This window comes from Aethalodelphis obliquidens, unplaced genomic scaffold (genome assembly GCF_003676395.1).
Source record: "Aethalodelphis obliquidens isolate GAN/ISIS:26980383/991018 unplaced genomic scaffold, ASM367639v1 scaffold12, whole genome shotgun sequence".
NCBI lineage: Eukaryota > Metazoa > Chordata > Mammalia > Artiodactyla > Delphinidae > Aethalodelphis > Aethalodelphis obliquidens.
This window is the reverse complement of record NW_020837956.1, coordinates 41,571,594-41,643,682: the sequence shown is the minus strand read 5'-3', so window position 1 is coordinate 41,643,682 and position 72,089 is coordinate 41,571,594.

Sequence of the window (72,089 nt, the reverse complement as noted above, 5' to 3'; positions counted from 1 at the left end):
CAAACCACAGCCACAAGCACGAGCTTCTCCAGCACCCCTGCGCCCCGCACAGCTTTTCCCGTGACCCCGAGTCCCCTAGGACACACCTCCACAGCCTCACTTCAGCTGTCTTACTAGGAAGCGTCCATACCGGCCCCAGGCCCCACCTGCAGAGATGGACCCCAGCACCCTCCTATACTCAGGCAGCACAGAATCCCTTCCCTCATCCTCCTTTAGCCAAAAAGCCCAGGAAACCTCTCCGTGGGAGCTGGGAGAGAGGGCACCTGCCCCACGCACCTGAATCCCAGCTCAGCCTCAGGTTGGGGCCTCCACAAACCAGGCGGCCCCCTGGGCTGGGACCCCTGAGCATCAAAGCTCTGAGGTCAGGCCCCCGCTGGCTTCGTCTGGGGCTGACGCTGTGGCGGTTCCCGTTTCTGTGTCTATTTGTCACTATTGACCAAGCTCGTCAAAACAGTCCAAATGGTTTGCGGGTGTCAAGCTCAGACCTATGAAGAGAGGAGAGGGCATTCACTGACAGGCATCCACCACCTTACATAATCATCTCACTTAACCCTCAAGACCACCAGACCCTCCCTTTGTACAAGAGGAAGCCAGGGGGGCTAGCTGCCTGGTCCCAGGTCTCTCAGATGCTAAGGCGCCCCCTCTCCTGCCTGGGGACCACTCAGGTCCAGCCAGCCAACAGCTCCTGTGCTGGGTGTTTCACAAATGACAGTTGTTCACCTTCATTCGACTTTGCTTTTCCTATTTCAGTTCATACTGAAAGAAAAGCAATTCACAGACGGCGGCAAAAGGCCCCAACGCTCTGTTTAAGATAAAGCAGAGCCCCACAAACCCTGTACCCGACTGTTAGTCCGACCAAAGACAAATTCCACAAGCAGGACCTGGGACGTCGAAGCCTCGATATCCTGGTTTCCTGTTGTTACAATAAAAATAACAGAAATCATCCTGAATGCTTGGCCAGCCCCAACTCATTTATCCTTTCACAGTAAATCCACGGAGTGTGAAGTATTCTTATTCTCTGTAAAAGTACGCATTTTACAGAGAAAGAAACTCAGAGAGGGAGATTAAGTAACGTTTCCGATTTCATAAAATGAGGAAGAGGTGCAGCCAGGGTTAGAACTTAACTTCTAACTCCCCAGCACTGGGGCACCCGCACAGCTCCTTAGCTCTCAGCATCGCCAGGTCTCGTGTTGGCACCTCACACACAGGGAACGAGACACAGTCTTTGCCCACTAGGATGCCCTCGTGAAACACTGCTTTGCGCGTTCCTCGCACATCTGCAAATTGAGATTGACAGCCACACATTCCAAATACATGAGGTTAGAATCAATCGATGTATTTATTCCACTGCAATTTACTATAACACACTGAAAATAAAGTAGCTGACATAGAAAACGAACTTAGGGCACCAGAGAGGAAAGGGCAGGAGGGATAAATTAGGAGTTCGAGATTAAAAGATACACACTTCTATGCATAGACTAGACAACCAATAAGGACCTACTGTAGAGCACAGGGAACTCTACTCAATCTTTAGTAATAACCCATAGGGAAAAGAATCTGAAAAAGAATAGATATATGTATAACTGAATCACTGTGCTATATACCTGAAACCAGCACAACATTGTACATCAAGTACACCTCAATTAAAAACTAATAATCAAATAAAATAAAGTACCTAGCAGATTTCCAAGTCATCTGGAACCCCAGTGTGAAAGAGAGGGCAAAAACTCAGCAGGGACCAGGGCCGTCCTGTCACAGGGCCTCGTGCCCGCGCAGGACCCCGGCTCGCCCTGCCAGCCCATGCCCGTCTCTCTGCCGTACAGCGCGGTCCGTCCCAGGGACTCTCCAGAGGCAGGGTTTCCTCGGCTCACAGGGCTAGCCAGCCTCCACGGCACCTCCAGAGCCTGGCCGGCTCAGAACCCACGTTTTCCTTGTGTACACACTGAGGTCTGTCAGTCATTTCCTCTACGATGGGACAACAGGGAGTGAAACCGCCTACTCGCACATGACCTTAGGATAGCAGCAACCTCACTTCTTCTCGTTTTTCAGCAGACTGTGTTTTAATTGTAGAGGTGGTGGTGAAGTTAAGCGCTCCACCAGCCGTGACTGCTGGCTGATAGGAGCTCGCGGCCCCGCTGGCGCCCGCGGCTCAGCGGGGCTCCAGGTGCAGGGGTGCAGGGAGGCCTGCACGGTGTGCACCCTGCTCGCCAGCCACCGCCGGAATCGGACGTGGCTTGTTCAATTTTACGTTATTTTTCATTCCTACGAAGAGGAGAACAGTGCAATTCCCTTCAGACAGCAGCAAGGACCCGCACTCTGTCCCTGGCCTTAATCTGATCTCTAATAAAGGAAAATCAAGGAGAAGAGCCACTGAGCGGCCCCCAGCCCATGGGCAGCGAGCCACAGGGAAGCCGTGGAGCGGAGCCCCTCGGTGCCCAGGGACGGGATGCCGCCTCACTGGTGTTTGCAAGACGCCTCCAAGGAAGCGGTCACTGCTTCCCCAAATGCATCAGCAGCGGCAATTAATAACTACCATATGTTCCGAAAACATTAACAGTGTTAGAATTTGTCTTGCAAGGTGTTTTTTTAATCCGATCTGAGTATTTCCACTCCACAGTTAACAATTCTTCAGAGCCTCGGTAATGCTGGTGAGCGGAGACGCCCCCAAGAAGGTGGTTTTCTATTTTCTCCTTAAAATCAAAGGGGACGGCCAAGGCACTTTATGTACCTATTCAACAAACACAGAGGGCTCGGCTTCTAGCCCTCAGAGAAAGGAGACGCGTATTTACTGGATCCCATTACATGCCCAGCCCAGCAGAAAGCACCTTCCGCCGCGAAGGTCAGTGGTTTCTCACGGCTGCACGGCCACCGCGATCCCTGTTTTCAGACGAGGACTGCTGACATTCAGAGGGGTCTGTTCGAGAACCTGTCTCGGGAGCTGGAAGATAAGGCTTGGAGTTTACTGGGGAAGGGCCTCCGTGGGGAAGCGGGAGGGGCCGGTGGGCATCCACTGACGGGGAGCAGCTGGGGCTCTCGGTGCAGCCAGAGCCTTGGAATCCCTTAGCCGAAGGCGAGATCACTGCAGAGGTGGGCACCAGCTGCCCCCCACAGATGTCGCTGCGGAGAAAGCCCCAGGACAGAGCCCGCGGCTGGAAGGGTAACCGCCCTTCCCTCCAAGGTGACCAAGTGACTGGGTCGCGAGGTAGGGAGAGGAAGGCTGATTAGAAAGCCAGCCACCTGGCCTCAAGCCCTGTCCTCCAGGTGGCCTCCCCTTTCTAAAAACCACCAACAATTCCTGACGGAAGGTGCAAAATTGTTTTGACAATTTAATGACAATAAGCGCCAAACGGTCGCCGTCCCCCCTCAGCAATGCTCGTTGCTCCCGTCTCATCCGAGAGCAGCCAAGGGAGTTTTCCTCCCGGCAAAGCCTCCTTGCGAGCGGAGGCCAGGCCGAGGCTGCGGCAGCCGGAGCCTCCCCGGCCCCGTCCGTCCTGCTCTTCCAGACTTCCGGCAGGGCCTCTCAGAGCAGCCTCACCTCACAGGTGTGCCAGTACGAGCGAGGGCCGGACCATGGATGCAAGGAACCTGACGGCCTCGGTCAGCGCCTTTCCTGAAGGACCCGCGATGCTGAGGCAACTCAGCAGAACCACGAACGCAGAGGAGGAAGCCCCAGGGCCCCAGGAAGGCCAGGGCTCTGCCACCTCCTGCCCACCCCTGGGCAGATGAACACGGAAGGGGAGGGCTAAAACCAAGCCTGACTTTGTCCTGGTGGGAGCAGGCGGGACAAGACAGCTACTTCCCTGGGTTCCTGTAAGTAGAGGACTGCGTAAGGTAAGGAGGGGGCCCAAGGACCTACTGTCCAGCACAGTAGGGAACTATACTCAATATCCTTGTAATAACCTATAAGGGAAAAGAATCTAAGAAAGAATACACATCTATATGGATAACTGAATCACTTCGCTGTACACCTGAAACACAACATTGTAAATCAACTATATTTCAATAAAAATTAAAAAAAATAAGTGGGGGGGGGTGGCCCAGATCATGAGGCACTAGGTTCTTCCCATTGACTACACCTAAGATTTGTTTAATGGTGAGCCTTAATAGAATAGGGCTAATGTAGTACATCAAAGCTAAATTTGTTTAAAGTCCAGTAGACCTCTTATTTTTGAGCAGTTGGATCGTGTATTTGTTTCCTATTGCTGTGTAACAAGTAGCACGAGCATCACAGCCCACACCAACATCTATTTTCTATCTCGCAGTTTCCACGGGTCAGGAGTTCAGCCATCCTAATGGCCCTCTGCTCAGGGTCTGCTGAGGCTGGAATCAAGATGTCCACTGGCTGTGTCCTCATCTGAAGGCTCAGCTAGGGAAGTACCACCTCCAGGTCCCTCTGGCTGTTGACAGAGTCCATCCCCTTGTGGCTGTCTGACAAGGTCCCTCGTTCCCTTGGCTGTCAACTGGAGACCACTCTCAGCTTCGTCACTCTTGGGTGCTGGTTCATGGCCCCTGCGTGGGCAGTTCACACCTGGCCCGTTCTTCAAGGCCAGCAGGAGACTCTGTGATGCTGGAGTCTTACATAATGCAAAGGTGTCATGGCAGTGAGTATCCTATCACCTCTGTCTTATGACATAACCTAATCCGGGAAGTGACAATCCCACCATAGTCCCAGGTGCTCCCATGCTTACGGAGAGGAGATTATGCAGGTCTGTACACCTGCATAAGGCAGGATCTTGGGGCCAGCTTAGAATTCTGTCCACCTGAGATGCTCATCATTTTGCCTTAGAAACTGTCTTCCTAGATGTTAGCTTACCTCCCAGAGCTAGACTGTCTCACCTTTATGGGAAAAAACACATATTTAACCAGTTACCTCTCTCAAGGCATAGTTCAGAGCACCAGGCTTTTGCATTTATAAGCAATGTTTCTATCTGCACATAAGAGTTGTTATTCATGCACACATGTTTTTATTTCTTTAAATGGGAATTTGGTACCATTTTGTCAAGAGAGAGTTCTTTCCTTCAAAGGAACGTAGTAGATTCTTTGCTAAAACTTTACCTGGGGACTGATGTCATACAAGCCATCTCTTGTTAGAAATAAGGGAAGAAGGGAAATGTTTGGGAATCATGCAACTTTCAGTCAAATAGAATTTTTATTACTATTGATCTTGTCAAACTTTAAAAAATAATCTAGAAAGTAACTGAAAAATAAATAGCAGAGATCAAAGAAGAATCAAAGAAACGGTCAAATCACCTGCCTGTTGTGTAAATTTGCAAGCTTCCTTTGGAGTTTCAACTCTCCAGAGCCCAAAGTATTTACCCTCTGCTCAAGCATAGAGCTTTGGGCCGCGGGGGAGGCGCTATGATAAAAGCCTTTTTTTTTTTTTTTTTTTAAGAGCTAGTTATATTTGGAAAACACGCTGTTAAAAATTGGCCAGTCACATTGGCCTGGGTATGATCAGCCCTTTCTCTTAATTCAGAATTTTTTGTGCATAAACAACTCATTCCATCATTTTCAGCAAAGGAATAAAGTTCTCCTCTCTCAAAACCTTACCCGGGGTGGGGAAGTGACCCCGCAGAGCTAAGGGCGGGAGCGGCTCAGGCCCTCACGCTTCCTCCCTGCCGGTAGGTGACGAAGCTTTTTCTCTCGAACCGTGAACACACTCTGCCCGACTCCCTGCACAGACACTGATTTTCTCCCTATTCCTTATGTTTTTGCATCAAATTAAATGAACCGGTTGAATACTGACAGGCCACAAATCAATAGCAGAATGAAATCCTTGAAATATTCATGCGCTGGTTACTCTTGGGACCAATTCACAAGGAGCGATTAGATTGCCGGCCAGGATATTCGGGGCTGCGTCTGCTTAGGTATCTGGAGTCTTCCTCCTTCTCGCTTCAGGGTGTCCTCACGCCAACTGTGCTCACCCACTCCTGCTCGGAAGACACTGAGCTGGAATTTGGAGACCAGGGAATCTCAACTTATTTGATTTGTAAATAGGGATGATGAAGAAAGGGGCCGTGAGCCCACCCTGAGCTTGGCTCTGATCAAGTGTTCAGAGCCAAACATAAACTAGGGCGATGCCAGCATCAGCAAACGTTTCTCAGGTAACGTGTGTAATAGACCACCTAAATGTCACGAGAGGCTTACGGGAGCCCAGAGATGCATTAAGATGCTCGTGGCCCAGACAAACGGGCAAATGAGTCATTGCCCTCCGTACCCCGCTGGGTTCCTGAGCACTTCTCGTGAGCCCGGGGGCACTGTGCTTCCTCTCCGACCCACAGTGCCCACAACCAGGCACACAGGGCTAGGCAAGACAGAGGTGCCCACGCCCTCCCTTCCCTCTGTGACCTCCACGGAATTTGCAGTTATGTGCTATGTGCGTTTGTGTGTTTCTAATGTCGGTTTGTATGCACTTTTTTCTCTTTTTGTTTGAATTAATATTTTCATTTTGATTTTTGGAAGAACTAATTTTTAAGCCATCTCTAGTGATCCTTAATTTTTTATTTTCATTTCGCCTTTACACTTGTCAGTTTCTCCCTTACACTTTATTTGGAAATTATTCAACTATTCATTTTCTACTTTCTTCAACTGAACACTTGTTTATTAAGTAATCGTGTTTCAATGTGTACATTTAAGGCTGAGTGTCCCGCAGCTACTCAGCTGCATAGCGCATTCATTGTTGTTCAAAACAAAACATTTCATATTTCAATTTTATTTTTAAAACATAAAAACCTAGAATTATTTTCACAATAAAAATTCTACAAATAAACCATATTCTATGGAAACAATGACTAAGTAAAAACTAATGAAGGAAGTTTTTTTAAAAGAACTAAACTTCACCACTCTGAAATGACCATCTAACTACTTGTTGATAATTGTCCTTCCTGTGTCCTTGTGCACACACATGCACACACACATAATGTTATGTAAATGGGATCGTATCATGACTACTATGACTTTTTAACAAATATAAGTTTGATTTCCAAATATACGGTTTTAGAGGGGGCATAGGTAGCTTTTCATTTTTAATCAATAATTTTATCGTACTATTATCAGCAAAGACGGTTTTTATTATATAAATTCCTTGGGTTTATTGAGAATTCTTTTTTGGGCCAGTTATAAATACTTTTTAATCTTTTATTTATCAATGAACATGTACATTCTCTATTTGTTGCTGACGTGTGTGTATACAATCAAGGTTAATTGTATTATTTAAATAATCTATAATTTTACTTTTATCAACTTCATCTAACAGTTTCTGAGAAACACTTGTAATAACTCCCATTCTGATTATGGATTTTTCAATTTCTACATGTAGTTCTGCTGAATATTGTCATATATTTTGCAAGACTATAAAGTTAGGTGTAGGGGCTTCCCTGGTGGTGCAGTGGTTGAGAGTCCGCCTGCCGATGCAGGGGACACGGGTTCGTGCCCCGGTCCGGGAAGATCCTACATGCCCCGGAGCGGCTGGGCCCGTGAGCCATGGCCGCTGAGCCTGCGCGTCCGGAGCCTGTGCTCTGCAACGGGGGAGGCCACAACAGTGAGAGGCCCGTGTAGCGCAAAAAAATAAATTAATTAAAAAATAATAATAAAAAAAGAAAGTTAGGTGCATACAAGTTTGTAACTGTGGTCAGTTACTGATAGATTGTTTCTTTTATGATCCACTTTACCCATAATTTTCCCCAAAAATGTATTTCATTCCATATTAGTTATATTAATTTTGCTTCAGTTAATATTTTTCTGTGTACATTTTCCCATGATTCTCAACCTTGTATTTTATTTAATAATTAAGCTTCAAGCATGTCTCAAAATTGCATATAGCAGGTTTTTCTGTATCAAGTCTCTGTCTTTTAGACAAAACATATGTGAATTTTATGGTTTCAGGTATTGTGATTACTGATATATTTCTATTACCACCTTATTCTGTATTTCCCATTTACTGTTTTTGAATATTTCATTTGACTTCTCCTTTTCTGCCTTCTCTTAGATGAATCATTTTCTTTCAATCCTTATTTTCTTCTACTTGGAAGTCTTATATTACATTTTATTATTTTAGTGATTACCTTTATATTTTCTAACTTGCATACCTTTTGCATTTTTCTAACGAAATACAAAGTTGGTCAGTCTCCATGTACTCCCTCCAAATAAGAGACACTTATGAACTCATTATTTTCCTGTAAATTCCCTCTCGCAAATTCCACGTTATTATTGTCCAGTAGTTTCAGTCCATCATGCATTATATTTATGAAAAGTATCTATTACATTTCCATACCAATGTGATTTGCTTATTTCTTTACTCACTATTGCTGCTTTCTGCCAATTCTTTCCACCTAGGTTTGGTTGTCTTCTTGCTGAAGTACATCCTTTAGTAGCTCTTTTACCAGGTCCCTTTTGTGTGTCTGAAGATGCTGTCATGTTGCCCGCACTGTGAAAGCTAATCACGTTTTAAGTGAAGTACGGTTGGCCCCCTGGATTCAACCAACCTCAGATCAATCTGCAGCTGGTGGTGAATCTGCAGATGTGGACGGAACCCAGGCTGTGGAGGGTGAGCTGTACTATGCCGTTTTATACAAGAGACCTGAGCACCCTCAGATTCTGGGATCTCTGGGGGGTCCTGGAACGAATCCCCTGGGATACCAGGGGACCACTGTGTCACCTGCTCTCAACCCTTTAAAGACGTCCCCGCATCGTCTCCTGCATCTGGTGATGACAATGAGGGGACAGCTTCCATTTTTATTGTTATTCCTTTGTAGGTGATTTGGCGTCCCCTCCCCCTCAGGTTGTAAGATTCTCTTTGTCCTTAATATTGTAACAGTGTCCCTAAATACATCTGTCTTCGTCTATCCTGCTTGGAACTCAGAATATGGGAAGACACGTGAGATGTACCCGCCGTCCTCCCTCTGGCTCCCCAGTGCCTCTGCACACGTGTTATCTGTTGCTGGAGCAAGCTACCTGCTCACCCCCGCAACGGGCTTTCCTTCACACTTGGTGTGTAGTAAAATTCTAGTATTTCACTGAGTCGTCCTTTTCCCTTGCTCTGCTTTGGGGCAGGTTCGGGCTAGGGAGCCGGTGCAGTGCAGGGCTGTCAGAGTGATGCTCCTTTGCTGTCCAACACCCATTTCAAAGTTTATGAGTGAGACGCCGTTCGATCACTGCCAGTTAATACTTTTGCAATGTTTGTTTTTCACTTTCATGTATGTCATTTGGTACTGGCACAGGAATTCTAAGATTTAGCTTCCCTCCTTCATCTTCCACTCAAGTTTCCCTGCGTTACCTTCAGAGTTTAACAAAATGTGTGCATTTTCTGTCTCCGATTCCTCTGGTAAGATCCTCATGGGGAGAGACGCCATAACCCATTACCTTTGACTCTTTCCCTGCCAACCCTCTTACAGGACCCTAAGTAGATCAGACACTTGGAGGACGTGATTACCCAATTGGATAGCATTCTTAGGAAGTATGCTAAGAATTCTCTGGACTCCGACGTGGTTAGCGGTGAGTGACGTAGAGGACAAAGGCGGTCACCCGGCCGCCATGCGCACCTGACCTGGTGAGTAAAGATGGCGCTCAGAGGGAAGAGCCTGGACCACTTGCACCCAAGGTCTTCCTGCTGAGAATACTGCCCTGCAGATCAGCTCTCCTTGGCACAGGAATCCGCAGGAAGAGGTCAGCCTGATTTGTGCCACTTAACAACTAATCCAGCAGTGACTCCCGGCTCCTGCCCGGGCCCCCGCAGGGCTAAAAGAGGGGATTTAAAGTACATCTGGGCAGCCTAGCCAGAAGGAGGCTGGTCAAGGGTGTGGCTATTTTGATCAAAAATGGAAGACAGCTCACTCAGAACCCAAACGCCGTACACTGGTAAGACACATGAGAGTTCATAATAATTTCAGCTCTTTAGGCAGGCGACGTATGAGCACACACACTGGCCCCAGAGACAAATACACACACGTGCACGCACCACATTCTCTGGGAAACTTGATCATGGTCAAGAGTCCCGGGATTCAGAAACCAGCTGTCATAAGTTACGCTGTTAACGGTACAAGTTACGCTTCAAGAAGTGCTCCTCTGTCTTCCCTACATGCGAAGTGCGAACACGTTTCCTAATCAACGTCTCTTCCAGTTATTTGCCCACACTGAAGGGCACTGCCGTGATTCTGTATTACACCCCATCAACACAATCCGTAATAGCAGACCACAGCGACATTTATCATTTTATTAGACAGTTTGAACAGGAAATGTGCCGGCTCAGGATCCAGGAGGTCTGAGTGTTCCATCCTCTGTCTGGGCTACAGTTTCCTTACCAGAGAATGGGGTCTTTGACTGGGAGGCTTCTCTGGTGCCCCACCCCCAGTGCTAAGACTCTGACAATCTGCTGATTTGCGCAGTGGATGTCTAGAGGTCAGTGAATTCCAGTTCCCGTGGTCCAAGGCATTGAGATGGAAGTCCCCTGGCTATGGAAAATGCCACCCCCCGTGGTGCACGCTGTTCCGTTGCTCTAACAGTTACAACACTAATTGCCGCAACACCATCTCATCCTACGGCTGCTGACGGGCACGGCGCAAGCACACAGTAAAAACACATCCTCCTGGTTCTGGCAACATGCTCCTTCTTCCACTCATTTGACAAGTATACTTATAATGGGCGTACCATCCCCAATATTCCAAGCCGTGTTCTAAGTCCCGTGGGAAAAACAGAGCTGACCCCGACATGCCCTCCCCCTTAACTAGGGCGCATCCCCATAAACAGAGCTGACCCGGACATGCCCTTCCCTTAAATAGGGCGCATCCCCATAAACAGAGCTGACCCCGACATGCCCTCCCCCTTAACTAGGGCGCGTCCCCATAAACAGAGCTGACCCCGACATGCCCTTCCCTTAAATAGGGCGCGTCCCCATAGTGTGGTTGGTGAGGCACTGTTTGCCTCTGTTGCTCTGGAGGAATCACCAGTAGTGCTCCCGTGACCTCCCTAAAGAGTCCCAACTGGACGGCAACTTAGATGGGTCACCTTACCTTGAACGAAGACCCCACGTCTAGAGCAGGAAGCAGAGGACACGCGATGATGAAGCATGAAAGGGAAAGTTGGTGCTGGGGGTGCAGGAAGGTGGGACACGTCCAGGCCCGGGGACGGGTGGGAACCGAGAACGTGCAGAGCGGAAAGGACACCGTCCAGCAGAGGCAGGGATGGGATGCGGAGGAAGCAGCGCCTGGAGCCTCCAGGTTTGGGCTGGTTTACATCACACAAGGAAACAGTGACGAGCCTCGGGAAGGCATGGACGCCCTCCTTCAGTTGGAGGGTGGGGACAAAGCAGTCCCCAGACCAGCAGAGGACGTCGCGCGAGCCCCGTGACCCCGCTGAATGGGGGACGACAGAGGCCCATGTGCCTCAGAGGGTGGCTACAAGGAAGTAAAGACAGCAGAGCGCTTAGAGGGAAACAATGCCTCCGCCACTTCAGAGAGAGGTTTTTATGGGGCGAGTGAGCGTCGGGTGCCTGGAGGTCAAGGGCAGTCAGACGAGAAAGGTGAGGCTGCAGGAAAGGGGAAGTGGCCAAACACAGAAGCTGCTTCTACACGTTTAGATGTCATACAAATGGTCCGTATGATCAGTTTTTCCGGAAATCTTGCATACCATAGGCACCAAATAAGTGTAAATATGACTGAATACAATAATCATAACATACACATCGAAACCTTGGGATTTCAGACCAGCCCACCTGAGATCCGAGGGGACCACGGCTCAGAAGGGCTGCAGCAGGCGCCCGCTGGGACCCAAGGGTCTCCTGGACCCTGGCTTCCTCTTCACCACACAGGGGCTTCTCGGACTCTCAGGAGTGTCAAGCCGGACTATTCTGGGGGTTTTTTCCTTTTCTCAGAGGAGGCTAATTCCATCGCTCTGCACCCCAGTCTTCCCAGACTTCTGCCACTTTGATTTTTGTAACATGCATCTTAGACTCAGTGTGGTGTGGCATTAAATACGTGTGTGATTACCAGGAATTGCAATTAACTTTGCTTTGAAAACTTCCAGCACCCTTGGGATAATTCGAGGCATGGCAGGCTTTAGGAATCATTTCTCAAGCCCCTCCACTAGTTCTGCTGGAAGGTGTGACAGGCATGAGAATGCAGCTAATGGCATTTCACCGCCCCGATCTGGGAGCGTTGCTCTGAAGCTTCTCATAACACCCTGGCACATCTGTGCAGGATCCCATGTGCATGCGCTCCGAGCTGATGGGGGCTGGGACCGCACAGCTGAGGTGGAAGCAGAGTGGGGAGATGCCAGAGCAAGGTGGGGAGGAGAGGTGGGATGAAAGCGGCTGGGACTTCTCTAACCTCGAGGCGTAAGGCAGAACGCTCCCATTTCTCTCCAAAGCTTCCATCCCTTACCCCTGAACTGAACAATTTCACTAAACACACAAATAAGGAGGAGCAGTTAATATCCGCTTTAATAAATAATCTTTGAGCACCTTCAACATGCCAGACACTGCCTTAGGTACTGGGGTGGAGGGGGCGACGGGGAGAAACGTGAAGATAAATCAGTCATAATCCTGGTCCCGAAGGGGCCCTCCGCGGCACGTGTATAATTCAAGGCAGACGGGCTAAGTCTTCAAAGAGGAAGAGATGTTTATCCCCAGCTGGGATCCATCGGGGAGAACAAGGCATTTCATCTGCATCTTGAAGACAGAGGGGGATTTCAGCTCTGAGAGCAGCGCAGGGAGGAGAGACTTCGCAGACACAAAGAGCAATGCAGAACGGCAGGGAAGCGGGGAAGCAGGGCGCGTTCCAAGACAGCGACAGGCCGGATTGCAGAGGGGATGCTGGGGAGAGGGGCGGCGCGGGGGAGACACGCAGGGTGGGGCCGGCCACTGCTGCACACACACACGTACACATGTGCACAGGCACGCGCACAGACACACGCACGCACGCATGCTCACAAGCGTGCACACACTCACACACTCCTGTGCTCCCACACATGCATTCACACTCGCGTGCGTGCTCTCCATCCCCTGCACTCACGGTCACACGCGCACCCTCCTGCTGCGGGGGGAGACCCCCGTCCAGAGCAGCGAGGCTTGCATCCCCCTGGTCAGCGCCCAAGAGCCCAGTCCTACAGCTCCAGTTGAGAAAGCAGAAGCTCTTGGGGTATAAGGGGATACTTGGTAGAGAGGCACTAAGGTGAGAATTGCAGACCACTCTAACGAGGGTCTTAGACAGGAGGTTAATTCTCAGATGCCAGAGGTGCCTCCTTTGTGGATCCCTGAGGAGGAGGCGAACAGAACCCAGGCCTGAAAAGGCCCTGCCCACCCCGCCTTTCTCCCCGCCGAGGGGTCCTCGGACCCCTCCCTGCCTCCCTCACCTCGCGTCTGAATCCGGGATTCGAGGCCCTCAGGGCAGGGAGCAGAGGCCCTACTGGCAGGCACACAAGGGCACCTGGATGTGACCGAGCCCTCTGGGGCCAGGGCTGGGAGGTCCCTGGTGAGGAGACCCCCGGGCGGCAGCCCGTTTCCCGCGACTCCTCCCCCAGCCTGGCTCTATGAGGTCTGCGCCTGTCCCTGGACGGGCCCTCAGGGTTATGGTGGCCGATCTTACAAAGTCCTGGACACCTGCACGGAGATGCACCCACGGAAGGAACCACATGAGTGTCTCAGACTCTCCCCTCGACGCCCGCGAGAAAGAGGCTCAGGTTATACACGCTCACTTCTCCATCCACCCACAACCAGAACACACACGCCACACACACTACTGAAATATAAGTGGGTTCAGACAACGAGGTCATGAAAAAGAGAGAAATATGGCGCAGGAGAAACAGAAGCCAGTCTCGTGTACAAACACCAGAAGGTTAAACAAAATATTGCTAAACTAAGTGTAGCATATACTGAAAATGTCAAGTAAGGTTTATACCAATAATGCAGGGATGGTTCCCATTCAACAGTATTATTGTAATTTACCACATTAATATATTAAAGGAGAAAAAATGTATAACCGTCTTAACAAATGCACAAACAAATTGTTTGGTACAATTCCAAACCCATTAGAGATTTTTTTAAAACCCCGTGATTAAAAAAAGAGACCTTCCTTAGTGGGGGAAAGGATAGCCACTAATAACCCAGAGCAAACATCACAGGTCACGCCGAAACTTCAAAGTTAGAGGACCTTACTGCTTGCACGTGTCTTTCTATACAGAACTATCCTTGTACAGGAGGGTCTAGCCGGCTGAATAACAAAAGAAATAAAAAAGATAATTGGAAAGAAGGAAATAGAACTGTCATCATGCAGAGAGGTATGGCTGTCAATACACAAAATCAAAATAATTTCCAGACACCATTTCAGAACTCGTTGAAGAGTTCAGCAAGGCTGCTGGATGCGAGATCAACGCAGCAAAATCAGTTACACAAGCAACGAACAGAAAATGCGATTTTTAAAAGATACCACTTATTTCTCGGACACTGATTGGGACACAAAAAAGGACCCAGAAGGCAGCTTGCAGAGGGTCCCATGGGCTGAATTTGGAATAATTTGAACAACAAAATGAATAATGACACAGTGGACTGTAATCCTTGGAAGTAAAAAGAATTCATTAATCTATTCCGATACTAAAGTTATGTAAGAGTAGGGAAGAAGGTCTTCAGGGTAGGAGAATGCTGATAACAAGAAAAGAAAGAAACGATCGAACAGAAAATCACTGCTCTGCTTCCAGCACAGATTTAGCAGTGGAAGCTAAAACCACCAGGTGCAAGACTGTGGGGGAACAGGATTTCACGAAGCCTCAGAGAATCACTCCCAGATTACTCATTAATTCCAACAGGGAAAGATGCCTTTATAATGGAGGAAACTGGCAGCTGGCACCTGAACCAAGCGGGCAAGCCCCCCACGCCAGTAGTGAGACAAACTGACACCAGGTGGCGGCCTGTGTGACGGACGGGGGCCACGGGTCACCTGGGCACTCACCGGGCAGCGTGAGTCTGCTGTCCAGCCGGCAGCTCAGCGTCTCAGGAGCAGCTCAGCGCGGAGTGTAGTCCTTGATCAGCTCCTAAATCAGACCAGACAGAGAAACTACAATGAATATCATGCCTGGAAAATCGGCAGCCCTTGAATACGGATTACGTATTGGATAATAGCATTAAGGTTAAATTTCCCAAGTGTGATAATTACGTTGTGTTTATGTTTTTGTTCCTAGCTAACGTAAGCTGAAGTGAGGCGCTATGATGTTGGCAAAATGTACATATATATGGGGCGGGGAAGGGAGAGAGAGGGAGAGAAAGCTGGGAGAAAGAGAAGGGGCAGGCGCGACAAGATGCTAACAGCCGCTGAACCTGGGTGAAGGCATGTCAGTGTCTGCTGTGTTGTTCTGGTAGCTTTCCTGTAGGCTTTAACTTTTCAAAAAGTAGGAAACGAAAAGATGCTATTTAAATAGCAAAAGGAAGAAAGATCCCTAGTAAGAAATGTAATAAAAATTTCAAGGCTCTCATGGAGCGAATTATGCAGCCTCACTGAAAACCATAAAAAGACGATATAAATGTAAATACGTATTGACATGTATCGACAGACTCTCTTGACTAAATCCCAGCCAGGCCCCTTGAAGCTGGCTTCTCGACTAGCCCTCAGCCTGGGCCTACAAAGACCTGGACAAACGCTAACCTAGCCCCTAACAGCCCAAGGCCACTTCCCGGTGGTAAGCCTGGGCCTCTTAAAAGGGCCTGAGAAAACGCCAAGCTGGTCCACGTTCCAGCCGACACTGAAGACGGGGCCCCGAGTTCCGGCCTCTGCAGGAGGGCAGGAGCCCACCGCAGTGAGCACCAGGTGGCAACCCCGGTGGGCCTCACACGGGCCACCTTCCCGCAGGAGTCACTCCCCGACGCCCCCGAGCTCCCACTCACCCTTCCCCGCTCCCCAGCCCCTGCAGCACGCACAGAAGCGGGGTCCCCCAGTAACAACCTGACACCCCAAACAGTCCAGCACAGCTCTGTTCAACAATACCCATGAATCTTAGCAGCAAAATGTTCAGCGGAAAAAGGCAAGTCCACGATGCACTCGCTCAGAATCATTCATTTCATTCGTGGATCAAGTTCAGCAAAACTAAACAACTGAAAATTTGAAGACTGTTACCCTTCGAAGAAAAGGCAGGAACTGTGTAACACAAAACTTAGACGATGGATTACCTGCCCCCTGAGGTAGAGGGACGCAGGGTAAATCGAGTCCTTCAACGTTCAGGTAAATTCGTGGCGGGTACAGTTTCTTCTTTAAACTGTACGTGTAAGTTATACGCACTTGTGTATGTAAAGCACATTTCATAGTAATTCTTAAGGGAGGCTGCCCAGGGGCCTCACGGTCGGGTGGTCGGGGAGGCTCCAGGTCCGCAGGGGCTGCAGGTGGCCTGAAAGGTGAGGCAGTGCCCATCAGAAGGCCTGCAGCAGGTACCACAGCAAATAGCAGGTGTGTTACTATTATTATTTATGTCTTAAAAATGAACAAGCGCTGCACAGAGCCATCACCTGACCTGCCTACGAGCCAGCCCTATTAAACCCTGGGCCTCCCGGCCTCTCCTGTTAGATGTTCCCAGTGGGCAAGACAAGTGACTAAGAACACTTAAAACACACACACACACACTCACACACACACATACACACACACACACACTCACACACACACACTCACACACACTCACACACACACTGAGAATCTACCAAAGGCTGAAGGCACCAAAGCAGAATCACATCCAGTCCACGCAGCCCAGAGCGACTTTTCCTAGCCCTGCCGATCCCCACTCGACACCCCAACCTCAGAGCGCCCACGTCAGACCCATGAGAGGGTGCAGCAGGCTGAGTGTGCCCGCGGAACAGTAGGTCCTAATCCCCGGTGCTGTGAATGTGGCCTTACACGGAAAAGGGGTCTTTGCAGGTGTGGTTAAGATAAGGATCTCGAGATGGGAGAGCAGCCTGGGTTGCCCAGGTGGGTGAGCATTGAAGGGAATCACAGGTGTCCCTCTGGGAGAGGCAGAGGGCCATCTGACACACAGAGAAGGTGATGTAAAGACAGAGCAGGGGGAGGTGTGAAGATGCTGGCCTTGAGGATGGAGCTGAGAAGTGGGGCCCCATCTGCAGCCTCCGTGGGAAGTGCAGCCCTGCCAGAGCCAGGGTCTCAGACTCCCGGCCCCCAAAATTGTGAGAGAGTAAACCTCTGCTGTTCTGAGCCACCCAGTGTGTGTACTCTGTCGCGCTGGCCCCAGGACACTGACATGGAAGGCGAGATGGAGACGTGGAGAGGCCGGTTCCCCTTCAGTGTGGACCAGCCCGCCTGAAGAGCATGGAGCCGGGGGCTTCGACCTCTCCCCTGGGCAGACGTGCTTGTTCTTTACGCAAGTGAGACCAGAGGACTTCTCAGCATGGCTCAGAAGTGGGGAGCTGGGCTGGGAGGCCAGGCTGCAGACTGGACCGAAGGAAGGAAGAAAAAGAATAGGGAGCTCCGAGTGCAGGCTGGTGGACGCTGGGCTCACAGACCACGCGCCCCCAGGAGACGGCGGCTGCTCCGGGGAGAGGGCGGAGCAGGTCAGGAAGGATGTGGCGGCAGCCATACGTATGCTTTTTAAGTTAACGGACTTCATTTTTTACATCAGTTTTGGGTCGAAGGGGCAAGAGGTCCTGTAACGCAGGACCGCTCCCCCGCTGCATACCTCCCAGGTTTCACATGGGCACGGAGGGCGCTGTGCCACGTACGGGTGACGGCGAGGACCCGGCATCTGGGAAGGGACGGCACTGGAAGGAACAGGCGTGACGGACAGGCTGCATCTGGACGGTGGGTTTGCGGTCGGAGCACCTTCCTCACAGGCCAGCCCCCCAACACAGAATGACAGAATTTCACTTTTCTGTTTTGAGCCTTTCACTTCCTCTTGCCTTTCACTTCCTCTTCCTGGGTCACTACATCACGACTCGTGGCACTGGGCTGGGGCCAGGCTATTTGGCCCTGCGCTGCCCTTCCTCCCAGGCCTTCCCTGGGGCGACCCCACCGCGGCCCCGGTGACTCCAGGGCCATCTCTGCAGCTTCGAAGACCGAGTGAGGACAGGAAAGCCTGGCAACCGCCGTGGTCTCTCCGGTGCGCCGGCCCCTCCAGAGGAGCTGCTCGAGATCGGATGCACGGTCTCCTCCTCCTCTCTGAAGACCACCCCCCCCCCAAATTTTCTCTCTTCCCTCTAACCTCCCAAGCCTCGTACATCTCCTTCCATCCTGGGATAAAGCCTCATTCCCCGTACTGTTTGTGCCCCAAATTCTCAACTTCCTCTGCCCACTCGAGGTTTATCCATGGGGGAGGGAAAAAAGCCAGAAGAATCATGCCGCGTCCGCCTTCCATCCTGGGGTGTCCCCGCACCCCGAGCTCAGACCAGACAATGGCTTGAAGGAGAGGATGGGGTGGAGAGGGACCACAGGGAAAACAGGACAGACTGACAACGCCGTGGTGATGGGGGAGGCCTGGCTGCTACTTGGGTCCGTTCTAGGGGCGGGGTTAGGCCTGGTTGCCTCACCACGGGCTTCCGGACGCGGATAAAGATGCCCAGAACCACTTCCTGTGCGGCACAAGGAGACCCATGGCAGGGTTCCGTCTGGACTCCAGCAAACACGCGTGGAAGGGACGGGGGACGGGGGGCTCCCAGGAGCCCCGGGCCCGCAGGGAGCGCAGGGACCGTGCCGTCGGTAGAAGGGGCCGGGAGCCACACTGCACAGGTGCAGGAGTCACTGGGAGCCGCGAGTGCGAAGGTCGCTGGAGAAAAGTGTTTAGGGACACTGGGCTCTGCAAACACGTGACATCAGATGGCTGGGTCCTTCTGTGTCTGACCCACGTCGCTCAGCAGGACCGCCCCGGGCCCAGCCAGGCAGCGGCCAAGGGCATCAGCGCCTCCTTTATGGCAGAGTAGCGCTCCACTGCGCATGCGTGCCTCATCCTCATTCCCACTCCTCCGCCCGCGCCCGCGGCGCTTCCAGGTCCTGGCTGCCGCCAACAGTGCTGCGCTGAGCCCTGGGGTGCGTGTGTCCTTTCAAACCATGTTTTTCTCCAGATACATGCTTATATGCCTGTATGTGGAATCTTAAAGAAGAATGACACAAACAAAATTATTTACAAAACAGAAACAGACTCACGGACTTAGAGAACAAACTTATGGTTACCAGTGGGAAGGGTGGGCGGTACGGATAAATTGGGAGTTTGGATTGACACGTACACACTGCTATATTTAAAATAGATAACCAGGGCTTCCCTGGTGGTGCAGTGGTTAAGAATCTGCCTGCCAGCGCAGGGGCCACGGGTTCGAGCCCTGGTCCACGAAGATCCCACATGCCGCGGAGCAACTGAGCCCGTGGGCGACAGCTGCTGAGCCTGCGCACTAGAGCCTGCGAGCCACAACTACTGAGCCTGCGCTCTACAGCCCGTGAGCCACAACTACTGAGCCTGCGCTCTACAGCCCGCGAGCCACAACTACTGAGACCGTGAGCCTAGAGCCCGTGCTCCGCAACAAGAGAAGCCACGGCAATGAGAAGCCCACACACTGCAAAGAAGAGTAGCCCCTGCTCGCTGCAACTAGAGAAAGCCTGTGCGCAGCAACAAAGACCTAACACAGCCAAAAATAAAATAAATAAGTTTAAAAAAAAACAAAAAAGTTAACCAACAAGGACCTACTCTATAGCACAGGGAAGTCTGCTCAATACTCTGTAATAACCTAAATGAATTCTCAAACCTAAAAGAATCTGAAAAAGAACAGACACAAATATGTATATGTATGTACATGTATAACTGAATCACTTTGCTGTACACCTGAAACTAATACTACATTGCTAATCAAATATACTCCAATATAAAAGTTAAATATTTTTTAATTTTAAAAAAAGTTTTTAATAAGAAACACCAGGTTGAAAGGGACGGGAGGAGGGTGGCCTTGAAGATGGAGATGGGCCCAGAGGAGCTGGGTTGTGCTTCCCCATCGGGATACCTGGTGAATTTTAAGACCACAGGAAAGGATGAGGGAGGTGAGGAAAGAGAAATGATTTCGGGGGTAATCAACGGAGGAAGGAGGCTGAGAGCTGACGGGCAAAGCAGGAGATGCTGAACCAGGAGACATCATGGCAGTGACTCTGACACACCTGTCGAAATGTTGCGTCCACGCACAGAACAGCTCATGTCTTTTGCCACTAGGCACCTCCGACATTTTTGCTGTTATTAGCTCGGCTGGTCCTGCCCACTGGCCCTGTCACCTCCACTCTGGACACGGTGACTCTCGGTATCTGGACCACCTTGGCAGTGGCGCGTCCTGTCGCTGCTGAGTGGTCCACTATCTGGGGTTTCCCAACCATATCAACAGTGGTGTAGCAGAGGGAGGGGAGGGGATCCAGGGAACATGGGGAAAAACGTCTCCTGGGGGCGTGGGAGCAAAGGGGGTAGGGCAGGGGGTGGAGGGAGCACCTCCAGGAGGCCTGGCCCCGGGGGGACGCGAGGGGCTACCCTCCTTCCCAGGGGGAAGCTCCACTGGGGCTCGAGGATTTGGGAAGTTTTGGGGAGAATGTGGGTCTGGAGTCATGGGGTCACGGGGCATCGGGCTGCTGGGGCTCCCTCCACGCGGCTCCTGCAGGGCGGGCCACACCCGCTCTTGGCCTCGGAGCTCCGTCTCCCGATGCTCTGAGAGAGAACGAACACGTGTTTCCACCAGGGCTCCTCGGTCACCTTAAACACCCTCTTCAACTCCAACACATTTATACATTTAATTAAGCTTGTTGGTCTGACTGATGATCGTGTCCTTTTCCCGGCCCTCTACTTCCCACATGTGGTTTGGAAAGATGCTGACTTGTATTTAGAGCAGAAGAGTCATAAGGATACAAGTGCCTGTGGATTCATCATCACAGCTGAGCGTTTCTTCTTTGCTATAGTCTAGGCTCAGAAAAATCACAAAAGAAAGGAATATATACCAGAATAGCATAATGTATTTGGAAAGAATTTTTCAAAAACTAAATGAAGCTGTGGAATTAAAGAGGAAACGCGAGTCTGACTCGCAGTGGAAACGCAGACCCAGCCCAGGTGAGCGGCCAGGAAGGGCTCACTCATTACGCGGTGATGTTTGCTCACGTCTTATCTCAAATGCCTACATCTAAGCAATAAAGGCTTCTCTTTCCTGCCCTTGGCAGAAAACTAAAGCCCCAAGGCAGTCATTGGAAAGACTAAAATAAAACAAAATCTACATAAACAAACCCGGCTCCCACCAGCTCCGAGGCACAGCCGCTCTGCCTCCATCACAGATGGCGATGAGAACTCAGTGTCCCGCTGGACAGGAAGACACACAGGGAATGCCGGTGTGCAAAGCTCAGACGCCTGGCTCTGGGGGAGGGGGGCAGGGGGCAGTAAACTAAAGAAAGGGTTTGAATTTTGGACACAAAATTTTGTATAGAGACAAAGGTATCTATCCCAAACCCCACTCATTGGTTCAGAACTTCAACTCTTTCTGAGACCATTTTAATAGTGCCCTAAGTCCTATTCCTGCGGCCAGGACCCTTCCCCCAAATACTCTCTGCATTCTGCTGCTAGAGAGACGTTGCCAACGAAGTCGAAGTCCCAGCTTGGACGCTGCTGCTACCCTAGTTGTGGGGTGAACTGTGTCCTCCAAAGGCTATGATGAAGGTCTGCCCCCAGGTGCCTGAGAATACGACCTTATTTGGAAATAAGGTCCTTGCAGACATAATTGGTTACGAGGAGGTCAAACTGGATTAGGGTGGATTGGAAATAGAGTCTTTGAAGACGTAATTGGGTTAAAATGAGGTCATTCTGCATGAGGGTGGGCCCGAAGTCCTATAGCACTGGTGGCCTTGTAAGAAGAAGAGACAGACACGCCCGGGGAGAACACCGGGGAAGACGAAAGCAGGTATTGGAGGGATGGTCTCCACACCAAGAGCCCCGAGCACCACAGGCAAACTCAGAAGCTCAGAGAAGACGTGGAACGGATTCTCCGGCAGAACCTCCAGAAGAAACAACCCTGCTGACACTGTGACTTCAGACTTCTACCCTCCAGAACTGTGAGAGGATGAATTTCTGTTGTTTTAAGCATCCCCGTTTGTGGTGCCTTGTTACCATGGTGCCGCTAGACTAGTATAATTATGTTCACACAAAAACCTGTCCGTGAACACTCATGGGGCTTATTTATAATAACCCAAACTGGAGAACAACCCAGCCGTCCTTCAGTGAATGAACAGTTAAACAAACCAGTGCATCCACACCACGGAATACTCCTCAGCAATAAAGAGAAACAAACTCTTGCTACAAAGAGCAATTGAATGAATTTCCAGAGGATTATGCAGAGTGAAAAAAGCCCATCCTAAGAGGTCTGATTCTACTCACATAAATTAGTGTAAGTAATAAAATTATGAAAATGGAAAAAAGAGGTTAGTGGTTGGCACAGATGAAGGAGGGAGTGGAGACGAGGGAAGAGATGTTACTGTAAGAGGCAGCAGGCAGATCCTTGCTGTGATGTTCTGTATCTTGCCTGTACCGCTGTCAGTCACCCAGCTGTGATGTTTGTGCTGTGGTTGTGCAGGGCGTTACCACTGGGAGAGACCAGGTGAAGTGTCCACAGGATCCCTCTGTATGATTTCTCACCACTACATGTGGATTTGCAGTGATCTCAACATAAAAATAAAAAATCGGTCCACGCGTTACAGTTGATTTTAAATGTTTTTTAAAATATTGACTCTCTCGCATCTCCATCACTAAACAACCTATAGTCTCATGGCTAATTATGAAAACTTGCAAGAATATAGGACAGATATTAAAAATCATCCCATTTCTGTCCCCAGAGCACGTTACCCATATCCCCAGAACAGACCAGAACCGCGATGATTTCTTTACCCACCTGTCTCCAGTGCTGGGGGGCAGGCACCCTTCTTTCCTGAGGTTTGAATCATCTGATCATGACACAGTGCCTGGAAGCCTTGGGGGTCAGGCAACATTCACACCAAGCCCATAAGAGAGCCTAGTGTTCGGTAAGCAGACAAGAGGGTCAGTAAAGAGGAGGAGGTGGGTGCCCACTAGTTACTGCGGACCAAGCTGTCCTGTGGATTGTTGACATAGGTTATCCCCTGGCCCCTGATAAGGTCACAACCACTGACGACTAAACAGTGAAGATGCTTAATCTCGGGGGAGTCACATGTCCCTCTAAGTGCCACAGGTCCTCGTACTATATACCCCAGATGTGGCGTCTAACCTCAGGGACCGAAAGGGTGAAAAGGAGCCTCTCTGGGAAGAGCTGGGGGCTTGGCCCGGGGGGACGGGAGGAGGGTGAGCCTTGAAGCAGGAAGGAGCCTGTGCTCAAGGAAGAGAAGGAGGCCACGGGGCAAGAGCCCAGGGGACCAGGAGACAAAGGGAGCTGAGGACGAGGCTTCCCCCAGTCCAACCAACAGGTCCAGGACACACAGGTTACACTTCCAGCTAAAATGCAGAGAAGCATTTCCCACAAGCCCCTGGTCCCCCTTACAAATCTCAAGGAAATATCGTCTGTGAAGGTACCTCAAGAGGATCCTTTGAATGGTTCAGATACGTAAGGGCCAGACCACCAATATAATTCCACATCGTACCACCTCAATATAACAGCTGATACATAAACTATACCAAAATAATAATAATAACAACGGTAATGCTTAGTGGACAGAGCTAGAGTCGCCCAGTGAATTTTAAGGAAAAATCTACGCCAGGTCTTGGGTAAAGATTCTGGATTTTATTCCAAGTGGGAGAGAAGATTATTAAGAGGGTTTTAAGAGAAGCAGTGACAGGAAGTAGTTTACACTCTATAAAGATAATTGCGGTTCCCTCGTGGAGAGCGGATGTAGCTGCAGAGGGGCTGTTAGGACGCTATTACGGGGGGCCGGGTTCCCGCTCATGTTGGCCAAGGGCGAGGGTGGGCACAGCCCAGACAGCGCAGGTTAGGAGGGGGAGCCACAGGACAGACGGCACGTCGAGATGAGAGAAAAGGGGGATCAAGGGTGATTCCATGTTTCTGCCCTAAGTAACCTGGTGGATCATGGTACCGACAACCAAGACGAGGAAGAGTGAAGGGGACCCGTGGGCGAGGCTCCCAGATGCCCACGGACACCAGGTGGGGAGTCTGTAAGGATGCTACTGGGGGAGAGTCGGGGCGGGAGAAAGGGATCAGTATGTAGACAGACACCAGCCAGGGGACCAAATGCCATGACCTAAGGAGAAAACGCAGAGGAGGGGAGAGGGTGAAGATGCAGCCCAGACAGAAGAAGCAGAACCAGACACGGGGTGGGGGGACACTGGAAGAGGGGGTGAGACCCTACAACAAAAGCTGTTCCTTTATCCTCAATTCCAAGAACTGGAGGGTGAAGACCCCATAAAATTATCACACACACACACACACACACACACACACACAGGTCAGAGCATAGTCTAACAGAAAAATAGTTAATGCCTCAAAAACTTTAAAGTAGTCATATCAAATAATTATGTGTGCAAAAATTGCAAAAATATTAACTGCAGCAATCAAATATTCAATCTCACTCACAAATGTTGACGTGGGCCAAGCAAAGGGGCAGAACTCTTATTTTCACTAAACATTCAGTTTAAGAAGAGAGAGGCAGACAGTGGTAGACTACCTCTCGTGGCATGAAAATAAAGATGGATATTTTACTTGTATTTTTTTATAATTTTCGAACTCCAATGGTCTAGTATAATGTCTGGGGCAATTTTTTGACCCTATTACAAATTAACCAAAGACTTCCAAAATATTTATAAAGATTTTTCCTTGTCTTAAGTTTAGGCATCCCGGCCGTAATTGCCCTTATAAAAACTTCGTGTACAGAATAAGAAGTGAAAATGTGCTTAGAGTTTGGTCAAGATGAGATAAAGTAGTTAGCAGCCTATGATACTTGTTAATGTTATTAAATTTCAAATAGTACCAAATAATTTCTAAATAAGAAAAGTTGAGAACGTACACAAGTGAGGAAGAAAAGAAAAGGGACAACAGTAGTACCAGTTTGAAAGCTAAGAAGAAAGCGGACTGAAGTTTACACCTAGTGCTCCTTCAAGCAGCACTGAAATAAAACAAGACTCAGGAGCGTTGTGAGTGGAATTTACAGGCATTTTTTCCTCCCAGGCTCTCATTTACAAGATGCATTGGACCAAACAATCAATAAACGGTGGCTCGTTGTCAGCAATCCCCTCCAGAAGCACCGTCCTGGTCTTTTCAGGCGTCCCGGCCAGACCTGTGGTCTCTTGGTCCACATCTGCCACCAGCTGTGATGAAACGCAATGTCCCTTCCTACTGGTTATGCAGCCATGGATACCATACGCCCACCCACTGATCTGAAAGTGTTTTCCTGAAGCCACAGGCCTGCTTAACAGCCAAAACCATGTGTGACATTCACAGCCCTCTAAAATTGGGCCCGTTCTTATGTGCCAGGTGTCCCCGGTGGAAATCAGATGCGTTTCTCAGATGCACTAACACGCACATTGAACAGCAATGCACAGCACAAGACAGTTCATTACCAGGCCAGAAAATAGCCCCTGAATTTCAAGTTCCCCCAACGACCATCACAGCCTCCAGTCAGGAAATGAGCCTCGGGAGAGACCATCCCTGCCGCAGAGACCCCCCAGCTGCTGCCCTGTAGTGTGTGTGTGTATGTGCACGTGTGCACGTGTGTATGTATATATGTGTGTGTATGTGTGTGCTGTGTATGCATGTGCACGTGTGTGTGCATATGTATATGTGTGTAGGTATGTATGAGTCTATGTGTGTATGAATGTGTGTGCGTGTTACAGATTTGTGTGTGTGTGTGTGTGAGCACGTGTGCACGCTGCCACACGGTCCTCCCCTGCACAGCCCAGCACCTCCTGCATCTCCTGCTCAGTTGCCTGAGGCCACTGCACACACTCTGACGTCGCACAGCCAGGCCACTCCCTTCCTGGCCCAGCACACGCACCTGACCATGGCCCGGCCACGTAAGGCCCCCCACGGCTCCCCATCGTCCAGATGCTGTCAGCAAACCCTTTCTGCAAAGGGCGCCAGAGGAAGGGGCTTGGGCGCTGCAGCCTCTGACCTCCAGGGAGGGTGAGCGCCGCAGACCTCCGGAAGTGTCTGCTTTCACTCCAGCGGCAAACGGAAATGAAGCCAAGGGGCTGGGAGTCCAGGCGTGACGTGTCCACCAGAGGCTGCGCCTGGCTTCCCTCGGGTCTGGCCCTGGGCCTTCGAGTGCTCTGTGACCAAGTCTTCCAGGGGTGGCCGCGCAGTGGCTGTGAAGGCTCCGCACGGGAGGATGGATGGACAGTCCCAGCCGCTGCAGCAGGTCCCAGGTGTCATGGGCACCTCTGTCTCCCTACGTCCCTCGCCCTTGGCCACACCCCATCTGCTCCGATCTCCTTGTGGCTGGGGTGGCCTGGACGTCACGCCCGAGGGTCTGAGCCTGGGCTGCCGGCCTTCGCAGGTCCCAGCTGCTGCACCTGCTGACTCACGTTACCCCCCAGGGGGTTAAGATGTTCAGCAGATCCCCAGGGCCCGGGTGTGTTTTTCCTTCACCCCTTCTTGGGGGGTAACCTTCATTGATAACCAAGTCAACTTCCCCTGCTGACACAGTAAGTCACCTCTTTGCCTGTCGGCAGGTGACAGGAGATGAGATCAAGGAGGTACCAAGGCCCGGGGCTGAGTAACCAGGTGAGGGGGTGACCTGGACGTCCCAGGTGTTTCGTGTGGAACGAAGTGAAGGAAGAAGCAGGAAGCGATGGGGTTGCTGTGAATCTGCAAGACAGACCGTGGGTGGGGCCCTAGGTTTTAGGACAAGAAGGTCCTACCAGGAGCAGGCAGGGTGCTGGGGTCCCTGCCACTCTCCTGCCCACGAGGCCCGAAGCTTCGGAGCACGGTGCTACCCAGAGCCAGGGTCTAGGGCAGGTGCCGGAGAGATCTGTCCCTTATTCCTCCACACAAGGATCCCACAAGGCAGATCACGAGCCACGTTCTACAGAAGGGGAAACTGAGGCTCAGTAAAGTTAAGGAACCACAAAGGCCACAGAGCTGGTGAAACAGCAGAAACATGATACGAATCTGGGTTTCCTGCTCCGCCGCCCTACACGCCCAGAGGGAAGGCTTATGCTCAGAAGGACCGCGGGGATGGGTCCTGATCAACACGGAAGAACCAGGGCATTCGAGTACCTTCCCAAACAATGTACTCTTCTCCAGAGACAAGCACTACCAAGGGCCCATCCTGAACTGTCGGGAAGAGAGCCTATGCCTCATGGCAGAGGCCAAAAGCCCGTCGAAGCCAGGGAAAATGAAGCACATTGTGAAAATGAACATGAATCGAAAACAAGTTAGTAATCCCCCTTGCTGGTACCTGAGTTGCTCTTCTCAGCGCGTCGACATCTTCCTGTGGGGATTTGCCTGAGTGACCGTCTGTGCCCCATCCCTGCAAAAGCAGATGAGCCCCCGTGATTTCCTGTCAGCCTCCAAGAGGCTCCGAGAGAGGTTAAGCGCTTCTGAGTTGTGAACAAAGAACTTTTCGTTCTACAGAGAAGGGACAAGTCTTTACTTGACTAAGAAAGATTTTTGAAAAAGAAGATTATATTTCTTAAGTCATAACAATGTGAGGATTTTTAAAAATCCAAGGAATTAGCTTTATTATTACTTCACCGAGACATTTTTTTTCAACTGAGACGCCCAGTCGTCAGAACAAAGGTAGGCTTGGTCGTGGTTTTTGCTCACGAATCAGTGCATGTGTGGAGGACTCACCGGATCGAGCCCTCCCTAAATCCAATTTTTAAATGTCTATTGCATCCTTTCTCAACCAGGCTTCTGTGAGAAAATGAAGCGCCCGGGAAATGATGGGATGACAATTTCCCAATTTGCCCAGAAGGTACGGGCCAGCACCTGCACAGCAGGGAAATGGTTTCCGGTATCAGGCGTCAGGGCTTAACGCTCTCAGCCCACGAAGAAGGTCGGTGTGATATAGCCTCTGCAAGAGTGATTGTCTGGGGTGCATCAGAGTTACTCAGGAGAAGAATGTAAAGATTCTTCCTGTTTCTGTTTCTAGGTAACAGGCCCAGACACACAGCGCGCGCTCTCCTGTCTGCACCGAAGCCGCTAACACAGTCAAGGGCGGAGCAGGAGGGACGGATCTTACCGGGGCTCTAGGTTAAAGGCCTGGATCTTCCGTTATTAGTGATTTAGAAGCAAAGACAGAATCTCTTCTTTGTTGACTTTGTTTTTGTACGTATATTCACTGCCAGATCATAAAACAGAACTTAAGAAACTGAAGGGAAGATTTTGGTGGGGTTTCTGTCCAGCTTTCCTGAGGTGTAATTGACAAATTAAATTGTAAGATATATAAATTGTACAGTGTGACGATTTGATGTGCATATACTTTGTGAAAGGATTCCCACCACCGAGTTCATTAATTCTTTCACTGCCTCACATATTTACCTTTACTTTGGGTTGGGGGGGTGAACATTTAGGTTCCACTCTCTTAGCAAATTTCATTTATACTCTACACTGTTACCCACTGTAGTCACAACACTCTAGGGTAGACCCTCAGATGTTACTCAGCTCGTAACTGAAGGTTTGTACCTTTCACCAACCTCTCTCTATGTCTCCCGAGCCTGGCCACCAGACCCCACCCACCCTTGGAGGGCAGTTGTGTGTCTGCCCTGAGGGTAGCAGGTGGATCTAACCAGCTCTGGTGTCAGATGGCTCTGATTGGGGGGAGAGGAGGGGATAGGCAGCCTCTCCTCCCCCAAATGATGGGCAGGACCTGCCGCGGTCAAGGGTGTGGAACCCACGGGTGAGAGGCTGATCTGGGTCAGTGTGGGTTCCCTCCACCCTCTGGGTAGCACTGTGACCTTGAGTGAGATGTACTGAAGCTTCTTGGAGGCCCAGCTGCTGCTGGTCGAGTGGGAATGATGAGATGTGCGCCCCGAGGTATAAGATCATCGCTGGCACGTGGGAAAGCCCCCGGGTGACAGGACACAGCCGTCCCCAGACCTGCGGGCCACCAAGGCGGGAAGGACGTGGACAGGCGGACACCCTGGCTCCCCTGCGACAGCTGCTCCTGAAGCTCTGGAGACAGCCCTGGGGCTGTCCGCGTGCGCGCCCACTCTGGTGTGAGGGTCCCAGCAGCCCACAAAGTCAGGCTGCCCAGCAGGACGAGGACATGGGCTATAAACTAGCATGGAAGTTCCATGGGGCAAGGGTTTTTAATGTCTTCCCACTGCTGCGTCCCCAGGGCTTAGAACAGTACCACACAGCAGGTGCTCAATAAATCTGCTGAATAATCTGTTGAATAAATGATTATGTGAATTAAATAGGTGTGGTGTGTGTGTACGTGGTGTGGCCTGTGTGTGTGTGGTCTGTGTGTGTGTGTGGTCTGTGTGTGTGTGTGTGTGTGTGGTGTGGCCTCTGTGTGTGTGTTCTCTGTGTGTGTATGTGGTGTGGCGTGTATGTGTGTGTGTGTGTATGTAGTGTGGCCTGTGTGTGTGTATGTGGTGTGCCCTGTGTGTGTGTGTGTATGTGGTATCGCCTGTCTGTGTGTGTGTTTTGTCTCTGTGTGTATGCGGTGTGGTGTGTGTGTGGTCTCTGTGTGTGTATGTGGTGTGCTCTGTGTGTGTGTGTGGTGTGCTCTGTGTGTGTGTGTGTGTGTGGTCTCTGTGTGTGTGTGTTTGGTCTGTGTGTGTGTGTGTGTTTGGTCTGTGTGTGTGTGTGTGTGTGTGTGTGTGTGGTGTGCTCTGTGTGTGTGTGGCCTGTGTGCATGCATGCATGTGTGGTCTGGGGTCCCACCCCCCAACAACGGAGCAGGCCTCAGAGCTGGGCAGCCGGTTGCTGGGCCCCCAGAAGCACCAGACCAGGCTCTGCAGCTTCACGACAGCACCTTCTAGTCTGAACCATCCCTCTGGGGCCCTATGTCATCGTGTTTTATGCGGGTAACACTCCTTAAGGGGAAAGAACAAGGTGCATTAACACTGCCTCAACAATAGAAGCTCCATGACCTGGAAACACCAAAGACGCCTCCACGGCCGCTCAGGTGCGCCTCACCTTGCTCTGAACCTGTTTGCTCCCATCCTGTTGCCATAGTGATGCCTCAGTCAGGGCTGGCAGACACGAGATAAATCACAGAAGGCGGCTGTGATGCCCGCCTCTGAGGGGCTCCCAGAACTGCAAAAGCCCCTCTCCCTGTGGGACAGCTGAGGCCTGTGGTTCAAACCCTGCCCTGGTTCTGCTCTGGACACCGGCCTGTGTTGTCACAAGTGCACTTTGATCCAACAGAACCGAAATTCCCCCGGAACACACACCCACGCCCACTCCTGCTGGCGACCCTTGAACATCAAAGAATCATTGACCTAAGCCCCAAAAGTGGTTTAAAACACCTGCCCCATTCCTCAGCCCTCAGACAAATACAAGGTTACTCTTCTCACATTAATAATCAAGTAACAAGGCCCAGAAACTCAAGAGTTCAACCAAAATCACCCAGTGACGGAGCAGTAGGGTAAGAACCACGTACTGACCCAAACTCAACTTCCTCACAATGGGCCCCTCCTCTCCCACTTGCCCTTGTCTCTATAGATACAAAATTATAGCAAATTATCTCCAAGGGGCAGCCAGGGCAGGTGCCATCCTGTGGTCATGTTTGGAAACATCCATATCTTTTAAAGATACATATTGAAGTACTGATATTTACAGGTGAAAGGGTATATCTAGGATTGCCTTGAAAATATTCTTGCAAAAAAAAACAAGTGGTAGGTGGATGGAATAAGGTTCCTGGAATGCTGGTACTGGTTGAAGGTAGGTGATGGAGGTGACAGAGGGGCTCTCTGTTTCGAGTCTATATGAAATTTTCCACAACGTAAGGTTAGAAAGAGGTAGACGGCACGTAAAATAGAGCCCCTCCGGGGTTGTTCCAACAGTATTTCAGAGTTTACTGAGCATCTACTGTGTGCAGGCTTCGTGCCAGTGCTGGGGAACCCAGATGGGTAGGAGGGTCCCTGACTTCACATCTCTCACAGTAGTGAGGGCCCCGGGTGGCCTGGCCAGGAGTACTTTTCTATCAAATAGAATGTCTGATGGACTGTGGAGGCCTGCCAACTCAGCTACTGCCTTCCATTTCATTGCTTTGGTCAGAATGTAGAAAGGAGGAGCCTTCTGTAGGGAAGAAAGCCTTAAGAGGGGAGGGGAGCCCACCCCAGAGGAGATGCTCCGCGCTGCTCACTGCTGGAAGCGGGGCGGTGGGGGCCACACTCTGCAGACTCCTCGATGGAGGAGAACCCGCGGGGGGAAGGGGAGGGGGCCAGGGAGGATGAGTTCGGCTCAGGAAGGTTCTCGAGGAAATTGTCACTCCCAGTGGAGATCCGTGGGTGACGAGGAACTCACCCTTCCATACTGATTACTACTAACCTGGTTTATGACCCCTCACTATGCCTCAATGACCCAGGAGGAGGACGCTGCAAAATGAACAAAACACGCTTCAGTTCCCCCAATTGTCCCCAAATAAGCCATTATCGCCACAGAAAAAGTAGAAAACACAGACAACCAACACAAAAGTCAAGCAGGCCACCCCAAACCTCACTGCCCCGGGATCTCTCCTTCCAGACTTTCCCCTGCAAATGTATTCAAGTCGGTATATTTCTACAAAGATGGGCTCACAGCACACATACAATTTATTACCTCCTTTTCTTCCCTCAATTAAGTGTGACCGTATTTCCACGGCACATATGTACATCCAAATAAAATATAATCTTGATTCACTTTCTTTTTAAAAAGAAACATACATGAATTTTGTGCTTCCTTTAGGATAACAGGGAGGGATCAGAAACCCCAGCGAAGGAGGACTGCAGCTGGTTGGACACGTGAGGACAAAGGGGACAGGAGGCTTGGGGGGGGGCAGTGGGACAGCACCTGGGGGGTCATGGGCCTGGCCCCCCACCCCGGGGTACAGAGGAGGAAACCGGGTCCTGGAGCGGGCAGGTGTGAGCTTGGACCACACAGCCGCGTAAGGAGAGCCCGGTGCCCACTGCCCAGAGGCCCCTCCCTCAGGGGCACCGACTGCCTGTGGTCACATCACTAACAGTACGAAGAGAATGAAGATAATACGTGTTATAATATGTTTTACTCAGAGAACTTCCGACAGTGACTTGTATTCTAACACTGAAGAAAATAAGCCATGCGGGTAGTTACATGGAACTGAACTACCTAGGTGGGGCTCATGGCATGAAAACACTGAATTTCAGGGGAAAAGGGCCCGGTAGAATCCCTCACTTTTGAGATGAGCAATTTCAAGGCCCAGATCGCTTTATGAACCAGCCCCCATCACATAGCGTCAGAGCCGAAACCGGCGCCCAGACCCCCTGATTCCCACCTGCCGGCCCCTCAGCGCCTTCTGTTACCCGGGTCTCTGCTCCTACTTCAAAACGCTGACAGAATGTCTACAAGTCACCTTCATCTGTCAGAGGTCTGTCAAAGGTCATCATCCTCTGGTGACTATCCGTAACCTGCGTCTGCAAGGATCCAGGCCTGGCTAGGACAAGCTCCTTCTTTACACACAGTTCTGGGCTATCAGGTCTAGTTTCCCTGCAAAACGGAACTGGCCCAAAACACTGCTTAGGGGACTGATCCAACACAACCAACGAAGAAGAGTCAGGCTACTTCACCTCGAGATGCTGAAAACAAAGGACTCGTTTCCCCAAGCCTGACCCATAGGGCAGGACCCCATTCCGCCCCTACCCACCAGACAGGACCCTGTCGCTGGACAAGGACCCTCTCGGTAAGAGGCGCTCACAGAGGCAACTTTGGCAGTGAGGACACCTTGGTTGAGTTACGTATGCGATGCAAAACCAGGGACCACGCTAAGCATGGCATCACGCTGGAGCATGGCATTCTAGGACGAAGCCGAAACAGAGCGGAACAAAATCCTAGTCAGCGCACGGCATGGACCACGCCGGAAGAAAACCACCGTCCAGGTAGGGACAGGATGCAGAGGCCAAGCACAGCCCTGCAGAAGGGGCTCACCTTTCCCGGACCAGCCCTGTGCCTCCGATGTCTGGCTCGGAGCTCACCTTCTCTTAGGGCCATCGGCGGGGCTGCCGGGCCTGCATCCCCCATCACCCTCAACTCCACGGTACCAACAGAATACGGCAGAGATGTTGGCCAACAATCACAGCCTGAATCATATGCTTCACAGTTGTTTCTTTTGTGTTATAGTTATTTACGCAACTTTTAGGGATGGAATCACGTCTCGCTCTGATCGATCAGGAAGCTCACACAGGGCCAGGGACTTAATAGATACCCACTGATGGTCGATTATTACCACGAAACCTTCTGAAGATCGTTAGTGTGAAAATCCTTTACTCTAAATCAAATCAGAGTCCTGTCCTTCTGCTTGCAAAATACTTCAATCTCTCGTGGATACCCAAAACGAGTATTTGGGGCCCATTCTCAGACTGCTTCTCCTTCTAAATTCCTTATTTTAAAAAGATGGTCCCTTTTGAAATAACACGTGTGGTTGCCCGGCCAGAATTCTTTCCTATGGGGAAAGCCCCTCCCCGCAGCTAATCCTGCCCCGTCCTTTTTGTCCAGGTGCAGCCCACGCTGGACCTGCCCCTCACCTCCACCCCCACCCACCCGAGGCTGTTTGCTTCCTGCACGCCTGTGACCCAACTCAGGCCAAGCAGAGCGTCCTTCGGACTTTGGGCAGGACGAACGTGAAACGTTGCTTCTCGCCTCTGAGTGATACCTGGCAGCCAGTAGCCACTTCACTGACCCTTAGAGAGGCCCGTTTCAGACTGAAGCCCAGCAGAGGTGAGCAGAGCTAGGAGATGGGAGGACAGCCTGAAGCCGGGCACCCTGACACCCCAGGTTTTCTTAAGCTTAGGCGCTGCAAATACACCACACACCTGAGATTTTCCGTGAGCTGCGTGTCCCGCAGGAAGCCAGCAGCTGGAAGACGAGCAGCTGGTACCGACACCGTCCTCCAGTAGGTCCCGTAAACCAGCAAGTGTCAACAGGGTGACTGTTTCCGGGAAGCAAAATAGTGAGGGTATCCTTAGGTAGCTTTCTGACAGAGTTTAAAAGAGGATTTCAGAATAGCCTCTATTTTTCAAGATAAACTAAGTATTCACACAGAGGTCATCTCAGCAGGAACTGTTCTGCCTTCACCTCTGCGACCCCCAGTGTAATTGATTCTGTAACTGATAGGGTCTCATGTGCTAGGAATTTACAACCACAAAAATGGAGGTGGAAAGAACCAGGGTCAGAGAGGGCAAAGGGAAGCGGAGTCCCCAGAAACTCTGCCAGGACTACGGTCCGTGCAGACAATTCAGCCCCAGTTGGGAGCGAGGTCCTGGGCTCCTGCCTCTGGCTTGTCCCTCACTAGCTCTGCCCTTGTTCTGGTCATCAGAACCCTCTGCATCCCCTTTTCCATTGGGTCCCTGCCGTCGTAAAGCTGAGACCGGGCTGCGATTGGAGCACAGAGAATCCAGGCAGGAGGACATCTTGGGGAGTGCAGGTGATGGGAGGAGTCCCAGCTCCAGGGACAACTCTGCACAGACAAGTAAATCCCAAGGCACTCCTCCAGCTCTTCAGAAGCTGAGTGGAGGTGGATCAGTGACATGGCTCCTGTTGGGTATCCCTCTGCACACCAGCACCACCACGTCCCAGGGAATCATTGGTTGTGCTAACATCAGCCTCTGTGCAGGTGAGAAGGAGATGGGCCATCCTCTGGCAGGGCTCACCTTTCCCACCACACCATCTTTCTCAACCCTTCTGTAACTGCTTTTGAAAATCTAACAATTGTCTGAGCAGAAAATAAATGTAGGGCATCAGGTTGAAGAGGAAGCATGATGGGGAGAAAGAGGAAGAAGGTCTTTACCAGGGTGGGGAGGGCAGCTCGGGGCAAAGCGAGCCCAGCAGAGGCTCAGAGGCCCTCCCTGCTGCGCTCGCTCAGTCCCTACAACCCCCCAGCTCTGCTGTTTCATGAGGCCCCTCCCTTCCTGTGTTGTAAGATTCCAGTTATATGTTTTATTTGTCATCTACTGCCATGACAGTGCTGTGTAACAAACCACCCAAACTCAGTGCTCTGAACAACCTCCATCTAATACTGCTCACTGTCTACATGTCTGCTGGGCAGTTCTGCTGATCTCGGCTAGACCTGCCTGTGCTCCTGAGACCTCCGCCTGCCCCTGTCTGGTCTGGGACGGGCCAGCCCAGAGGACTCAGCTTTCCTCCACACATCCCTCACATCCCTCCAGCATGCTTGTATAGCAGTGGCCAGGGGCCAGAGGAAAGGTCCAGGCTGGCAAAAACTCACCACATCGTGCATCTGTGGACATCAAGATGCTCTGTCCCACTGCAAAGGAAAGAAGGTGGTGGCCAAGTCAGTGTTGGAGCAGAACAAGATCGTTCACAGAAGAGAAGTTACACAAAGAGAAGAAACTAAACAGTAGATGCCCCTAAGTGCCTTGGTTGGTTGCTGCAGCAGAGGGGCTATTCACACCTGGCCAACCTGCCTCACTGTAAGGTGTGATACGAATGAGATGCCAGCATGTGCACACCTGCACCACATACCGCACCGTAGCTTAACCATTAAGGGTACAAACTCTGGGGTCACGCTGCTGTGTTTGAATCCAAGGTCCACCACTGGCTAGGTGACAGACTTTGGCCAATTTACTTAATCTTCCCCATTTATACGTCACATCCCTCATCTATAAAATAGGGATAAGAATCTACCTACCTTAAAAGGTTAGAGCAAAACAAATCTATTACAAGCAACACATTTCACAGCACCTGCCACAGAGTAAGTGATCAGTAAACATTAGCTTATCATTATTTTTATCACGATGATGATGATGATGGTGATGGTAGTGATGATGGTGGTGGTGGTGGTGTTGATGATGATGGTCGTGATTATGGTGGTGGTGGTGGTGGTGGTGATGATGATGGTAGTGATCATGGTGGTGGTGGTGGTGGTGGTGGTGGTGGTGGTGATGATGATGGTGGTGGTGGTGGTGATGATAAAAGGGTAATGACGGTGACAGTAATGATGATGATGATGTTTTCATTTGGTTTCCCCCACCCCAACTCCCTTACCTCTTCCCTCTACTTTTCTAAATTCTGTTTATTCTAACTTCAGTTCTTATAATGTTGGCATGAGTTTTCTAAATGAAAATGTATGGGCACACCTTTTCTCAACAGGAGTGAAATACCACTAATTAATGGGCAACGGATTAAAAAATGCTCATCATTTCATCCAGTGAAAAAGATATTTAAAGTTAAACTATCAGCTCAGCAGAGCAGTTCACTCAGCAACCCCAAATTAAAGATACGGGGCTTGCAAGATAGGAAATGACAGGCTTTTTTGATTTTGAACATGGTGAATTAGTGTTAGTGATAATCACATATGGATTTGTAGTATCTAAAATGAAAACATAAATCATATTACCCATGATCAGAAACAATAGGAGAACTTCTATGCTCATTTTACACAGTTGTTTTCCTTTAACATAACAGGCAGTCTTTTCATGTCGCAACACCCCACTTGACAAATATGACACACTTGGAAAAGCTTCGCATTCTTGGCAACCTTCCATTGTTAAGGGTTTAGGTTCTACGGAACGTTTAAAAGCAGTGACAAGTATTTCACTTTGTTACTTCTATGAATTGCAGGTTATATTGGAAAACTGGCTTCAGAGAGGGAAATTACACAGTGCTGTTTCTGAACAGGCAGACTATACCCAGTCTGTTAAAACCTGGGTTTTAGAGATCTAACAATGGAAACCACGTGGCAGCAGTGGCACCCGAACGTTTCTTTGCGGGGTCTGCCCCAGCTCCGAAAGAAGTGGAATTGAGTGTCAGCATCTCCTGGACTCAGCATTCATTCAGCAAACATTTCCTGGGTGCAAATCTGGGAGCCCGGTCCTCAGTAGTTGTTGGAGGGCACAGACGAATAACACCCAACCCTGCCTACCAGAGGTGCCCGATCCAGAGAGGACGGCAGGGTTAGCTCATCACAGCACGGTGGCCACAGGAGGCGGTGCGTGCGGACAGTCCATGGAAGCACGCGTGTTCAGACTTCGCTCCACCCCGGACCATCAGCCCCTGCAAGGCAGCAATGCTGCCTGACTTATATCACCAACCGTCCTGGCACCTTCTCAGCACAAGACAGGGCGGCTCCCAGGACCGGAAGATTTTGTGCTTCAAGCCCAGAAGGGAATGGCTACATTACCTGGAGGGGACACTGTTTCCTCACTAACCTCCTAAATCTATTTCTCAAAGGAGTAGAAACAGGCATCTTCTGAAGAAAGCAAACCACAGCCAGAGCGCTGTTAATCGTGCTGGTCAGGATCCCAGCACAAAGTGACCAGCACGTTCCAAAGGGGTGATTAAAAGGAGATTACCAAAGGCACTGTTAGAACATGTGGACAGGTTAAAAGGGAGCAAAAGAGACTGAGGAGGCACCCAGGGGCTAGTGACAGTGGTCCCTCGGCCCTGGGGGCCAGGGGAGGGGCCGTTGCCAGGGAGACGCTGCCTGGTGGGTGCTGCGCCCTCCATCACGGCCTGGCCGGGAAGGAGCTGGAAGGACATCCACCCACCCCTCTCTCCTCGCTGGGCGCTCCGTCACTGGACGTCAAGGAGGGGCCAGACGGTGCAGTCCTTCCAGGCTGCCCCCCGCTCAGGGCAGAGCGGGGGTGACACACAGTAGGGCAGCGGGGAAGTGCACACCCCACCAGCGAACAAACTATGAATTCTCAAGATTTTCGAGCCTCTACCGCTCACCAGGACAAGGTTGGTAGTGAAGGCACGAACGGTGATGGCAGGTGACTGACTTCTCAGCCTCGAGGAGCCCTGCGGTTGGGGGCGATGGTGACAGCCAGGCGACCCCAGCTCCGCAACCCACCCCCATCCAGTCTCTGCCGCCACTGGCGGGAGCGTGGAGACGATGGACGGAGCTCCATCCATCGCTCCCCAGACCCGACCAGCTCCAAGGGCCTGTAACTTCCTTGCCTTTCGCAGGCGGGTGGTCCGGGCGCTCCCCCGACGTGCGCACGTGTGTGTGGATGGGTGTTGTCGGCTTAAAGGAAAACACACAGGGCTTCCCTGGTGGCGCAGTGGTTGAGAGTCTGCCTGCCCATGCAGGGGACACGGGTTCGTGTCCCGGTCCGGGAAGATCCCACATGCCGCGGAGTGGCTGGGCCCGTGAGCCATGGCTGCTGAGCCTGCGCGTCCGGAGTCTGTGCTCCGCAATGGGAGAGGCCACAGCAGTGAGAGGCCCGCGTACCGCAAAAAAAAAAAAAAAGAAAAACACACAACCTGAGAACTGAGACTTTAGCTCTATTCAGGGTCCTACTGCAGACTACAGCCCAGGAGACAGTCTCTCAGTAGCTCCGAGGGAACTGCTCCCGAGAAGAAGAGGGAGAGGCCAGTCTACATATGATTGTTGGCCTGGAAAAATGTGTGGTCAAGCACACATCTTGGTAAAAGATCACTGCTAGTCGCAGAGAGAAGATAACTCGAGTTAATGATGTAGTGCTTTTCTACGTAGGGGAAGATGCAAGAATTAAAATCTTCCTGAGACAGACATGTAACTACCTAAGGGGCCTGCTGTCCAAAGCACAGAGGGCCTCGTCCTGATTTCACCCTGAATCCCCCTCCAGGTGCCCCGCTGCCAGCGACCGCAGTGGCTGACGGCTCAGTCCTTGCAGAGCTGGGTGCTCAGCAACCCTCCCTGTTCATTGGTTACAGTGTTTTATTTTTTTGGGGGGGGGGTTGGTATCACAGAGGGAAATGACAAGGAATATCAGATAGTTCGACTGTTTTCCACAAATACCCACAAGCCTCCTCTCCCAGGACCCCCACTGGATGTTCATGTGCTGAAATATCTAAACGGGCAGGACAGCCAGGCGGCTGAAGGGCGTGGCTGCCCCTGGGCTCTGAGTCCTGCGTTCTTTCTCACCACATGTCTTGGGGAAAATTCTTCTCACTTTTCCTTTTAGGGAAGAAAATCACGTATAAACACTGCCCAGGAAAGTGGGAGGCAGGGGAGGAAGAGGGATAGGAGTCGGCGTGTGTGAGGCCACGGGGCCCACGTCCAGGAGGACAAACCAGCTGCGGGCCACATCAGCGCAAAGAAGGGTGGAAATCATCTGCGAGGTGGCTTTTCTCTTTTCCTAAAGAGCCCTCCAGGGAGGTGATCGTTACCCCAAAATCTTTCCTGTGCCCCTGGGTTCCACCCGCCGGCTTCGTGGGGTGTGTGTGTCCTCCATGTGGGCAAAGGGGCGGCAATATTCACATCCCAGAAAAGAGGATGAAGAGACAGCAAAGGAGGCTACGATGCCCCGTGATGGTCACGGCGGGTGATGCAAGGTGGAAAAGGAAAGCACAACTGCTTTAGAGAAAAGCACAGTTTTCCAAGACTTTCTGATATTAACCCAAACCCTTTTATCAGTTAACTCGAAGCACAATTAGATCCGAAGACAAACAAGCCATTTGTCACTGTAGGGATAATTTTTCTTGAGAACATTGAAAGCAATTTTAAAAAGTAATAAAGTATTTAAAGGGGAACCGTCAGGTCAGAAATTAGACTTTTTAAAAAATGTTTTGTATCTCTGTTTTTCTACCTTACAGTGCTAAGCAAACCCTCATAAAAACCACTTGTTTGTCGACATTTCTGTTTTGTACTTCGTGTGCAGAGGACCTGATCTCTACACACCCTTCTGATACCAACAGCTCTCTCTCTGTGCCATCAGTCGGGAGAGCCTTGGAGGCAACGGCCCCATCCTTCAACTCCGGTGCTTCCGTGGGAAGACAGGCCACCCACTGCCTGGAAGACCCGGTCCTTCCCCACAGCACGCTCTGTTCCCCCAGACCCGCACTGTTAGGTCCACACAGCACCCACGTTCAGAGAACAGGAGAACAAACAGGCAGGCGAGGCCCCATAACACAGCCATCTGCGTGCAAGGAACCGAAGTCAGCTTGCAGGGAGCTCTGGGCTCAGCCCCACAAACACACCACACGCGCTGCAGAGATTCCGCTGCCACCCTCCAGCATCCCCGCCAGCCTCCAGCCCTAAACCCTAGCACGGCCCCTCCTCAACAGCCGACGGTAACCCACCAGGACTCACACAGGTTAAACGTGCAAATGTGCGGACTGAGTCCCCAGAGGTCGGGCCCGGAAGGCCACGTGGATCTCAGGGACAGGGTCAGGCCTGGCCAGAGTCGGCCCCAGTGGAGAGCCGGGGACGGCAGCCGAGAGTTGGAGGGGCAGGTGACTCCGAGAGCCGGGGCAGGCGCTGGGGTGCAGGGAATCAGCCCTGAGAACCAGCTGATGGGGGAGGAGCCACCGGGAAGGTCTGAGGCTCCGGGCAAGTGCTTTCTATCCGCGACGTCGTCTGACTCCTCCTAACCCGGGGGGCGGGGTGGTAAGCATTACTGCCCCCATTTGACAGGCGGAAAAACCGAGACTCCGCTGAGTGACCTGCCTGAGGTCCCAGGTGGTCAGTGAGCAAAGAGAGCCGGGACCTGAACTCACCCCAAACCAGGGTCCCATTCAGGTCGATCCAGCTGAACTCCCAGCCAGCAGGGTGAGGCGTGACTCCAGCCCACCTCCCAGGGCGTCTGCTTTATTATGAGGGACTCCGGACATTTCAAAAGAAACTGTGGGTGCCAACAGCGAATTTTAGGTATCTCACCAGAAAAACACCCTGACCAGGCCCTCTTCCCATAAATCCAGGGCAAGAACGGGGCTCTCGTCAGTCAGGGAGCTTCCCTGACCATAGGGTGCCCCAAATGTCCCATAACTGAAAGGAGGTGGCAGGACACCCAGCTAAGGAGTCGGGAGATGGGACTCCCTCCCACTGCCCCAGGGACAGCCGACTTCACCCCTCGGCACCCCAGTCCTCACACCTGTCAAGGGCAGGGTGAGCCCTGCCTTGCAGACTGGCTGGAACCCAGGGAGACGGTGCAGGAGGGCCCAAGTGGTAGTGGGCTTCCTTCCACAACACCTGGCTTTGTCCTCCCAATTTGCCTAAGACGGATGCCCCATGAGCTCCCTATTCTGAGAGGGGCTTTAAGGGTAACTCCAAACTGTAAAGGAGAGGGCTGGCCACCTCGAGGCTCAGACCCCTCAGCAAATGGGATTCTGCGTTGGTAGGAAATTTTCCCCGTGGTAAATATTTAAGTGAATGACCACATTCCAGCCGCTCTCGGGAAAGAAACCATTTAAGAAAATCTTTGAGGAATTCTGTCTAAACGAAAAGGAGCTTTTCCCCGACCACCTAGCTCTGTGCATGTGGACAGCCCCGGGCAGGGCCGCTATGAAGGACGGTGGAGGGTTGGTCCAGGTCACGACGCAGACGAAGACCTTCTGGGCTCCCCTGGCCCGACAGCTGCCCCCGACGGCTGAAAGCTGTGCGAAGGAAGTGACAAATTTTAGGGGCTGTTTTCTGTGTATGCGGCACCAGGGAGCATGGGAATGAAGAACAGAACAGAATTTCTGTGTATTGTGGTCACTGTTACCAGGTTTCCAGAAGCCATGGAGTAACTGGATTCTTTTGCCCCAAGAAGACTCAGAGCAGGCGCCTTCATTCATTCAGTCACTGGGCAAACGTGAGCAAGCACCTTCCCTCTGCACGTCCTGTCGTTCCATCTCCATCTGGAGACCGGACGCTGCAGTCAGAGGGTCCAGGGATTGCTGAAGACTTCGAGGGCCCGGCCCCACGTGTGTCTCAGTCCCCACAAGGGAACGGGCATCAGCTGGAAATGCACAAGGGAGAGAGAGGCAAACTTGTCCCGAGTTGCTCGGCCTGCGAGGGTCTGAACCTGGCCCCGTGGCCCCAGCCCCCTGCTGTTCCCACCATGTGGTCCTCGGGCCCCTCCAAGGGGACGTGGCTCTCGTTCCCACACCAGCTGTTTGCAAAGTGAGCCAGAGCTCCCCGAGCCGAGAAGCTGGCATGAGCGGAGTGAAAACTGCGACCGCAAACACCCACTGGAGGCTTAGGAGGACCTGTAAGGGTATGTTTTACTCATTGATGCAGAGGATGGAAGCGAATACATGAGGGATCGAAACGGCAACGTGCCTTCCAGAGCGCATGGTCCAACCCTCCCACTGTACAGGTGGGGAAACCGAGTCCTTGAGGGGCTTCTCGACCTCCACACTGTTGCCACGCCGGGCGGGGAACTCTGTTGTGAGGGGGCCGCCCTGTGCACTGCAGGCGGCTCGACAGCATCCCTGACCTCTACCCCTGGATTCAAAGGGCACTCCCCGGCCGTGACAACCAAGATGGCTTCAGACGTTGTCACATTCCTGGGGGCAGTTGAGAAGCCAGAGTTGAGGCAACAGAACTGTTTACCAATAGAGGCAAGACCAGAAAGCAGGTCCGCCAGGCACCAGGCTGGTGTTAGCACTCAAGGCAGGGCTGATCTATAGTCCATATAAGGATCGCTACAACTCAGCAACAATGACGACAGCCACAACAAAGCTAACTTGAAAACAGGCAGAGGACCTGACTAGACCTTCCTCCAAAGAAGGTACATAAGTGGACAAAAGCCACATGCAAAGATGCTCGGCGTCCGTGATCGCCAGGGAAACGCAAATCCAAACCACAGGGAGGGCTTCCCTGCTGGCGCAGTGTCTGAGAGTCCGCCTGCCGATGCGGGGGACACGGGTTCGTGCCCTGGTCCGGGAAGATCCCACGTGCCGCGGAGCGGCTGGGCCCATGAGCCGTGGCCGCTGAGCCTGCGTGTCCGGAGCCTGTGCTCCGCAATGGGAGAGGTCACAGCAGTGAGAGACCTGCGTACCGCAAAAAAAAAACACAGGAAGACACCACCTCACACCCACCAGGATGGCTGCCATCAAAGGACAGAAGATAACACGCGTTGGAGAGGATGTGGACAAGTTGGGACTTTTGTGCACTGCTGGTGGGAGTGTAAGTTGGTGCAGCCGCTGTGGAGAAGAGCATGGCGGCTCCTGAGAAAACTAAACATAGACTCACCATAGGATCCAGCAATTCCACTCCTGGGTATCTACCCCAAAGAATTAAAAGTAGGGTCTCAAGGAGATATCTATACACCCTTGTCTATAGCAGCACTCTTCACAACAGCCAAAAAGTAGAAGTAATCTAAGCGTCTATGGACGGATGAACGCGTAAACAAATGTGGTATGTACACACAGTGGAACGTTATTCAGCCTTAAAAGGGTAAGAGATTCTGACACCTGCTACAACATGGATGGACCCTGAGGACCTTAGGCTCAGTGAAGTAAGTCAGACACGAAAGGACAAATACTACAGGATTCCATCATGCGAGGCTTCTGGAGGAGCCGCGTGCACAAAAACAGAGTAAAACGGTGGCTTCCAGGGGCTGGAGGAGGGGCCCGTGGGGAGCTGCTCCATAACGGGTGCAGAGTTTTCACTTTTAAAGATGAAAAGAGGTCTGGCGATGGTTGTACAGCAATGTGAATATACTTAACACTACTGAACTGTACACTTAAAAGTAGTTAATATGGTAAATTTTATGTTATACGCATTTGTCCTAATGAAAAATAAAATAAAATAAGAAACAGGGTTGGAAGTGATGTCCTGGCGGCAGGAAGCTGTTGTGTCTTTCTTTTTCTCATTCGTGGGCGCGCCACCTCGTTTCCCCGCTCGTGGGCGCGCCACCGTGTTTTGAGTGGCCGCGTCCCCCAGGAGCCTCCCTGTTGTCCCGTTGCACCCCAATCCACTGCTCTCAATACTTTTGCTCTGTGCCTCTAAAGCTTGGAGAGGAAACACCAGTGAGGTACAGTATTTAGTAACTAGGGATCTTTAAAGCACAATGGTTCATTTATTGGACTAAATTGTGAATATCAATGGGCAGGACAAAGCCTCTGGACAAGAAAAACTTAAAATCAAAACAAAAAAAAGAGAAAAATGAAAACCTCTTCTCCTGAGCCTACTGGCTCTGGCTTTTGCAGATGACAGAAAGAAGCAGAATCAGCAGAAGAATTATTAAGGTATTTTAACATTTTTGTTGATATGTTGGAAGAGTTCTCTTTGAGTTAGGTTTGGTCCAGGGCATCAGGCGGGTCCTGTGAAGAGAGGCATGCTGGGGGTTCTCAAAGTGGGGGCCTTGGCCAGCCTACCAGGACCACACTGGAAATGCAAGTTCTCAAGCAGCACCCCTGACTACTGCTTCGGAACCTCTAGGGTAAGGCCCGGCGATCTCTAGCTCAACAAGACCTCAAGGGGATTCTGAAGCACCTGAAACTTTGAGAACCACGAAAGTGCCAGAGAAACTACAAAATCTCCTGAGACTATTCCGACCAAGGAGGCCCTTATTTTGCCCCAAGTGGCTGCAAAGGGCCACAAAAGCTAAAACACAGAGGAAGCATGAAAACACCCGGCAGTGATAGTAAATAAATACTGTGACCCGTGTTATTCCAGATAACATTCTCCAGGCTCCGACTCCAGCCAGTCCTGGAGGATTTACCAAGCTAATAAGAAAAATAGTGACTCCACCACCAGCTTCTCCATTCCTAGTGCTTGGTGGTGCCAGGCCCTGTTCCGGCAGCCTTACACAAGCTGGCCCTCTCAGCCCCACACAACCCTGGGGTACAGATGCTGTTTTATCCCATTTCACAGATGAGGGCACTGAGGCACAGAGGTTTGGAAACCGAGGCAGCACCAGATCCAGGACTGAACCTGAGGTACATGGTCCAGGATTTGTGCTCTAGGTCATGACCTTATGCTGCCGGAACTCCTTCAGCAGATTTCAAACCACAGTGACCATCTTTTCCTTCCCCAAACCCTAGTTCACACCGTTTCTAGAACTATCTTCGAAAACAGGACTCCAGTCACCCCCTGCCTTGCACGGTTTGTGCAAAGGCACAAACCTCTATTGTGAGGATGAAATGCACTGACGTGCATAAAGCCCGTGGCACTGTGCCGGGCACGGAGGGCTGAGCTGAGGCTCTTCCTGCAAATATTGAACCAAAGGATAGGCCAGCTACACCATCATCTGAACACGCAGCGAGAATCAACTCGGGAAAGAAACAGGAGAGGAGGCAAGGACAGAACAGGGAGGGAGGGGCTCGCGGGAAGCCCTGCACCAGGCTCACGTCAGCCGTGTGGGTGTCCAGGGCCACAGGGCCGACAGACGGCGCGAGGACCCCACCTCCGTAAAAACCAGTCAAAAGATGAATTTGGCTTCTGTCTCTCTTGCCCTGTGTCCAGTCCGTTCACCAAATCCTGCTGATTTCAACCACAGTTGATAATGTTCTCGCTTATATTAACCAGTGTCCATCATTTAAATACATTTTTAAAATAAATCGACTTATTTTATTTTGGCTGTGTTGGGTCTTCGTTGCTGCGCGCAGGCTTTTCCATAGTTGCGGCGAGCAGGGGCTACTCTTCATTGCTGTGCGCGGGCTTCTCATTGTGGTGGCTTCTCTTGTTGCAGAGCACGGGCTCTAGGCTCAAGGGCTTCAGTAGTTGTGGCATGTGGGCTCAGTAGTTGTGGCACATGGGCTCAGTAGTTGTGGCCCGCGGGCTCCAGAGCACAGGCTCAGTAGTTGTGGCACACGGGCTCAGTTGCTCCACAGCATGTGGGATCTTCCCAGACCAGGGCTCGAACCCGTGTCCCCTGCATTGGCAGGCAGATTTTCAACCACTGCTCCACCAGGGAAGCCCACCAGTGTCCATCATTTAAAGGCCACACTCCTGCAATGAAAGATCCCAAACCAGCTTTTCCATCCAGGTAATCACGAGTCAGGCAGTGAGAATTCTGCATCTCGAGGACAGCCCTTCCGTCCTCTCTTCCTCGCACTCACATTCTTTCTCCTTGTCACTCAACCTCTCATTCTTTCTCTCTTTATTCCTTCTCATTTGCTGTTGAAAAGTTGACAGCAAAATTTAGCAGCCAATTTTAGCCACTTTCTCAAATCCTAAAAGGTATTTTTATTCTTCCTTCTTGTGATTATTAATTTGTTATTTACTATTATTTACTTATTATTATTTTCATTATTTCATAGATGATCTAACGTTGTAAGCCACCTGAATCCTTTCTGGAGTCGAACAAACATGAAGAAATAATAGATTCATACTGAATGCAAGACACCCCTGAAAGTATTTAGAAATAGAGAGGGAGGGAGGGAGTTGTGATATGAAGGCCTCATGAGTTGTATTCTTTCCCTAAAAATTACAGCTTTTCAAATATTGCTGGTAAACTGAGGGTTCCACTCACATAGGTCCTCGGTCTTTGTCTATTAAGAAATTCTATGACCTTGAAACTGAATGTTTTGAAACACCAAAGCATAAAAGTTGATAGAAGGCACTATTATTTGACGATGGTAACTACAGCTCAAGTGTAACAGAATTTTAACCCTACAGGGAGGCTCTGGGGCTGGTGAGACCCCCACGCCTTTCATGCTTCCCTAGCTGGCTCGTGCGCTGCACCACAGGGCACTGAGCTGCAATGCCGGGCGTTGACTGAAGACGTTTCGATGAACTCCAGACTGTCTGCCATCCACGGCGGAGCCAGGCCGCTGCAGAATCAATCCTGAATCCTGAGGGCCAAGGAAACACTGCCGAAGGCAGCTGCCTTTATTTTGTGTTTTTAATTATTGCTGAACTCAGAGGGGGACCTAGATTACTATGAATGTTTTCTCAAAGAAAAGCAACATCTAATCCGTGAAAATAACAGGTAATTATATAGAAAGAGGTCTGAAATATCACCTCCCTCACAGAGCATCTCGGCGCGTGGAAAGGCCCTCCATCCTCTCGGGGACGTCCCCTCAGATGGATCAGTGCCTGTGGGCCAGGCACGTCCAGCCGTGACTACTGTCAAACCACAAGAGAACTACTTCCTCCCCGGACCATACGGATGGCGTCAACTCTGCAGAGGCAGAATGCGAACTCTCCACAAAACGAAGTGCTCTGTCCCTTTAATTTCTTCTCCTTGACATCAGATCTCACCCACACCACAAGTCACAGGGAAAGGCGATCTTTCATCAAAGCACAGAGGAACCAGCAACGCAGGAGAAGAAACCACACTCACGAGATAATACTTGTAGCCTTCCAGAAAAAGGTTTCTCTCTGTGCCTGTGGACTGCACATTCCCAGGGCTGCTGCCACCAGTGCGGTCCAGCAACCCCTGGGGCGCCGTCCAGGGCTGTGTGCCTGCTCTCCCAGCACAGTCGGTAGCCCAGCACCACCAGCCATGAAAACAATCCACACTTAAATTAATTCATCAACTCCTTTGTTCAACACGTACAAGACAGGATGCTACTGCTGTGGGGAATCACCTTCCGCTCCAAGGGGTTCACAGCCATGGCTTCTAAGCAGTAGGACGAGTGTAAGTAAGGCATGTACTTGATTTCTGGGAGCAGCCCTTCAGTCGACGTAACTGGGGAGGCTGCAGGTCATTGTCGGTTAGGAATTACTGACCAGGAGCCGGACGGATGTGGACCTGGCCCCTGCCCCGCGGTGCCAGCGTAGGACGTGTACAAATCACTCACACCCTTGAGTCTCCTCTCCCCTGGTGCCTGGAACTCAGTTCCTTCCCTCATTTTATAAACGAGGAAAGTGAGGAAGAGCATGGATGAGAAGACCAGTGTCCCGACTCCACGCTCTGTAAGATATAAACAACCGATCTCCTCTTGCCCCCAGAGAAGGTGCGAACGAGGCCACGGAGCAGGGCGGGGCAAGCTCGTGGCCAACCTGGGGCTGGCGGGGAGGGGGCACCTGCCGTGACGGGGGCTCAGGCAGCTCCCAGCCTCTCCTGGATCAAGTCTCCACAATGCCGCTCCTTCTGGGAAGCGAATTTCTAGAATGGGCAGCGTGTTTGCACTTAAATAGGAGGATGAAATGCAGCGCAAGGTGCAGGTGCAGCGGTTTGGGGGTTTTTCCATCATGAGCCCGTGGGCAGTCCTGCTTTTTTCCATGACTGACATAATCAGGAGTGGTCCGTCGTTTTAGCACAGACGACCCCAAAGTCACAGATAATTGGCAAATCAAGTGCTAATGCTAAGCAATTAAGAATGGAGTCACAGCTAAACTGCAGTTCACTTGAAATTTTATTTTTCATACAGTGCAAAACAGTAAAAGCCTCATGTCGAACAGAGATACAAAGACCAAAGAAATTCTCCTCATTGCTCCAAATAGATGGAACATGGCTGTGCACGCCTGCCCATCAATGCCTCGTCTCGGTGAAATGGAGCCATTTCGTTTCCTGTCTCCTGCCTGAAATACATGCCAATAGAGGGGAAATGATGGGGGGCGGGCAGTCGGAAGCGAGGGGGAGGCAACGTGGCCGACAGAGAAGCAAGATTTAAAGCATCGCAGACGAGCTTCTCAGCAGCTGCACCGTCCCTTCCAGACAAAGGAGATGCTGGAGAGGAGAGGGCGATCCCCCCAAATCCTGTACCCCTGCCCTGTGCCAGGAAGAGGCTCTCGGGAGGGGAGGACCCCTCGTCCAGCCCCCAGCAACAGAGAAGGGCCTTGCACATCCTCAGTAAGCCTGCCAAGAGAAACAATGGATTCCGGAGCAGAGAGCCTGGGAGGCCGGCCAGGCGTGTCCTGGTCCAGACGACACGCAGGTGTGACTCGTGCGCATGGGCCACTCCCGCGGCCAGAACCGCTGCAAATGGCAAGAAGGGAAAGACAGACTCGGGGACGCCGCGGGCCCTCCCTGGGACGGCAATTTCCTTCTGCCCTGGCTGCTTCAAAACCCCTGTGCTCTTTACGGCTCCCCTTAACTGCGGTGGAGATGAAGCATGGAGGTCAGTGCCACACGCGCACACACAAAAGCTGCAGAGGACAAAGAGCCCTCCGTGTCATTGTCTGCCCGGGAATGGAAAGACAGATGGCCTCTGCGACAGGCTGGGTAACGTGAGCCCGAGATCCAGGCCACGAGGACGGCCTATCACCAAAGAATAAATCTGAACGCGGCAGAGTAATCACTTTGGATTAAGGCCACTTTTCCAGAGCCAGGAGGAACAAAGGCTGTTTCCCAGAGCCCGCAGAATAAATACCAGTAGTTGCCCTTGACGAGAGAGGCTTGCAGAGGAGACGACCAGCACGCCGACCAGGGCAGGGAGGGCTGGCCGCCACCATCTGCTGTGACCTTTGCGCCGTCCTCCGGCCTTCAGTCCCTCCCGGCCTCCCGCTCTCGGGACCCCTCCTCGTGGTGTAGGCCGGGCCCTTTCCCGGGCTGGAGCGCTCCAGGGAGCCCAGCTTTACCCAGAGCCAGACAATGGGCGGAGAGAAGGAAAAGCAGCAGAACTATACCCCTGTGTGGTCTCACGGCCCCCTGGGGGCCTCAACCCTCCGGCCTGCAGCTTTCGTTTTTCCACTTTTCTAAAAGTACCACATGCTTATTTCCAAATAAGAAGTTGTTTCAGCTCGGGGCACAGGCTGCCCTCCCCAGCCAGGGCTGATGGAGGGGGCCTGCTCATCCTGGGGATCCCCACGTCCAGGGAGGGAGCAAACGCAGGCCGCCCGGACGCCCTCAGTTACCCACCCAACCTCTGTGTGCTCTCAGCATCCCCAGACCTCCCACAGCGGGTCCCCCAAACTAGGAGAAGCCCCTCTCTCCACAGGCATCAGAATGTAGCCCAGAGTTTGACTGTTCAGGGAGCGCCAGGCCCTCGGGGAGAAGCTGACGGTACCAAGGAAACAGCGACTCCTTCGTGGGGACGGCGTGGGGATGCAGGAGATGCCCTCTCGCGGGACCCGAACCTTTGGTAGACCTGCTTTTCTGGAAACCTCTCCACATTGGTTGCCTGCACCCACCTCCTTAAACAGAGCATAGTGATACCTCCCAGGTGATCTCTGTGATGAGCTAAAGCTGACCTGCATCCCTGCCCTGGGGGCCTCCCTCCTCTTGTTCCTAAATGCAGAGGTCACGTCTGCCCCACAGAGAGGTGGTCACGAATAAAAACCAAATGAGAGGTGGTCCAGTGGTTAAGGCTCCGTGCTCCCAGTGCAGGGGGCCCGGGTTCGATCCTTGGTCAGGGAACTAGATCTGACATGCATGCTGCAACTAAGACCCGGCGCAGCCAAATAAATAAATAAGTAAATATTAAAAATAAATAAATAAAAATAAAACCAAGTGGATGTGAGGCACCCAGCACGCATGCGCTAAATAAATTCCGGGCCCCTCATCTCTCTTTCTCCTGGCCTGCCGGCCCCCTAGTCCCCAGAGACTCTCTCTCTCTCTCTCTCTCTCTCTCTCTCTCTCTCACACACACACACACACACACACACACACACACACACACACACGGACGGGGGAGCTGAAAGCAAGGCAGGGCTTCTGTCGCAAGCTAAGTGATCTCAAGTGGACGCGCTCTGGACAGCCCCCCAGATTCCCCCTACACCAGGCTGTCAGAAGTCCCTTCTTGCTGCAGTAAAGCGTCCCTCGTGCCGGCACACACACAACGCTTCCGCGCATTCTCCAGGCTCCTGTCCAAGCCGCTAGGTGGCCGGAATTCTTAACCAGAGCCGAGATCGGGCCGGCCTCGGGTGCTCAGGCCTCCAAGGACCCCTGAGGCTGGGAGGCAGGCAGTTCAGCTACGAGAAGCAGGGCTGGTTATTTCGCCTCACTTTCCTCACCTGCCCCTGGGTATTCCGCGTGGTCCAGATTTAGGGACGAAACCCTCCTTAGGGGTGTCTTTCTTGCTCAGTTTTTTACTTTCATAAAATCTATGTCTCTGAGCACCTGAGAATTATTTATCAAGTACAATGTGTTAAGCACGTGACCACGTTTTAAGGAAACTTAAGTTGTGGGAAGAGAAATAATAATGACTTCTTTGAGGGGAGAGAGGGGCCAGGATCTATACAGGAAGGGGTTTACTTTTTACTCTTTGACTATCAAATTGACTTTTTTAGTTTTGAACATAACTTACCTTTTCTTTAAAAAAGAAAGGAAAATTAAAATAATTTAGTTTTCATGCCCTTTGATCCAACTGTCCATGTTATCCTATGCATATACTCAGAAATGGTTGCCAAAATGTACATGAAGAAAAGAAAGATATTCATTGCAACGTTTTTTGAAATAGCAAAACACTAAAACCACCAAAGTGTCCATAAATAGAGGACAGAGGTGGATATCTACAGTCATTAGAGATAAAGGAGGTGAGGAACTTCCCTGGTGGTCCAATGGTTAAGACTTCGCCTTTCAGTTCAGGGGGTGAAGGTTCGATCCCTGGTCGGGGAGCTAAGATCCCACATGCCTCTCCGTCAAAAAAACCAGAACATAAAAGAGAAGCAATACTGTAGAAGACTTTAAAAATGGCCCACGTGAAAACAAAAAAAGAGAGAGCGAGAGAGAAGTAAAGGAGGTGGGAGGGTCAATGTGGGAAAATCCCAGGATGTTTTAAGTAGGAAAAAAGGCAAGTGGGGCACCGACAGTGCTGTAGATTACCTTTTCCCATTTAAATATTTTTAAAATAAGTAAAAGTTTTCTTTGGGAAAGAATCACAGGAACCCAGTAGGTGCCTTTGGTGAGATGGACGGGGGGGAAGGGGGTTTTACTTTGTATTCTGTGTTATCCTGAACTAGGCGAATTTTCTCCCTTTACACCTGTGTATTGGGAAGAAAACTGACGCGTTCTGCGGTTGGACGCGGTGCAGAGTCACACGGGGCTTCCGGTCCAGACCTCGGTTTCCTCCGAGGACCTCTAAGCCCACTTCTCGGGACCCCAGCACTTACCCGGAAGGCTCTGCACCTTGACCTCCTGTGGTTCAGCGTGTGGAAGCATGGACCCTGCTGTCTCACAACCTCCACCTCCCCTTTTCTCCCAAATTGCCCAGCGGAAGCTCTTCCGCGCTTCCTCTTCCTGTCGGGTGCCAGCTTCCGGATGGGGTACCCCTCCCTCCCAGGGGTGCGCGGGCTTCGTGGTGTAGCAGAGATGGAGGATGGGGAAAAGTGAGAGCAGCCAGCTCCCCTAAGAGAGCTGGTAAACGAAGATATTTCAAAATATTGTTCCTGTGCAATATTTTAATTTTTAAAGAAAATGTCAATGAGGGATGCCTAAGCGGGGCTATTTCGTGATTTCTTTTGTTCTCTTCTGTGACACCATCAATATTTAAGATAAAAAACATATGTTTAGAAAAGTCTACAATTATCACTTTAATCAGAAGAGGAAGCTTGAAAACAAAACACATTCCAACAAGTGAGTGAAGGCTTCATGGAAAGGAGGGGTCAGGGCTGAGTGGAGCATTCCAGGGGGCTGACCATGACCCAGGAACTGGGAGGTGGGGTGACATGAGGCGGATTCAGGGAACAATAGGTTTCTGATCATAATGCTGTCCAGACAAAAGATCCAGGCCAGAGGAAATGTACCTCTCCTTTTTAACTTTTTAATTTTGAAGTAATTGTAGATTTACAGACAGTTGGTGGGAAACGTACAGAGAGTTCCCACGCACCAGTCACCGGGTTTTCCCCAAAGGTAACACCTTGCATAACGACAGTGCAGTGTCACCACCAGGAAACTGTTATCAGTAGCTCCACAGAGCTATTCAGTGTCCCCAGCTCTACATACACTGTCGGGGGGAGTGTGTTGTCTTTTTTCACTCGGCATAGTTCCTTTGTGATCCAACCAGGCTGCTGCAGGAAAGCACAGTTCGTCCCTTCTTATTGCTGAGTAGTACTCCGCGGCATGGTACACCACTGTGAATAACCTTTCACCCACTGGAGGACAGTTAGGCGTTTCCATTCCTCGGTTATTATAAATGAGGCGGCTGTGAACATTCGTGTACAGACTCTGGCATGAATAGCAGTTGTTGTCTCTCTGGGATAAATGCCCAGGGGTGCAATTGTTGGCTCCTACGATACTGAGCTGCATGTTTAGTTTTTTAACTAAACTGTTTCCCAGAGCAGCTGCACCTTTTACATTACCACCAGTATCTTGTTTCACTGCATCCTTGTCCTTGCAGCAGTGGGTGTTGTCAGCTTTTTATTTATTTTATTTATTTATTTTATTTATTTATTTTTTTGCGGTACGTGGGCCTCTCACCGCTGTTGTGGCCTCTCCCATTGCGGAGCACAGGCTCCGGACGCACAGGCTCAGCGGCCATAGCTCACGGGCGCAGCCGCTCCGCGGCATGTGGGATCTTCCCGGACGGGGGCACGAACCCGCGTGCCCCACATCGGCAGGAGGACTCCCAACCACTGCACCACCAGGGAAGCCCATCAGCTTTTTATTTTACACATTGTGATAGGGGCGCAGTGAAATCTCTCTGTGGTCTCATCTGCATTCCTCGATGGCTAACGATGTTGGGCATCTTTTCATGAACTTGTTTGCCATCTGTTTAGCCTCTTTAGTGAAATGACTATTCCTGTCTTTTGCCCATTTTCTAGGTGGATTGGTGGTAGTGGTTGTTGTTTTTTAAACTGATGTTTATATATTCTAGATGCAAGTCCTTTTTCAGATATATGGCTTGCAAATATTTTCTCTCAGTCTGTCATTTTTGTTCTCCTAACAGGAAACTTTAGATTTTGATGAAGTCCAATTTACCAATTTTTTCTTTGTGGTTCATTCTTTTGGTGTCAACTTTAAAAACTCTCGGCCTCGTCTTAGGTCCTAAAATTTTCTGGTTTTGTCTAAAAATTTTATAGTTGTGCATTTTACATTTAAGTCAGTGATCCATTTTGAGTTAATTTTTGTAATGTATGAGGTTTTGATCAGATTTCTTTTTTTCAAACATAAAGATGTTCAATTACTCCAGTACCATTTGTTTAAAAGGCTTTCTTTTCTGCATTGAATTGCTTTTGCACCTTTGTCAAAATTCAGATGACACCAAAAACGGCAGAGTAGGGAAATCCCAAACCCCATCTCACCACTAACACAATGATTAAATTGGCAAAAACAGTCAGGTTGACTTTTTGGGAAACTCTGGAATCTAATCAAAAACTTACAACACCCACGTAAAACTTCTTTCTTAACAAAGAAAGAATTTCAGTAATTTTGCTGAATTTCAGTAAAAGAGCATTGTGATATTTTAACTGACCTGCTTCCATCTGCCACTCCCCAGCTCAGTGAGGGCTGTGAAGGTGGCAGCCCCCAGAGAGCAACATGGACCTCATTTTCAAGGAACTGTGGTTGTATTTCACCTTCCTAGGGGCTCCCTGAAGGACTGGCTCAAGGGCTTCCCTTTGTTCCACTGCCTTGGGCCTCTCCCAGGGATGACCCAACTCCCAGGTGATATTTGTCCAAAGTATTTAAAGGCACATGTGGTATCTGCAGCCATCTGGAGCAAGGGATGCACGTCATGGAAATCAATAGACACACCAAAAACTCCTGGAAGGAAGAGACTGGGGAAGGAGACATTTGGGGGAATGAGGGATCTGAAAAGCTCCTGCATATCTCATGGAACCTCGAAGTCCACAAACACATGCAGGGCTGGACACATGCTCATAAAAACCTGAGATGACCCTACACTTCCACCTCTGCCTGATGTTTAGGCTCCATAAGAAGAGGAAGTGACAGTTATGGCAGAGCTGTAAACGGCCTCACTAAGCATTAAAGGAGTATTCCGACACACAGCCAGTCTGCAAAGACCAGGAGGCCAGTCTGCAAAGACCAGGAGAGGTTTGCTTTGTTTGTTTGTTTGTGGCTGCAGGCATTTAAGAAAATCTCTGCCAAATCACTCCCAGACCACTAACATAATGGAACAGAGACTTCAGTGACCACACATGACAAAGAATATAGTCTTCAAAAAAAATACTTAGGAAAAGTCACTAAATCAAACAATCCAAACAAGAGCAACAATAAACCCTGGCCGGGGGGTGGGGATAATTTCCAAAGTTGCCACACTATAATATATTAAATGTCCAGTTTTCAACAACAAAAAACTATGAAATTTTTGCAAAGAAACAAGAAAGTGTAGCCATTCACAGGAAAATAAGAAATTAATAGAAAAGTGTCCCTACAAGACATTGCAGTTCCTGGAGAAAGACTCTACATTATCTGTCTTGAATGAGCTAAAAGAGCTAAAGAAAAGCATAGACAAAGAGTTAAAGGAAACTAAGAAAATGATGTCTCATAAATAGAAAATACCAATAAAGAGATAGAAATTACAAATAGGATTCAAAAATTCTGAAGGTAAAACGTAAAATAATTGATGTGCATGTGCAGGCAGAAGAAAGAAGCAGCAAACCTGAAGATAGCTAAATTGACATGATCCAGTCTGAGGAGCAGAAAGAAAAATGAATGAAGGAAAATGAAAGTGCCTAAGAGGCCTATGGGACACCATCAAGCACACCAACATACGTGTGATGGGTGCACATGAAAAGATGTCCGGCACCATTTGCCATTAGGGAAACGCAAATCAAAATCACAATGAGATACCACTTCATATCCACAAAGATGGCTGTAATCAAAACTATGGAAAATAATTGTTGGAAAGGATGTGGATAACTTGGAATTCTCACACATTGCTGGTTATGCTTTAAAATGAGGCAAAACGGTTCCACAAAAAGTAAAACATAGAATTATTACATGATCAAGCAATTCAACCCCAAGGTAAATACACAAAGGAATTAAAAACAGGTGTTCAAACAAAAACGTATATAAGACTGTTCACAGGAGCACAATTCACAATAGTCAGTTCCCACATTTGGGAACAATCCAAATGTCCATCAGTGAATGAAGGGATAAACAAACTGTGGGATAGCTGGACAATGGAGTAGTCTTCAACCATAAAAAGGAATAAATTCTGATATATGCTATAATGTGGGTGAGCCTCAAAAATATTGTGCTGTGTACAAAGCCAGACACAAAAGGTCACAAACTGTATGACTCCATTTTAATAAAGTATTTAGAATAGGTAAATCCATGGAGACAGAAAGCAAATTAGTGCCTACTGGGGGCTGGGTGAAGGGGTAACAATTTTATTTGGGGACAATGGAAATATTTGGGAGCAGATAGAGGTGGATGTTGCACAACAATTTCAATGTACTAAATGCCACTGAATTGTCCACTTTAAAATGGTAAAATTTTTGTTTCATGAATTTCACCTCAATAACAAAAAAAAAATAGTTGGGCATATTTGTGGGTCTATTTCTGACCTCTGTTATGTTCCACTGATCTCTGTGTCTACTCTTCTGCCAATACCACACTGTCTCAATAACTGTAGCTGTATACTAAGCCTTAACCTCAGGTAGAGCATTTCCTCCATCGTATTCTTGTTTTTCAAAATTCTTGTTTTAGCTATTATAGAACCTTTGCTTTTACACATACATTTTAAAATAAGCTTGTCTACATCTACAAAAAAAAAAAAACTTTGCTGGGAACTTGTTAAGAATTGTGTTAAGCCTATATATCAATTTAAGTAGAAACAACACCTTTATTACATTGACTCTTCTAATCCATTAATACAGTATGTTTCTCCGTTTATTCAGGCTTTGTTTTATTTCTTTAATCAGCATTTTGAAATTTTCAGCATATAATCCTGTATATGTTTTGTTAGATACATACCTAAGTATTTCATTTTCTTTCCAGATGTTTATCGTTGGTATATAGAAATGTGATTGACTTTTACATACTGATCATGTAACCTGATACCTTCCTGAATTCATTTATTAGCTCTAAGAGTGGTGGGGGTGGGGAGAGTTGACAGATTCCTTGAGATTTTCTGTGCAAACAATCATGTCATCCGTGTTATTTCTTCCTTTCCAATCTGTATGCCTTTTATTTCTTTCTCTTGTCTTATTGCACTGGCTAGAAACTCCAGTACTGTGTTGAATAAGAGTGGTGAAAGTGGACATCCTTGCATTATTCCCAATCTTATTCAGTCCAGGGAAAACTTTTTAACAGAAAAGAAGTTAAGGACTAAAAATTACCCTCTAGTAAGACAGGCTGGATCTAGGATACACCAAGATTTCTAAGAAATTAACCTGTGGAAGGGGACTTGGAGAGAGGACCAAAAGCAGGTAGGAAAATGCTAAATTGTGGTAACAAACGGGAATCACCATTTCCAGCTTAAGCCAAAGGAGTGGGTGTCTCTCTGTGTAGAGAAAGAAGTATTTGTCCAAAGAAGTCGTATTTACACTTGAGTAAATACCCTCACATGGATCACTATGAGTCTTTAAGATTGCATCTTTAGAGTTACTTCCACCTTATTTACCTAAAAATGACAAAATTAAAATACACAGTCTCTTTACTTGTGCACCTTAAAAATCTAAATATGTTTCTTTATTTTGAAAATATCAAAGAATTAGAAAAAAAATGAATATAATCAAATATCCTGTGTCCAAGGGTTAAAAATACAATTATTTTCTCAGGGTTAACTGGGCTTTCTCATTACTCATTTCAACATATGTGATCAAATAGTCATCTTTTCTTAAACCTAAGGGCTTTCCTAGTTATTTTCATTGCCATGGATCCTCCCCTAACATTCTCAGCCATTTTACATAGTCAGGCTCTATTTTTTCTCCTTGTCACAGGATGTTGAACAGAAATTTGCTTGTGTCCTGAATTTTGGACTTACTGAAAAGTAGAAGAACAGGTTCAGCTGCTCTCACCCCATTATCTCAACCAGACCATATAAAGAGAAAACAGAAATTCAAAAGGAATTCTTTGAAATAGGAGTGTTGGTGGCAGCCAGAGAAACAGTCCATCTGAGTAGAGGGTCCTCATGGAAGAACTCTAGGGCTTTTCCCTCCTCTTTCAGTGAAGTAGGGGAGGGGTATCCCCATTTCCTGAAGTCAAGCAAGGAGGGCTCCCGGAGGAGCTGGGGCACCTACATGAGGGGCTTCTGGCTTCTTGCTCCCTGCTGGACGCCAGCTGAACCCAGCCTGGCCGCCAGGCAAAGCACAGAGGAAGGTTCTAGACAGCACTGGCCGTGTCCCTGCAGTGCAGGGACATGTGTGAAACAAAGGCCTGGGTCTGCTCCTGTCCTAGAAATCTTGAAGATGCAAGTGGGGCTGGAGCATCCCTGACACCACCTTGATTCCAGCAACGACCGAGGCTATCGACCAAAAGACCACACGGCAGGCTCAGCCGCGTGAAACAATTTTCTGCCCCCTTGATCTCTGATCCCCCATCACCCGGAAAAGCAAGAAGCGGGGAGCAAAGGAGGCAGCGTGAAAGAAAGGCCTTTTCTGCTAGAGGGCTCCAGGCCCCAGAACAGCCTGGGAGAGAAGAACTTTGCATCGAACTGAGGCTGGTCTTCTCGTGGACTTTTAAAGGCTCAAGAGTGAGTGGTATTTACCTGGACAGGACTCGGCTATGCAGTCAAAAGCAACTTCGAAGCTGTGAGATCAGCCTGGGAGTTCAAATAAAGAGAACCACTATTAAAAGAATCTACGGAGAACAATAATACCATTTCCTGTTTGTATCCACTTATTTCAGCCCATTTGGAAATCAGTCACATATTATGAAAAATTAAACACATGCAGAAACGTGCAGAGAATGAAATTAAAAACACCCAAGTATCCTCCATGCAGCTCTACCATATGGTGACATTTTGCCATATATGATTTATATTAAAAGAACAAATATTTAAATATCAATGACACAATTGAACCTTCATTTTTACCTCGAAGTGTCCTCCCTTCCTGAGAATTAACCACTATCCTGAATTTGGCATGCATCGCTCCAAACATGTTTTTATACTAGCACTGCATATGTACAGATCAGGCTGTAGGAACTGTTTTGTAATTAGCTTTCTTCAGTTCACCATTAGATTATTGAAATTTATCTACCTTTATACACATAAACACATATATGTGGACAGAAAAAGAGGGAATTTAGGCTCATTCATTTTAATTACTATAAAACTAATCTCTCAATATACCACAACTTATTCATTTACCTACCAATGGCATTTAGATCGCTTTGATTTTTTGTGATTTTAAGTAATTCTGCAATACATGGTTTTATGCATGTCTCCTCCTGCATATGTGTAAGAGTTTCCCTGGAGGTGGAAACCTAGAAGGTCAATTACTGGATTATCTCTATTAGATGTTACCAAATCCATCTCCAAATTGTTCTCATTTATACCACCCAACAGTGACTGAAGGCTTCCAGCATAAACTCCCAGGTGCTCTGGGATAACCCCCTTGTTCTCTGAGCACCAAGTGCTCCAGGCCATGCACTTCTACGCACTCTGTTTCCCATAAAGGGGGGGTGTCCAGATCAACCAGTGGGTCTTCCGGCCCTTCCCTTCAGGCCCACTATCCTGGAACTGACAAAACTCTCTGTAGCCAAGCATCTGCTGTGGACCCCCACCCATCCAAGCATTTGGACAACATTGATTTTATGTTATTGAACTTACTGATGAATTTTTATTATTTCATTTTATTAAATTTTATTCTTTAAGTTAATTTATTTATCTCTTTTTCTTATCCTTCTGCTGATGATTCAGTCATTTATTTAACAAATGTTGTCTTAGCGTTACCAAGTCCCAGGCCCTGCCCTAGTGACCAGGACTATAGATGAAAAAGACAAAGTTCCCACCAACGTGGGGCTTAGGATTTAGTGCAGAAGCAGGTAACAGAAAGCAATCAGTTAATTGAATAATGTGGTTTCAAGTGCTGATAAGATAAAAGCGTAAGAGTTAAGAGAACTACAGAGGTTTGAGATGGAACACCTCTCTAAAGAGATGACACCCAGGAGAGGCTTAAGTGAACTGAAGAAATGAGCTGCGTACAGACAGGAGAGACCCTGCCAGCAGAGGCCACAGCAAAAGCAAAGATCTAAGACACACAGGCTCAGCATCGTCAAGTAACGAGCAGAAGGGCTGCACCGGGAGGAAGCAGGCAGGGAGCGCAGGTGACGGAGCCGCTGAGAGGTCTGGGCAAAGAGCCACACGATCAGAGATACGATTTGAGAGGCCGTCCTGCTCCAGAGAGCAGACTGGAAGAGGGGCGCAAGTGGAGGCTCCTGCCGTCCCCCAGCTCTGCCCTGGGGCCCCCAGAACAAGCCCAAGCACGAGGTGCCATGTCAGGCATTGCCCTTGCGGGCTGCTGTCAGCCACCTGCCCCGAGTCCTGTTCAGGCCTCACACCTCCCAGGACCCTCAAGACCCTCCCCCTCCTCTCCCCAGCCAAGCCTGCCATGCACTCGGCAGGAATTTTCTGTCCAGTCTTTAGAGCCAACGATGAATATGGAAACCTTTTTGGCTTCAGCCAATGATCAATATGGCCTGGAATCGATAGGCTCAATCGTGTGAAGGGATAAAAGGTTAATAAGAGTTTCCATTGACCCTTTCCTGGGGTACTTTTATATTTACCGACTTTTTTTTTTTTTTTTTTTTTTGCTGTGTTGGGTCTTCGTTGCTGTGCGCGGGCTTTTCTCTAGTTGTAGCGAGCGGGGGCTCCTCTTTATTGCGGTGCATGGGCTTCTCATTGCTGTGGCTTCTCTTGTTGCGGAGCACGGGCTCTAGGCGCACGGGCTTTAGTAGTTGTGGCTCGTGGGCTGAGTAGTGTGGCTCGCGGGCTCTAGAGCGTGGGTTCAGTAGTGTGGTGCACGGGCTTAGTTGTCCGCTGGGTCAGTGCTGGCTGTGGGCTGGTGCTTTGAGCATCTGGTAGCTGAACAAGAAGGAGCCCCAAGGCGGGCAATGCCTGCCGCGGGCCAGGGATGAGCTGTGCGCACAGCAGCCAGAAGGTGGTCACCCTTGAAATCGAGTCTGCTTCTCTGTTTGCACACAGTTCCCACGTGGACCAGAAGAGATTGATGCTCCCCTTGTTGCCCTAGCAGAGCAAGACTAAACGTTGCCGTTAGTTTACCAAACCCATGACGCCAGGCCAGCGGAAGCACACTATTTGCCCCTCAAGTTTTCCCAGGTAAGTCCTAGGCAGGTGTGCACATGCTTCCTTAGTCAACCAGAAACTTCTAGCTAAGACACTGGACTGCATGTCAGGATTCCTGGGCTTTAGACAGTGGCCTTGGCGACATTTTAGCCCCAACGATTCTCTGTTGTAGGGCCACCCCAGCCCCTGTAGAATGACTAGCAGCATCCTCCGCCTCTACCCATTAGATGCCGGCAGCACCTCCCTGCAGCCACGACGATCAAACGCCTGCAGACATCGCCAAAGGAGCAAAATCGCCCCCAAATCGCCCCCAGCTGAGACCCGCCGATCCGACGAATGACTGTGCCTACAGGGTCTTCATTTTCCCTTTGGGTCCAGTTAGTCTAGAGTGGCCCCCAGGCCCACCCCACTCCATCAGTCAGGACCCCATCATTCCTCCATGGTCACCCTCTTCTCCAAGCCGTCAAAGCCTCGGTCCGAATCATCCTCCCAGCGTCTCCTCCCCGACTGCGGCCTGCAGACCACCTGCGTCAGACCACGGGGGTCCGACTGCGGCCTGCGGACCACCTGCGTCAGACCACCGGGTCCGACTGTGGCCTGCGGACCACCTGCGTCAGACCACGGGGGTCCGACTGCAGCCTGCGGACCACCTGCGGCCTGCGGACCACCTGCGTCAGACCACGGGGGTCCTGGTACAAACCTGCTGAGCTCGCACAGCTTGGGCCTCTGTCCCGACCCAGACCATTCTGACGACCTCGTTCTTTCTAAGCTGCGTGGCCTGCAGCTCCTGGACGACAAAGTTATTTCCAGTAGAAAACCCAGCAATCTGTGCACCTGTTATTAGGCCTCAAGGGGACACAGGCAGAGGGGAGCATTCTGCTTTTTCAATGTCTTCTAATTAAAGGATTTCATTTTATTCTGAAAAGTCCTCATTCTCTTATGAAAAACGTGCATGCAAAGTGCACAATTGTGGAAACACAATCCTGTTCATTAAAAAAAGAAAATTCCTCTGACAAAAGCTCAGTCCCTTTCAAGGGCTGTTTTTCTTAACCTTCATGGTGAATAAACATCATTTTCACCATAAGGAATCTAATTCCTACAGCAATTCTATAACAAAGTGAGAAAGTTGCCAGGAGATAACTTGGCGAGGCCGCTGAGGAGACACCCATGTAGCCTCCGGGCCCCGGGGTGGGAAGAGGGGAGGCCACGGTGCTCTGCACTTCAGCCCCGCTTGGGGGGCTCCTCCCTTGTCTCCCTGACCCTCCCCGTGGTGAGCCCCCATCACACGCCCTCCGTGGGCTGACTCTCAGGTGGAGGGAAAACCCGACAAAGGCAAGGGTCTCTGCTCTCCTTTGGGGAGAGACCCTTCCCTGTGCTTGGCTCTATTAACACACATTCACCACTGCTCGTGAGGGGCTGACAGCCTCTGTCTACCCTGGGCCCAAACGTCCCCTGGCACTGCTTGGCTTCTGGCATTTCTGTCCCATTCCCCGCCCACAGGAGCCACTCCCCGGCAGGCCCCATGTGGTCTGGCCCGGGCATGCGCAGCCCAGACCCCTAGGATCTCAGGGAGAGCCCACGCGTGGACCCCGGGGTGCCCCTCTGCACGGCTCCCTCCTCCCCGGCCCCCGCCCTGCTGACTCCAAGGGCATCAGCTTCCCCAAATTCTGACCTTTGCCTTCTAGCCCAGTGGGATCACCGTGCGCCTCTGGACTCCAGCTTTCTGTGCCAAATGGGAACCTTACACCAGGGCAAGCAGGGGCTCACCTCACCAGCTTCCCCCACTTGGGGTCATAGTCTCGCCCTGCCTGCTGTCCACACCCGAACACAGGCCTCGCATAAATGTCGCCCGATTTTATGGCTGTTTAACATGGGGGGTGGGGGGATTAGTCCAGGACCAGTTACTCTGCCACAGCCCAAAGCAGAAGTTCTCCCGACGTCCTTTAATCAGCTCCTTTCACCCAGCTCAGCTATGATCGCTGGCAACCAGGAACCCTGTCTAAGCCACGAAATGATAACACCTCAACATCTTCTTACAGCAGACAGGTGCCGAGGCACCGACTCCCGTGGTGTCCCTCAGGGCAATAACATCACTGCAGAGCACAGCTCAGCAGAGGAAGTTTTCTGTAGGGAACGGAGGGTAGATAAAACGCAGTCCCCAGGCAGGTCCTCGTTGGTCTGGCTTCATCTACGGAGAGCTTTCAAAGCACCTAGAGCAACAGACTCCAACCTGCAGATTTCAGAGACGTCACACCCTCGGGGGCCTGGGAGTGACTGTGAGGTTCCACTAACCTGTGTGACTCCGGGAAACAGCCACAGACTAAATTAACACTGTATTCAAATGTGCGTAGATACTGCTGTACTTTATAAAACATGACTCCATTTTAAAACTATAAATAAATGCATGGTAGTTTTATCTATGCTTTTTTCCTCAATCAGCAAGTGTTTGAAGATAACCCACAAATCGTTGAGGAGGGTGTGCTGAAAGGTTTTGAGGTGATCGAGGGGGCTCGTTTTCTAAAACATCAGGAAGGCTGGTCCAGGCGAGTACGCCGTCTGCACCTCTGGCCTTCCCCCACCCAGGACTGTGTTACCAGCCTTTGGTCTACATTGGCTCTGGCCACATCGAACACAAGGCCACGCTCCCGGCCAGAGACAGGGCGCAGGCTCTGGGCTGCCGGCTGACAGGCACCCTGGGCCTTTATCAGCAGGTGAGCTGAGGCTGAGGGCGAGCACCGTCTCCCCGGGGAAGATAAAGCACATTTTCAGAAGATCCGGCCACCAAGGAGTATCCCACGCCTCCTCAGAGGTCACCCCAAGGAGTAATGTGCACCACGCTGGAAACGTCGGCTGTCAAGTCCAGTTGGTGCACTTGCCCCATCTAGGTCGGCACATCTGACCACCAGCAGTGGCTGGAAATGTGTGCGGTGCAATGAAAGCCTTTCTGGTGACCTGGCGTGACGCCCGAGTTCTCCTTGGCCATGGCTGTGTCCCACTCTGCACACCTGGAGAGCCAGGGCGAGGGGCAGGGCGGCAGCAGAGATGCTGAAAGAAAAGATGGGGGGCACACTGGAGCTGGAGGGAGGGAGCTTCAGAGCGAGTCCGCCACTGGCTCAAACTGGTGTCTTACTTTAAGGCAAGAAAGAGAACAGACCACAAATAGAGGATGAACGGGGGTAGGGGAGGACCAGGCGGGAGAAGCAAGAGAAGCAGGGGAGCAGGAGGGTGAAGACACAGAGCAGGGAGGAGGTGGGGGGACAGGGCAGACGGCCGCCGTCCAGGGGCCGCCACATCTGGGCCAAGGTCGGCACGGTCTGGTCTGTCCACCCAGCGGGGAGCGCGATCCCGCACTGCACAGGATTCCCACGATTGTGCAGAGAAACCCAGCTTCAGGGGCCCCAGCCAGACTCTGGGGAGTCGCGAGGATGGACACCATGGTGCTGGCGACTCCCCACCTCGGTCTCACGGTCCCCACCGTCCCCGCTGCCTCCACAAACCGGCCCGCTCCCTGCTCTGGGGCTCTGCACCCTCCCCGGGGCCCACTGCACTGACATCCACAGCTGCGGCTTCAGGGCACCTTTCCTTTACGACTCACGTACATTTTATTTACACATATTTGTCTTCTCCAGGTAGCCTCACAGGAGACATTTCATTTTTTCCCTACTCCTGTAAAAATGCGTTTTCATGCATTATTCATGATTTATCAATTCCCAGAAATACCCGGCACAGTCGGTGGGGAGTTGGGGGGTGGGGGGCATGGAATGAAAGTCCAGGTTTCAGTACGATCTTCAATAATTGGCTCCCGGCTCATTTTATTTAGTTAAAAACATGGATTCTTTTCGTTTCAATATGAAACAATAGTCGCTGAGAGTCAATAGTACCACCGTCTTCACAAGAGCTGTCGAGGGCTCCCTGGGGCCGTGGGCCACGGCTCGGCTTTCGGTCCTGAGAACTCGCCTTCCCTCCGACCGTGAGCCCCCGCCCGGAGAACAGATCCCGTCTCGGGGGCCTCTGCTCTCCCGCGCCCGACACCTGCCTGGGAGATGGGAAGTACTAAGTGACCCCGGATGAGTTAACGAGCTCACGGAGGACTCAGAAGGCCCCCCACCAACAGCAGCCTTGGTATCTGGAGCGGCCCCAGCACAGGACACACGGGAGATGCTGAAACAGGAGGCACAGCCAAGCCGGAAGCCCACACGGTCGGTCCAGGGAGGACCCGAAGCACAGGCGGACGCAGCACGAAGTCCAGGCTGGACCCCACGGCCAGCGTTTCTGCAGGAAGGAAATGCCTCTGGGAAACGGTGCCACTGCCCCAGCTAGCGAAACGCAGTTTAGATAGAAGACTGCACCCATCAAAACTATAATAAGGAATTTAAACGCTTCCACAATTTCATGCTGATTTCAAAGGCCCACCGTCTCCACACACCTGGGGCCGCGCGATGCTGGGGCACCTGTTCAAGGTCATGGAAATCGTGCCAGTGAAGCTCTCATCGTTTGGAAGCTTCTCCCTCCCTCGGAGGCGGCCTGCTCCACATCCAGTTGGGAGAGTGTCTGTGAACGCGCGTGCGTGCGTGTGTGCGTGCGTGTGTGCACGCGTGCACGCGCACGTGCGTGTCCTCCCAGCCGCTCGCTCAGCAGTGGGCTTTGTATCGACACCATGCTTGGTGCTCAGGGCTGCAGGGACCGTTTCTCAGCAGAAACAGGAAGAGCTGGGTGTGAGTCAGCCTGGGAACAGCTTCACGAGCTAACAGACCTGCTCTCAGACAACAGGTGTTGGCGAGGGTGTGCAGAAAGGGAGCCCACCTGCACTGCCGGTGGGAGTGTAAACTGTCGCATAGCCCCTGTGGAGAACAGTGCGGTGGTTCCTCACAAAATTAAGAACAGAACTACCACGTGACCCAGCAATTCTACTTCTGGCTTAAACTGGTGTCTTACTTATTACTACTTACTTATTTTTCCAAAGAAAACAAAAACAATCATTTGGAAAGATATATGCGCCCCCATGCTCACTGCAGCGCTAGTTACAATAGCCAGGAGATGGAAACAAACGAGGTACCCATCAATGGATGAATGGAGAAAGAAGGTGCGGTGCATACACACAATGGAATATTACTCGGCCATAAAAACAGAAGGAAATCTTGCCATTTGCAGCAACACAGATGGACCTTGAGGGCATTATGCTAAGTGAGACAAAGAAAGACAGACACCGTATGATCTCACTCACATGTGCAATAGAAACACAAGCAAACCGAAGCAAACATGTAGATACAGAGAACAGAGTAGGGGTCACCAGAGAGGAAGGGGTGGGGACAGGGCAAAACGGGTGAAGGGGTCACCTGTATGGTGATGGGCAGAAGCTGAACTTTTGGTGGCGAGCACCCTGTAGGGTATTCAGAAGTAGAAATATGCTGTAATATAAACAAAACTTATCTAATTTTATAAACCAATGTTGCCTCAATAAAAAAAAAACAGTAAATATTAACAATAGAGACACAGGCCCCACGCGGCTAAGAACCTCAGTCACTCGCTTGGAGGCAAGGCCGAAGAATTAGGATTTTTAAGCAGCCCTGACCCTCTGCTGGTCCCTGGACCACCTTGGGAGATGCTGAGCCCACGTGTTTTGGGGATCAGTCACTTCCCAAGCGCCGCCCTTCCCTCAGCAATCCAGGCCTTGAGGGGCACTATACTGGGAGCAGGGTCAGGATGCTGCTCCCAGGGGTCCCTGGAGGGGGAGCTCAAGGGTGGGAGGGAGAAGCCCGAGTCCGGAGGCCCCCAGCCAGACCCTGTGCCTGACGGGCAGAGGAGAGGCAGGAATGGGTCAGTGGTTTTCAACTGTCCTTAGCTTTGCCTTCTGGGGTGGGGTACAGTTGGCTCTTAAGAAAAAGTGGTTTGGATCCCCAAACAGCTCAGGTCATAGCAACAGCCCTGAGACCCTCAGGCTCGGGGTTCCCATGGTTACTCACAAGGAACACTGACAGGGAGGGAACCCAAGCCCACCTAAATGCCCTCTGCACATTGCCACGTGTCCTTAGAGTTGGGGGGGGAGGCGCTCACTACAGTTGGCCCCTGCAGAGCAAGGTCCTTGTTTTGCAGACAGGGCTGCTGACGGCCAGAAAGGAAGCTGACTCCCCAGGACAGAGTTCCACAGCCAGGCACCAGGCAGACAGAAGTGTTACGCTGTTCTCATAACCACCCCTTGAACCTCGGGGGCTACAGTGCTGCTCCCTTCACAGTCGGCTTCTCGCGTCCAAAGCCAGGCATCCGTAGGAGGTGACTCTGCGTGGCCTGGCCCCCTGCCTGGGCCCTGCTCGCCACGGTGTCCCCCCATCGCCCTGCTCCCCTGCTCGGCGTGCACAGCTGCCTCATACAACCCGCCTCATGTCCGTAGGACTAAATTTTTCAAGAAGGGACCAGAGGGAGGTGGGGTAGGAGATGCAGACTGGATGCTTCTGGATGGTGGCCCCCTTCCTCCACCTCTCTTCCAGATGCTGACATCAAGGTCTACACCCGGCAGAAGTCTCGGGAATTTTTCCCTGAGGAAGCTGGCTAGCCTGGGGGAAAAGCCCTGCCAATTCTGTCAGCCGGGGCTCCATGACAAAATCCCTGGCCCCCCGAACTGACATCCTGCGGCAAAGCTCCCCACCCACCAAGACCTACCAGGCCCACAAAGCTGCCATCAGGTTTCAGTGAGCCGTTCGTAGACACGAGGAGAAGTGCTGATTATGGCCAGATATTTGAGGGAAACTTCTAACATCAGAAACAAAAACAAAACAGACAAACCCAGAACAAGCAAACAAAAACCCAACTCAGACAGAAAAAAACAGAGTGTGAATCCTAAATTATCATCACAAGGATATACATATATATGTGCGATGATATATGTATATGTATACAGTATCTATGTGAGATACTATATATAGTATCTATGTGAGATGCTATATATATAGCATCTAGGTGAGGTGATATATATAGGTGATGAGCTAGATGGTGGACCGTCCACTAAACCTATTGGGTTAATCACTGCATCATTTAAGTAAGTCAGATCATTATGCTGTTCAATGTAAACTTACATAGTGTTGTATGTAAATTATATCTCAATAAAATTGGGGTGGAAATTGGAAAAATTTAGAAACAGGAATACAAGAAAAATTTTAAAAGAAACTATCATTAATTTGCTCAGCAAGAAAAGAACAGAAAATGAATTTGTAAAATGAGACCACTATGCTATACAAAAAAAAAATTCAGAGAAAAAGAAAAAAACTCTTGGAAATTAAAAAGCAGAATAACAAATATTGAAGATACCATAATAAGTTTGGATTATAAAGTAGAACAAAATTAAAAAGGTAGAAAATGGGAATGAAAGTTCAAGAAAGTTACAGAATCAGTTCAGGAGATCCAACGTCAAAAAAAAAGCAGCAGCACAGGAAAGAGAGAGAAGAGCAGAGAGAAGGAAATTAACAAAGAAATAATGCGAGAAAGTTTCCAAACACTGAAGGGTAAGTGTCTCCAGCACTTACTAGCCCGGCCCTGCGAGCAAAAATGTCCACTGAAAGCACAACCTTGTGAGGGGTTCCCAACATCAGGCTAAAGAGAAGACACCGTGTGGCCTGGTGGTGAAGACACAGGCCCAGCAATCGTTCCACCCGGCTCTACCACTCACCACCTGTGCAAACTGGGACAAGTCAGTCCCTCCAAGTCCCAGGAGCACTTGTCATCCTATCGCAATGACTTGTTCAATTACCTGGTTCCCTTTATGTACTATGAACTCAGGAGGGTAAGGACTGTCTTATCCTGTTAAACAAAAGATCCTAAACTTCTGGGACAGTTCTTGGCACATAGCAAATGCTCAGTAAATATTTATTGAATGAATGAGTGAATGAGGGGAAGAGTGTGGGTGAGTCAAGTGGCAGATTGAGGACAAAAGTAGCCACCTAGCTGCAATGTCCTAATTGCCTAATAAATCATGAACAGTTCTTTAACGCCTCACGCAACATTTGTAAAGTACCTACTGTGCGGCAGGCACTAGGAAGGCAAACACGAATGGGATGCAGTCCCAGGCACAGAGGGGCTCGCGGACTCGCGTTACGATCACCAGTCATTCCCTCCGACACACCCTCACACGCTTACGTGCGTTTCCCCAATGCCTGGACCTCCGGCAGCGAATTTGCCAGCGCTGAACATCGCAAGTGAAGTAGGACACCCGAGACAGACGCCACCCACTTCACAGAGCCCAAATAATCCTGGGATCACAGTGTTCGCCAGGAACAGCACGGGGTGAGGGCCCGGCCGTGCTGCACCCACGGAGCACCTGTGGTTCTCACCTCAAAGGGCTGCCGTCCAAACACCCCACCGGCAGACACCTGCTCGCTCGGCTTCAGGATGGGACGAGCTCACAGCTGGAGGAGTTCGCCCCCATCAGCCTTGACTGATAAGCCTCGAAGAGCATCTCTTTTCTACCTCATTACTGTGCAGCTACCGCTGCTGAGCTGCTGGCATAAATAAGAGCTATTCCTCCTTCACTTATAACAACCTCATTCTAGTTTCTTCTTCCTGAAGCAGTTATGGTGTAATGATGTCATGTATTTAAACTTGATAAACATAATTACTATCAACATTTAATTGATTCTTGATTACAATCAATTATATTTCTGAAACAATCAAGCGTCCTACAATTAAAAATAATGGATTCATTAGCACGCCCCCTTACTTGACAATTACACAAATGCATTATTTATGTAATTAGACGCATTTACAGTTCATTATTCCACATTTTATGCTATTGTTACAAAGCTACTAAACTCTCCGGCTTACTTTTTAATCTTCCTCTGGCTAATACTGAGACAGAACCCAAAGTTTATTCAAATGGATCCAGAGAAAAATGGGAAGTTACCTACAGCAGCACAATTAAGTTATAAGTCGGAAGCCTGAGTAGCACATCAATTCAAAAACAAAAATTACCTAATTTACCTCCCATATTTTCAGAGGAAGATGTGAGGGTCCAGGGTAGCTGGGATCCGATCACGTATTTTACCAGCTGAGCGCAGGCCAAAATCTTCCGAATGTGGAGCAGGGGGAGGGGATTAGAGAAACGGGAAGCAGGCTGACCCAGAGCAGCGGCTTCTTCAGTCCGGGACAGCAGCTGAATCTGCCCTTGACCCTCCCCCCTCCCTGCAGGGTCCTCTGACCTCCTGCCCCCAAAGGGCATGGCTCGCTCTGCTGGGTGGCCACCGGAGCCGACATCTCAGTCCAAGCCGTTCCCTGCTCTCCAAAGGCCTCTTTCTCCATCTCTCCCAGTAACCCTTGCCCCACCGAGTTCTTTTTTCAAGACGGTCAAACTGGCATGTGCATTTTCCTTGTTCACTCCCAAAATTCTATTGCATGAAGATAAGAATTCACGGGAACCCCTGAGGCCACACTAGAGCGAGGCTCAGGGACAGCAGCCGTAAGTGGGCCACAGGCATCAGGACAGCTTTCCGGAGACAGAAGGCAGGTGGGGTCGCACTAGGGGACGAGCTGGAGCAGGTGACACGATGGCTCCATCCGCTCCCGGGAGAAAGGGCACCAGAGGCAGAGGCCTTCATCCCACCGGGGCAGCGGGGCCGCCGGCACGGCGAACGCAGGGGCGACTGGTGTTAACCTGGGCAGTTAATCAGAAGAGTTTGTATGCAATCCCGAAACCACTGGTTCCCACCCGCAGAGTCACTGACTCCCACGGTAAAACCGGGGGCGCGAAAGAAACCAGCCATCACTCAGGAGACATGGGACTTCTCCTAGGGGTGCAGTGCCTGTGAGGAACAGAGCAGAGACTGGCCGCCCCAGAGCATCGCACGGGAAGGCGAGAGGCCGGGCGTGGGGAGGAGGCGTCGCGCTCAGGAGGGCGGAGCTCTCACACACATCGGGGCACCACATTCACGTGGGCTGCAGGGCCCCTTTCACACGCCCCAGCCTCCTAACGGAGGCAGCTACAGCGGAAGAAAATGTCCTTGAAACAAACAAATCTGGACGCTTAACAGACATTCCACATGTCAGTGACAACTGATTCCGAAATCCATGTCAGAACATGGAGAAATTTTCCAATTTTGTGGATAAGCTTCCTTCAGCAATCCAGTGTTAAAAAATAGGTTTCTTTTTACAAACAAGTATCAGCCTGGCCTCAGTTTCCTTCCCACAACAGTAAACACTAGAAAAAAGTGAAGCAGGGACTTCAGGGTCTTAAGGAAAGTTGGTGACCCCAAAATTCTATACCCAGCCAAGGTTTCAGAGCCAACACCCACGGGCCTGTCTTCAGGAGTGCACGCCAGGCCACCAGCAAAGACATAAGGAAAAAGTCCCTCAAATATTGGCAAAGGGTGGCGTTAGAGCCACATCATCAAACTCTGGATCATTGTTATAAATTAGATGCACCTGTCCTGTGCATTTCTTGAAAGGGAAAACATTTAATGTAAAAAACAGCCTGGTGACAACGTAAGGGGGAGACACAGGAGAAAGAAGGTGAGGTCAAGAAATAAATGTACCAATTCCTTCCATTTATGTAGGCAAGATCGATAAACAGGTTTCATTCTTAATGTCGATATTTAGACAATATATGCTTTTCTCTTTTCCAGGAAAATGAGTCACCACAATTGAATCCATAAGCAATGGCAAAAAGCTGTGTGAAATTGAACATGTTGTTCAAGAATTTTTTCGAGCAAGCTACCAGCCCCAGACATTTCACAGGCTAGGTTTCCTGACTGTTGTGGAACAGATCATTTCCACACTAGATAAATGTTTCCAGAGAACACAAAAGGATGGCATGCTTCCCAGTCGTTCATCCCCAAAGCCAGCATATCCTAGAGACACGAGCAAAAACAGGTTGAAGAGGAACCTAAAGGCAGATGCCCTTAATGAAGACAGACACAAAAATTATATGTGAAATAGGACAGCAGTGTGTTAACAACAGTACATCTGCTACAAACAGGAAACAAAGTAAGGACTGATCCAGGGTAGGAGTCCCTTCATACTGAGTGATCACTCGCCACAAATACAAAGGAAAGGAGAAAAGCACCGTGATGATGTCAATAGATGGTGAAAACCATTTGTGAAAACTTTTTAATAAGCTAAAGAAGAGGAATACTTTCTTGACAAGGTTAAAAATACGTCCTCACACCGTAAAGCCAATGGCCAATACCCAACAGCAAGCGGGGGGGGGACCAGTACCCAACAGCAAGCAGCGGGGTGGCCAATACCCAACAGCAAGCAGGGGGGGACCAGGCAGCCGACTGTGGCCACCACTCTGCGGCCACACAACAGGATGAGAAGGAGCAAAACAGAGTTTAGAAGATGGAAGATATAGATAATTTTGCCCTTTTTTAATTGGTAAAGAAGAGGC